Source organism: Berghia stephanieae, chromosome 3, assembly GCF_034508935.2.
Source record: "Berghia stephanieae isolate SIO BIC M18660-M18661 chromosome 3, UCSD_Bste_1.3, whole genome shotgun sequence".
Lineage (NCBI taxonomy): Eukaryota > Metazoa > Mollusca > Gastropoda > Nudibranchia > Aeolidiidae > Berghia > Berghia stephanieae.
The window spans coordinates 78,012,186-78,084,274 of NC_088362.1; the positions used below are offsets into that span (position 1 = coordinate 78,012,186).

The 72,089-nt window shown below is 33.7% G+C and overlaps 4 protein-coding genes across 6 annotated transcripts in view; 1 reads left to right on the forward strand and 3 right to left on the reverse strand.

The window, feature by feature from the left end:
- The window catches only part of LOC144968513 (proteasomal ubiquitin receptor ADRM1-B-like), a 12,682-nt gene extending 8,927 nt beyond the window's left edge, over positions 1–3,755 (reverse strand). Inside the window, exons 1-3 of the mRNA XM_078906967.1 lie at positions 3,411–3,755; positions 1,111–1,227; positions 603–735 (exon numbers count right to left, since the gene is read on the reverse strand). Of these exons, the coding sequence (XP_078763093.1) occupies positions 603–735; positions 1,111–1,227; positions 3,411–3,608 (448 nt within the window). The 5' untranslated portion in view covers positions 3,609–3,755. The remainder of the gene's footprint in view (positions 1–602; positions 736–1,110; positions 1,228–3,410) is intronic.
- Positions 3,756–9,599: 5,844 nt separating this feature from the next.
- On the reverse strand, positions 9,600–40,556 carry LOC144968515 (uncharacterized). Its single transcript, XM_078906968.1, has 28 exons — positions 40,401–40,556; positions 39,420–39,566; positions 38,625–38,755; positions 38,171–38,276; positions 37,663–37,816; positions 36,442–36,655; positions 35,853–35,976; positions 33,851–34,028; positions 33,074–33,252; positions 32,478–32,621; positions 32,056–32,217; positions 30,544–30,662; positions 30,250–30,373; positions 29,539–29,818; positions 28,944–29,129; positions 28,323–28,509; positions 26,023–26,284; positions 24,846–24,928; positions 24,264–24,429; positions 23,250–23,405; positions 22,668–22,839; positions 21,909–22,073; positions 20,215–20,375; positions 19,351–19,532; positions 18,571–18,706; positions 17,302–17,370; positions 16,399–16,602; positions 9,600–15,913 (listed from the first exon to the last, which is right to left on the reverse strand). The coding sequence occupies exons 1-28, from the start codon at positions 40,554–40,556 to the stop codon at positions 15,872–15,874; spliced, it is 4,389 nt and encodes a 1,462-aa protein (XP_078763094.1). The 3' UTR covers positions 9,600–15,871.
- A 130-nt stretch (positions 40,557–40,686) lies between these two features.
- On the reverse strand, positions 40,687–44,169 carry LOC144968516 (SREBP regulating gene protein-like). The gene is made up of 5 exons (XM_078906969.1): positions 44,034–44,169; positions 43,428–43,575; positions 42,973–43,124; positions 41,876–41,995; positions 40,687–41,091 (listed from the first exon to the last, which is right to left on the reverse strand). Exons 1-5 carry the CDS (start codon positions 44,124–44,126, stop codon positions 41,002–41,004), a joined length of 603 nt encoding a protein of 200 aa, XP_078763095.1. The 5' UTR covers positions 44,127–44,169; the 3' UTR covers positions 40,687–41,001.
- Positions 44,170–44,338: 169 nt separating this feature from the next.
- LOC144968510 (uncharacterized) lies at positions 44,339–60,473 on the forward strand. Of its 3 annotated transcripts, XM_078906963.1 has the most exons (9): positions 44,351–44,499; positions 48,185–48,593; positions 50,732–50,897; positions 51,243–52,764; positions 55,915–56,038; positions 56,250–56,905; positions 57,632–57,690; positions 58,840–58,923; positions 59,504–60,473. In XM_078906963.1, exons 4-9 carry the CDS (start codon positions 52,759–52,761, stop codon positions 59,676–59,678), a joined length of 1,104 nt encoding a protein of 367 aa, XP_078763089.1. In that variant the 5' UTR covers positions 44,351–44,499; positions 48,185–48,593; positions 50,732–50,897; positions 51,243–52,758; the 3' UTR covers positions 59,679–60,473. The 3 variants fall into 3 exon arrangements, with proteins under 3 accessions (XP_078763087.1, XP_078763089.1, XP_078763088.1); XM_078906961.1 differs by lacking the exon at positions 50,732–50,897 and having other exon boundaries at positions 44,339–44,499; positions 48,185–48,319; positions 52,660–52,764; XM_078906962.1 differs by lacking the exon at positions 50,732–50,897 and having other exon boundaries at positions 44,364–44,499; positions 48,179–48,319; positions 52,660–52,764.
- Positions 60,474–72,089: the final 11,616 nt, after the last annotated feature.

Sequence of the window (72,089 nt, forward strand, 5' to 3'; positions counted from 1 at the left end):
AACAAATGCAATTAACTATAATTAATTCAAACCAAAAAATGTCCATTAATTTGAAATTACCTAAGTTTGTTTTTATTTTCTTGTTTTTAATTGTAAGCGTTTTACGGTGCTTGCAACACATTTAGGTCATATCAGTGCCAGTAAAAAGAAGAAAATTGGATAGTGAAAAGATTTTAGAATTGAGGAAAGAGTAAGACAAAAGGGAATTGTTGCATATAGAGAACAGATGTAGATTCCAAGAGCACATAATCAGTGTACTTAGTTTGAGATTACCTAAAAGTCTAACCCAGACACCAGCATAAGATTCCACTAAGAGGAATACACTCAAATGATTACACATTATACATTCAAAATAACAAATATAGCAATACATAACAGAGAGATGATTTACAAGGGAAAAAAATATCATCTCCCATAACAATAACTATGCATTTGAATGTTTCCCTCCCAGCCAAGCCCTACGGCCAGGCCCAGGGCAAAACCAACTAATCTCATGCCAAGACAAAGACAGAAAGCAAATTGGAAAACAGATAGAAGGGGAAAGAAGACACAGAAAGTACCTCCCTGTCCACTATGGGATGTCAGGAACCCCACCCAATTACCTAAGTTTGACAAGTCGGTGGGCAACAAACCCCCTGCACCTCCAGTGCCTCTGGATGACCCAGGAGTTGGGGGGTTGTTCAGGTAGTCATTCACTTTCTTGCAGTTATCTTCATCTTTATCAGTCTTTGGTTCCTGGATAATAGGACAAACAAATTAGGTTGAGGTTGGTGTTTGTTTTTGTTTTTCTTTTCATTTACCTTGACAAACAGTTAATAAATTAATAATAACATGATCCATGAATACATCTCAAAACGCATTATTTTGTCAATTTATCACAATGATCTTAAATCTGATGGCAAGTAAACTCTAGATCTATCTTTCGACCATCTCCTTAGACTTACAATCTAAAGTCCTTTTGAAAACTTTGTTGTTTTGAGTTTGTCAAAGTTCACATACATTTTCATAATGACCTCTCGAAAGTAGAAAGACAAAATACTTTTTGTTTTGTTACAATTTCTTTTTTGTAAAATTGGATTCACTGCAAATGTTCAAAGAAAAAGAAAATACCTGTAGCCAAAAGAAAAACTTCCGAGATGAGGATTTAAACTTGAGGACATAAACACGACCCGTTGTACACTGGCTGACATGCTTGAATTCAACATCATCAGGAAAGATGATCAAATCCTAAAGGAAAATTGCAAAAATATGTGATGACGAAGGTAAACAGGCCTGTAAAAAGGTTGGTGAAAAAATTGTCGGAACATTTTGAACACGCGAAAATAGACACAACAGGACAAAAATATGGACACAACACAGATATGACACTGACACATCAATTGACTAGTCAAATCATGCCACTTTCCCCTACTTATTTATAATGAGGTCCTTATTTTATGGTACCAAAAAAAAAAAACAAAAAAAAACAACAACAAAAATCCCAATTATTTGAGGGCCCAGGTCTGAGTTAGTTGTAAAATGAAAGGAAGAGAACAATTCCTACCCTTTTGAAGGATGTGTATCTTCGCACCTGTTTGTGTTAAATGTTTACGCTGATTCTTTCGTTTATTTGGATTAATTCTTATAGAAGAAGAAGAAGAAGAAGAAGAAAGAAGAAGAAGAAGAAGAAGAAGAAGAAGAAGAAGAAGAAGAAGAAGAAGAAGAAGAAGATGAAGAAGAAGAAGAAGACAACGAAAAAGAAGAAGAATAATAAGAAGAAGAAGAATAATAAGAAGAAGAATAAGAAGAGGTGTTGCGAGAGCTTTCGAAGAAGAATATATATTTTGAAGAAAAATAATCATTTCGCATTATTTATTTCCGTCTTACATCTGGACGGAACCAAAAAAATATAGAGACTGAGAAATAAGAACCGGAGATATGCATGTGTGTCGGTAGCAAAATAGAGAGATACCTTCCGGTTCGGTTCGACACACTTGTGTGTGTGCGTTATTTACTGACTAGGTGTGTGTGTGTGTGAAGACGACTCGCGCAACTTCGCGACCTCTCTTGCTGGCTGTGGCACAGTAGGCAGGCAGTGAATACATCCACGGCTAGCGGAGCGTGTAGGTGACATGATAATATTATAGCTTTTGTTTTGTTTTGTCTTTGATGCGACAAATAAAAAGTTTTTTTTGTTTTGTCTTTTTAAGTCGGCATTTGAAACGGAATAAAATCTAATTTTTTCGAGGAACGAAATAAAAGTCTTTTTATTTTCATTTTTTATTGGTTCTGTTCTTTGACGTTACGAATTTTATTTTTAATATTATCTTTTATCTTTTTTTTAGCACTTATAGAGCAAAATCGTACTGTCGGAAATCCGACAATAGACGGAAGATTTACGGGCCTGGGTAAAACTGAAAAAAATTATAAATTTTAAAATTCAATACTCATTCATTAGGCAATGATAATGATATAATTTTAACTTTATAACTATAATACGACCACTCGCAATAGTTGATCAATATATCACCCCACTACCCGAAGCCCAAGATTATGAAATATTGTAGTACTATCCTTTCTCTTACCAAAATGAAGTCTAACAAACAAAAACACTTCATGAAAACTAGAGCAATCATTTTAACACGAAAAAGATATTCTATTAATTTTTTTAAAATTTCACACATCAGTATCTGTCCCTATTCAATATCACCAAGTTCCTAGTCCGAGCCAGAAGCCAGAAGAAAAAATGAATCAGATGTCTAACGGGAGACCTTCCAATTCCACTTCCATAAGCTACTACATCCCAAGTATTCTTCCGATGTTATAGAGGGGGTTTGGGAGGGGGGGGGGGGACTTTTTTTTTTAAGTCTCCCCCCTCCCAAACCCTCTTCTACTTCTAGAAGTTCTGGTGTAGGAGTGTAGGGGGTTTGGGAGGGGGGAGACAAAAAAAATAAAAGTTTCCCCCCCTCCCAAACCCCCTACCAGAACAAGAATACTTGGGATGTAGTAGCTTATGGAAGGTCCCGAAGACAATATAAACTAAGTGGGTGTGGCTAGTTTAAGTAGAAGTAAAAAAGGAATAAAATATTTTTTTTTTTTTAAGGCTTCCACTTCCAGAGAAAAAAAAAAAGTAGAGGCATGTAGTGTAGGCGGAGTCGGTGTGGCTCCAGTCCAGTTCCAAAATCAAGAACATTTTTTTTCCAAAATCAAGGACATGTTTAACGGTTCAATAAAGAATATTTCACAATGATATGAGTGTGAGAGTGAGAGTACTTCCCTTGCGCCAATGTCAATGAATGAGTGAGATGACTTTCTTTATAATTTTTTTATGTTGTAATTGGGTCAACAATCTACAACTACAATCAGTGCCAGTCAAATACGATCTTCAGTTTTTTTTAAATATTAACATTTTGATTTATAGCATAACTCACATCTTCAACATTTCCCGAAGAACGATCCTTCCAACAGAAATGCATCAAAGAATCTTCTGATTGGTAAACATAGACGAGGCCTTTCCTTTTGTCTGGATGCACCATTTTCCCCTGCATGTGCATTTTGCCAGCCTTAAATTCTATGAGGTTCTTACTCTGACTACGAGATCCGGAGTTATTCCCAAACAGAGCTGCCATATTCGATTAAATTTCAATTGTTATCAGCTTTTATAAAAAAGAAAAACAGGACAAATGCTTTCAATACCGGGCGGCAATGTAAGAGGAAACCACGAACCAAAACAGAATGATACAGCGATATGGATATCGGAAAGCGGAAGTGGAATCATCTCAGTAATTGTGGTGCTTCTTATTGTCAAGTTGGTATATAAAATACCAAATGATTATCGTATCTTATCTTATCTTACTAAAGGCTTAATAGGAATTATCCTTTAAATGCCCTGTACAATAGTTTATAATTACAGAATCTCATATAGCTTGCATTGTATCATTCACAGACAGTTTTACACAACTTTGAATGTCAGCAAAAATGTATCAATACGGCAATGTAAAATCGAAAAATACTATCATAGAATACTCATCATCTAGTCAGCTGATCCTGCGTAGGACGTTGCTTCCCGAACTTTCTTGCGAAACAGATTACGGTTTTCCGCCAGTCTACTTGCTTGAGTTGCTGTCATTCCCAGCCATTCACATATATCTTGTTACCAGCTTCTTGTTGGTCTACCTCTTCCTCTCTTGCCGTCTACCCTTGTCTGCAGAATGTGCTTTTCTAATGATTCGTGGCGAGTCGTGTGGCCAAAATAGTTTAGTTTCAATTTCTTTACAGTTTGAAGAAGAATTGGTGATTTTATTCCGATCCCTCTCAGGACTTCTTTGTTTGTTTTTCAGTCCATGATATTCTGAGTATTTTTCTGTAGCATGCCATTTCAAAAGCTGTGATCTTTGTGCTCTCTGCTTTGCTGATAGTCCATGCTTCGCATCCATATGTTGCAGTTGGGAAAACAACACTTTTGAGGATTTTGATTTTTGTTTGAATGCACTGCCCTTTCCAGATATTATTCATCTTTTCAAGCTTTGATCTTGCCATTGCTAGTCTCCTCCTGATCTCTGGGGCCGATTTCCCGTTGTACTCAATCCTGGCTCCAAGATATTCAAAATTCTTTACTCTTTCTATTTCTTCTCCATTGATTTTTATGATGGCATCTGTTTTGCATTTGTCAGTATTCATGATTTTGGTCTTCTTTATATTCAGCTTAAGGCCTTTGGTCTCGCTATGTTCCTTTACAGATGTTATTAGATTCTCTAGTCCCCCCGGTGTTGTGGACAATAGTGCAGTGTCGTCTGCGTACCTCAGATCTTTTATGGGTAGACCTTGCATTTTAGGTTCGTTGTAATTACTTCTCCTGACATCGTTTTCCACATCTCGCATTATACCTTCAGTGTAAATGCTGAACAAATGGGGTGATAGAATACATCCCTGTCTTACTCCTTTTGTAACTTTGAACCATTCTGTTGTTCCGCTTTCTAGTTGTACCGCTGATTGTTGGTTCTCATAGAGGGATCTTACAGGTTTCTAATTCTAGGATCAAAGTTCATCTCCAGGAGAGTTTCCCATAGTTTCTCATGATTAACACAATCAAAAGCTTTCGAATAGTCTATAAAACAAGTGTGGAGGCCAGAATTTACTTCTCGATAGAATACTGGTAAGTGAAAATTGGCCATGATAGAATGAATCATAAATGTACAAGGTTCACAGTACAATGAAATATTAATGACAAAAATAATCATGAAAGCAACAACGATAATAAGCATACATAAGTCTCTGATAAATTATGATTTTACATTGTTTCAGATGTCATGAATTTTTACAGGTCAACATTTCCAAACCAGTCTACAAAATCATGAAATTAATGGAAACAATTATATCCACATGACAATTTAAAGTTTAAAAGATAAATAAATAAATGGATAAATAACTAAAGAAACAAAAAAAAACAAATAAATGAATATATAAATAAATTTAAAAAATAATAAATAAATAAATAAATAAATAAATAAATAAATAAATAAATAAAATAAATCAAATAAATAAAAATTGAAAAATTAATTAATTAAATTTATAAATTGATATTAATTATTATTATATTATTATTATTATTATTATTATTATTATTATTATTATTATTATTATTATTATTATTATTATTATTATTATTATTATTATTATTATTATTATTATTATTATTATTATATATTATTATTTATTATTATTATTATTATTATTATTATTATTATTATTATTATATTATTATTTATTATTATTATTATTATTATTATTATTATTATTAATTTATTATTATTATTATTATTATTAATTATTATTATTATGATTATTATTATTATGTATTATTATATTATTATTTATTATTATTATTATTATTATTATTATTATTATTATTATTATTATTATTATTATTATTATTATTATTATTATTATTATTATTATTATTATTATTATTATTATTATTATTATTATTATTATTATTATATTATTATTATCATTATTATTATCATTATTATTATTATTATTATTATTATTATTATTTATTATTATTATTATTATTATTATTATATTATTATTATTATTATTATTATTATTATTTATTATTATTATTATTATTATTATATTATTATTATTATTATTATTATTATTATTATTATTATTATTATTATTATTGTTTATAACTATTATTATCATTACCATTATTATCATTACTATTATTATAATGATTATTATACGAGGAGTGAAAAATTCCAACGTTGTATCCGTTGGTAAGGTACTTTTTAAACACAATGTCTTACTGAACTAAGGCATGAATGGACCCAGGCAAAATGCAGTGACAAGTGTTGCGCTTATAGTACGCCAACCAACCATTGTGAAAAGCAACTATCATGGTTGATCCGTGGACATGCACTATATAAAGGTGTGGCAATGTGGTCTTGCGGTATGACACTCGCTTTCGGATTGGAAGGTCCCGGGTTCGAGCCTTGCTCAGCGCATAGTTGAGATTTTGGAAAAGGCTTTTTACTCACATTCTCTCACCAGTGTAAAATGAGTATCTGACCGTTAACATCGAGATCTCTGTCGGAAAAAATATAACATCGCCTATCTAACAGGCGTCATGTCTGTTACGTATTGCTGTATGTAAGGGACCCCTTGTAAAGTGCTGTGAGCACGTATAGTGGATATTGCGCTATATAAATGCTGTAGTTTTTCTTTTGGTTTAAAAAAATATTTATGTCCCTTCTATTAATTAAAACAAACAAACAAACAAACAAACTTAAGAACAGAATGCCACACATGATGTGCGTTGCTTGTTTCGTATGTTAGATCAATTAAAGTTTTTGTAAATTGTTTAATCAAAAACGACAGAAGGTTATACCATCGTTGGTTTTAACTGCGCTTGCTTTTGCGACCTAGATAGTCTATCTTAGCACCCAAGAAAAAGGAGGATGGCACAAAAATAAAAAAGGACATTTTATTAAGGTTCACTGTTTGTGACCCTCTTTGGTAAAGCGCATTAGAAAAAGTATGACTATAGTTCACAAAAGTAGATCACTGCAGCTAATGATAGAACGAGGGTGAAGTCGCTCACCTCTTTGTCTATCGTTTTTCGCCAGCTTTTTAAAAAAAATGTTATATTCAATTCAATTCAAAGGTTTATTTTTAGGCAATTGCCAATATAACTCGTACAAGTATATAATATTTCCAATCAACAAATCAAGTAAGCAAAATCAATAATGAAGCAAAGCAAATAATAATAATAATAATAATAATAATAATAATAATAATAATAATAATAATAATAATAATAATAATAATAATAATATTAATGCAAATTATCTAAAGCTTTAATTAATAGATTAATTGTTTGATAGTTTGAACTATAAAATAATAATTAAATAACATCGTGATAAAAACAAACAAAAAAAACCCAACAAAATAAACAAAAACAAAACAAAACAAAACAAAACAAACAAACAAAAAACCCAACAAAACAAACAAAATCTTGGCCTTATGGGCAACAGTTACAACTCAAATAATTCACATTTCATGAATCAACATAAAATACGACATGACGATGATGGTTTTTATACACTCCACTGTTAGCTTTGTTTACATAAGATTTATATAATCATGAAATATTCTTACAGCAAACGTAATATTACTACTATTACTACTACCACCACCACCCCGACTATCACTTCCACCACCACTACTACTATACTACGTCCACTACCACCACCACCACTACTACTTTTACTACTATGAGATCTCACTACATTGTATAAATCAGATTATAGACGTTCAATGTTCCACACTGTTTTGTGTGTTGGTACGTTATATCCAGCTAGCGGATGTTATGAGCTTTTTGGGTAAACGCAATGCATCTATTTAAATGATTTGCATGACTAGCCTATGCTGAGACCACCCAAAGTCTCACAAGAGTCTTCAACCATCGCCAAAGTGGAGATACTTCTACATATGCATACTTCCCAATCCTAAAACTAATAGTCACGAGAGAGAGAGAGAGAGAGAGAGAGAGAGAGAGAGAGAGAGAGAGAGAGAGAGAGAGAGAGAGAGAGAGAGAGAGAGAGAGAGAGAGAGAGAGAGGATTAAAACAAAAAGACATTGTATTTTAAACACGTAATAAGATAAGAATTCACGTTTATTGTGACTTCCAAAACTCTTCTTTGTTTTCAATGATTCTGCGGCGTTTGAGACAAATTTAAATCAGCGCCAGTAAAAAGGAAGAAAGAGATCAAGCAAAAAAAAAAAATTATAATAATAAAAAAAAAAATCTAGATCTACAATTAAAAGCACACAAGAAAAGAAAGACAGAGAGATATTGTACAAAGAGCGAAGAGATGTAGATCCATAGAGCATCATCTGTCATCTACCGTGGCTTGTAGTCTTGGGCACGTTGCCGTCAGCTGTCTCCACGAATCACGATCCTCTGCGGAGCGCATGAAATCTGCCTTGCTTTTTAAATCATTTTTGGCCATTCTTAGGTTATTTAGATATGTTATTCTTTGTCATTCTCTTGCTCTCTTTCCTTCGATCATCCCAGATGTTACCAACTTTTCTATTCCTTCCCTTCTCCACACATGTCCCAGAAACCGTAACTGCCTCTTTCTGATTTTATCGATCAACATTCTTCGCTTTCTCGTCTTCGCCACTTCCTCGTACTCGTTGCTATACTTATCTGTCCATGATAGCCTCAACATTCTTCTATAGCTCCACGTCTCAAATGCATACCATCACTGTACTAATTGAGATCGCCTCTAAGTCTCATCGAGACACAAGCACAAGTTCCAACTAGGAGGAACATAATCAAATTAAATGCTTAAATTGCACATTCAACATAACTAATAATACATAACAGAGAGATGATTTGCAATGAAAAAAATATAATTTTCGAAAACTATTAAAAAAGGACTATGTCAAGGGAAAGGTTAAAACCAAGTAATCTGTTGGAAAACAGATATAGGTGGATAAAAAAATTCAGATAGTGACCTTTTTGCGGGAGGTAAAGAACCCCGCCAGCCAAAACTCTTGCATCACATAAACATTGAATAGAGGGAATGGCAGAGAGATAGCACCAAAGTAGATAGAAGCAAACTCCTCGAACGTGCGGCTTTGTGATTGTATAACACTCGCCTTCCGGCCGCAAGCTCTTGGTTGAAGTCTTGCTCTGGGCAGCGCAAAGATGAGTTATTGAAAAAGGCACTTTACTCACTCATATCCTCTCACCGTAATGTGGTGTAAAATGAAAACATGGCCAATAACAGCGTGGCCTCTTTAAAAAAATGTAATTGCATATAGGCTTGGTGTCTTGTCCATCGTGTTTAGGATTACGGTTGGCTTGACATCTCTTGTGGAATACTTAGCGAATATTTAGTGGATATTGCACCATATATAAAATCTCAAATTTTCTTTTAGGACTAGCTTAAACGAGATCGAATCTTGGTGCAGATCAACAACAAAACAAACTCATTACAAAATAATATTTTAAAAAAACCCAACAAAATAACTTTAAAAAACCCCAAAATAACCAAAAAAATAAATTTAAAAAAATAATAAAAAACTGCAATTAACAACACTCGTTTATTTATAAACATCATTTTTAATTAGATTGAAAATTCAAGTGTCATGGCAAAAAAATACAATCATGTCCTATCTAAATTGTAAAGCCATCAATAGATAAATTAATTCAAAAAGAAATTTAAAAAGCGAATGAAACAAAAGACTAAAAAAAAAAATTAAAAAAGAAAAAAAAAAAGGCAAAATTCTGCATTAGGATAAGGAGGCAGTTAGGTTCTCTATTCCAACTATCGTTTCTTTATTTCTTTTTACTTATTAAATTTCAATTTTACAATATGAACAGTACTTGTGCACATATATTAGCTATGTTTGCTGCATGAAGAATGATGCACAAACAAGAAATCAAAAAGAGAATAATAATCAGTTCCAAGAACCATCTCTTCTTGTTGTGCATCTTATATTAAGATGACAAAAGAGTGTCTTTCTCAGCATCTAAAACAAATGGTTTTATAAACTTTTCATAATTTTCCTCACTCTGGTACACCGCGGGAAATGTCTATACAGGAAAAGGGTCAATTTTGCTGACAGTATTTTGCCTTACATAAATTCCTTAACAGCAGAAAATGAAAGTGTTTTCAGATCATAAATTTCTTTCTTATTCACAGCATTTATAAATTTATTGTCGACATTAACCAATAACAAAAAAAAATATGTAGACCTGAACAATTCCTGACCATTTCCAGATCCATATATCCAAATGAGAGAAATCCTGACCTTTTTCAAGCCCAGAGAAAATTATCGAATCCCCGACCTTGTGGGGATCCTAGTTTTGACTCTAAATTACTCTAAAGACGTTAACAGTGCTTGCCTCACTTCTCGGCAATTTCAGCAGTGGGTAATAATAATAAGAGATTATGATTTGGCACTTGGGCACATGAGCACCAGAGCCAAACTAAGATGAAAAGGGACCGATTCCAAACGGAGCAGAATTAGATCCAAGGAGCAAGCTCCCCTCGTGTCAAGTCCAGAGCAACCTTAAAGTCCCACCCAAACACAGGCATAGAATATCCACTATTGGGGATACGCTCAAATGCTAAGAAAATATAACAAAATATAGAGATAAACTCCCATTCAGACATTAATCTGAAATCTTCCTTCAATGAAGGATCTCAGCCACAGTTGGGATAAAACTGAAATGCCCCATTGCATAAAAAGAACAGATTGAAACAATAAAGACAACGACAGGAGACCTAGTTTAAGATCCTCCTATACACGAGATAACAATCCAGTGTGTATAAAACAGTGCCAAAGCAAAAAGCAAAATGCAAGAAAAATTATCTTTAAAAATCAGCCTGCGTCGACACGGGATTAAACCTCATACCTTCTGGTTACCAGCCAGGCTGATTTTTTTTCTGCCTGAGTGACAGTTTCATAAGCTCCTTTTTATATTTCTATCTTACAGCATTGTCTGCTCAAACAAATCCTAACACAAGGACCCCTTCTCATTCAAAACCAGTGACTGTTTGTTTGTTTGTTTTTAGGGGTTTTACGGCGCTTGCAACACATTTAGGTTATATCAACGCCAGTAAAAAGGAAGAAAATGGAATAGTAAAAAGTTTGAGAATTACAATTAAAGCATCCAAGAGAAAGTAAGACAAAGGGGAACTGGGAACAAATAGGGATCAGATGTAGATTCCAAGAGCATACCATCAATGTACTTAGTTCGAGATCACCTTTGTCTCATCCTGACACAAGCACAAAATCCAACAGAGTAATACACTCAAATGCTTATATTATACATTCAAAATAACAAATACAATAATACATAACAGAGAGATGATTTACAAGGAAAAAAATATCATCTCCTAAAACAATAGCTATACATTTGACTGTTTCCCTCTCAGCCAGGGTTAACCAGTCACTGATTGTTTAAATAATGCATAAAATATATAAATATCAAAAAATAAAAACACAAATTTTTGTGATAAAGATAAATCATTTCGTGTAAACATAACAGCTTTTGTAAGTTTCACATAAATGGAAGATGGCTCAAGAGAAACTACAGTGCAACATGCATTCATCAAACTACACGGGATAGCCGGAAAAGTTTGTCGAATCCATATCTCAACAAATGTGTGAACACAGCTGTAAGACAAGGGACTCAAATTGTGATGTAGCCTACTGTACAAGTATATGATCTAAATGTTTGCACATCCAGGTCTCATAGATTGATGACGTCCCTCATGACTTTTTGTTGGAAAAATTATTCTCGGATAATTTACTCACTTAGCCAAACAATACACACCACCACAAAATGGCACCCGGAATAGGCACCCGGAATAACATGAGAGGATGTTAGGGTTGCGGGGGAGACTCAAATTTTTCTGTTTAGTTCGTTGAAACCTTGAAACAATTTGGGGATGCCGTGAAAAAAATGAAAAGTAAATTGTCAGCCTTGCTAAAAAAAAAATAATATACAATAATATAACTCATAGTAATTACTATATCTTTCTTTTCGTGATCTTTGTCTTGTTTCATGACGTAATAAATTTGTATCAGGTTATAAGGTAACAAAGACTACGATATATCGCAACTTGCTTTGTCCCTTCCCTCTCTCTATCTCTCTGTGGGCAGTACATCGGGGAGGGGAACTCAGTCGTCTCAGTTTCGTTAGTTGAAACCGTGAAACCATTAATGGGTGCCGTGAAAAATTTACTGACACAGTGAAGGACATAATTTGGGAATTTTGTCCTTGTTTGTCGAACCTGTGAATTTGTTGAATGTGTGTCCGACAAACGTGTGTTGCACTGTAATAAAATGACAAAACGAAAAAACAAAAACAAAACAATAATAAGGGCAGAATAGAATAATCTGCTATCTTTAAAAATAAAATAACTGGACAATTCAAGCATCAAAAATAAGGGCATATGTTCCATGCACAGATAAATAGCTTAAATTCACTTCATCATCAACTTGCAGCAAAAGTAGATCATATCAGTGTCCTAAAGAATTTGTCAAATGTTGGACACAAATTCAAACTTAGGTTATTTGATGTAATGCCCAAATCACTTCCTGAGGTTCAAGACAGCTCAGTTGTAGAACATTTGCCTCACGTGTGAAGAATAGGTATCGATCTTTGGGCAGTCGAGATGATTTTGAATCCCTTATCCACTCAGCAATGACTGGATAGATGGTTTGTCAGATCACTTTGTGATTAACTAGTTTTTTATTCAAAGAGTAACAACAAGCAATAGCTGCTGTCCATTTAATGCCACCGGTATACTACATTAGTCTTCTGGCTCTGAAGGCTACTCAATCACTTGGTCATCCTTAGAGCAACTTATGTCGCTCAAAGCAATTTGTGTGTTAGTGTCACATATGCATTGTTCGTTCGTTTTCACCAAAATTGAAACGAAATTCCCCCCCACCCCAATACCTGACTAAACAAACAAATAAATATTTTTTTAAAAACAAATCGAATACCGTATCTATGTGGGACACAATATTACATTAAATGCATATATGTATTCTGAATAATGCATTTTGTTAAAATAATCCATTTTTAGCCATAAAGTTTATTTATATATATAAATACATATATGTCTCACTGTGTTTGTGTGTAAGTGTGTGTGTCTTTATTGAGCAATAATATCAACAAATGAACTAAAAAGTTTTAAAAAGTCAATGCAAAAATCCACCCTAAGACAACTTGATCCAGAAAGAAAGAACAACAAATAAAATATAAAATAATACTTCTGGCACAAAATATACATGAATGTCTTCAGATAAAACAAATGGTATGTAATAAGCATAACGACTATAAATCATTATTTACAGACAACACTGCTAATTATCATATCATATTAATTGTCTGTGAGGATAAAATGATAGTCATAAGATTGCATCGGTTTGATAAACTGCTACGAGGTAATAAAATTTGTTTGCATGGTACATGGAATTACAAAAAAAAAGATTTTAATAAAGTATGTTTCTATGTTTATGATTTTAAGGAATTCACAGTGCTTGCAACACTTTTAGATCATATCAGCACTAGTAAAAAGGAAGAAAATGGGATAGACAAAATTTCTAGAATTACAATTAAAGCACCCAAGAAAAGATAAGACAAAGAGGAACTGGTTCAAATAGGGAACATGTAGATTCCAAGGGCACGCTATCAGTGTACTCAGTTTGAGATCACCTAAATGTCTCATCCTGACTCAAGTGCAAGCCCCAATGAAGAGGAACATACTCAAATGTTTACTAATCATATTATGTAAAAAAAAAAAAAAAAGTACAGCGCATAACAGAGAGATGATTTACAAGGAAAAGAATATCATCTCCAAAAACGATACATTTGACTGTTTCCCTACAAGCCAAGCGCTCCAGCCAGGTTCAGGACAAAACCAAGTAATCTCATTCCAAGACAAAGAAAGAAAGCAATTTGAAAACAGATGTAGGGGGATAGAAGACACAGTAAGTACCTCCCTGACCACTAAAAGACGCTTTCAAATGATCAGAGGAAGAATAAGATCCATTGCATTGCACACATTGTAGAAAAGACATTACAATAATATGAATTCGTAAAGCGCCTCTTATTGTAATCTCAATGCTCTGAAAGAAACAGAATTCCTGTTTACCTTACACACACAAAAATATAATTTGTAAGACTTCTGAATTAAGAAACTGTAAACCACTGATTACAAAGGGAGATAAAAAAGACTGAAGAAATGCAAAGTAAAAACACTGAGGTGAAAATAGAGTGACATAGTGGAATGTGATAGTATTTAAAGCACTGATTAACAGATGGAAGCGTGAGAAGCAATAACATTCAAGAATTACACACTGCTAACCACGAGGCACTGAAGAGTACATTAAGGGGCGGTTTGGGTCTTTTCTAAAAAAATTTGAATTACCTATATTGGGCGGTTTTAGTCATTCTGTATCACCAATATAGGTTAAAAAACAACATTTATGGTGAAAAATTTTAATTATCTGTGTTGATACCCATTTTGCGACCTAATTTGTAGGTCTGACATAAAAAAATATAACAATCTTGTGGCAAACGTTCCACAAAAACTAATGAAGGAATAACCTCCATATTCTTTCCTCTTGTCAACATTGTACCATAGTGTGTCACCATAGAGAGATTTTACGGCTTTAGCTTATGGAATTTTTATTAGATCATTACAAAGTTGAGAATCAAAATGTTATGACAAAATTGATGTAAAAAATTCAGATTTAGGATTATAATTTAAAAATCACAAATCTTATCAAAAAAATCTCTCTATGGTGACACAATACATTATCTCTGTGATAACTGTGGAAATTTTCAGACAATTTCATTGAATAGATTCTGAGAAACGTTTGACACAGTTTCCCATACCCTTAGAAAAATGACATATTGAGAAAATAGCAAAATGGCTTCCCGTTTTTCACACTTTTCTGACTACCTGCACCATTTTCGACTGTGTATTTCGTGCCTTTATAGTCTACTTTAAGAATTTAGACTTCAATTTTATTATTTCTAAGATAATAAAATATCATTTCCCACCAAAATCTCAAAATCAAATTTTTGAAGGATTTTCCTAATAATTAGACCCAAACCGCCCCTTAAAATAGAGAGCTGTTATCAGAAAAATATGGGTCTGTACTGTATTTGATAATTTAGTTTAAGGAACAAAATCTATAACTATAAGAAAAAAACGAAAAAAAAAGTAGATTCAATGAAGGGGATACTTATTTTGCCAGCAAGAATATGATATTAATTTTTTATCACCGACAATCCATGGTAAATTTTAAGTTGAAAGGACTGATTCATCATAACCCCCCCCCCCCCCCAACCAAAAAAAAAAAAAGGAGAGAAGAAAAGAAAGAAAAAGAAAGGGAAAAAAATTGACAAAAAAAAAAAAAAGAAGACAAAAAGCAAATATACCAGTGTAAGCTTGAACAGAATACAGAAGTGATGATATTAATCATTTCTGAGACATTTTCATATGGTAATAAATAGACAAACAAATAAATCAAAACATCAGCTGCATTAAAAAAATCATATTACTATTTAAACAAAATACCATTACATCTAACTGTGGACGAATGCATTTTCAATGTGTACCCGTTTGCATGCTGTACAAGTTTGATACACATAAAAATTATGGCTACCGACCTAAAGATTTAAAAGGCTTTTATGTTTCTTTTATTGATAATCAAAAGGATTTCATTCATTGGGAGAAAGACAAACTTTAATCAACGGCTGAAATATTCATTGAGAGTAATATTTTTGCATCTCCATGTCAAGAGACAATACGCAAACTCTAAGTGATTCAAATTGAACAAACTATTCAAGTGGTGCCATTCCTTGACTTAGCACATAGTCAGCCTGAAAAGATAAATAATAATTGAAAGTTATAATCAACCAAATGATAGATACAGCAAGAGTTTAAAAATGAAAATGAAACTTAAGGAAATGTATTTAAAAAAAAAGAAAAACCCTCTGAAGACAAATGAAAGAAGCAAATGAATATCTATTTCCAGGTATGAAAATAATTTTGTAACAACCTTCATGTACCAGTATGATACTTCATGACAATTACTAGCTAATTTAACATAATTGCTCAAGAGAAGATTTTGCGTTGGTTTGTAAGTTCTTCGTTTACAATAATAAAACCAAAATAATTCATCAGGTTAGCAAATATAAGTACTTTTTGATCAAAACTGTGCTGAAAACATTCAATTAAAAAAACAAAAACAACAACAAATAAACAAAATCAACAGTGGCAATCAACAATCATGTTATATGTTGACTGAGTCGTTTAAAAAAAAAAAAAAGATAATAAAAGGTGAAAATAATCATTTTCTATTCACCATTAGGTTATCCAAGTTCTGCTGAATGGCTTTATCAAAGAACACCATCTCCTTTTTGAAAGTAGTCCCCTTAAATCCCTGCTTACGGGCCTTCTCCTCCAACATACTCAAAACAAAGTCCTGAAGAGTTGAAGATGTGGGGACTGCATTTTGAACGTCCCTATATCTGGTCTCACCAACTAAATCACACAGAGATGTGTAGTTCTGTTTGGCAGGATAAACAAGAAAGGATAAATGTTATGTATCAGTCTCATTTCAGGTGCTTCTCAAGAACATTATTGTATGAGTTTGACTCCCCGACGCACTGTGTGGCCTGGAGAAAGAGATCTAGCCTTAGCTCAATTTGAGGCGCTGCCTTGCATGTTGACATGTGGATTATTTAAGTCTTCCCTTAGAATAGACCACAAAAACAAATTACCGCTGAGAGATAAGTAAAGGAATTTTACTTTATTTGGTTCCTTTTAAGACATGAAAATAGAGCTTTTTAAAAAATATTATTACTTGCTAGGGGATAAGGCATGGAATCACTAATTGAACTATGGGGAACCAACCACTTGGACAACAAGGATGATTCGTGTTATTCCTTCTCAATTTGTCGAAATTTTTGCACCTTACGATGCTACGTGAATTGGTTGAAGGATAAAGAATGTTGAATGTCAATGTCTCCATTATTCTTTTGCACGGCAGATTTCAGACAATTTTCTAAAAATTAAGGTAACCTATCAAACATGTATATACTGATATCAACTATCAGCTTATAAAACAATTAATAATTTTTAATAAGTGGCTGTAAATGCATCAAAAATATCAACTGAGAAAACAACAACAAAGAATACAAACATATGGAATAAATAAAGTGTTAGCACATAGAAACACATGTATGAAAAAGTTCCCTGGACCCACCTGTATATCTGGAACTTCTTGAATGTCAAAATGATTGTCCCATACATCAACTTGGATACTTGCTGCTGACTGAAGAGAAAAAAAGGAAATAGTCTATTTCAATTTCCTTTCATTACATAATCTTTTACATAAGAAACTAGACAGTTTTATTCCGCTAATAGTTCAATACTGGTTAGAACAAATACAATGACATACACATATTTGAAAACAAGACAAAACTTGTTTTCTTTTGGTGTATGATTTATTGAATTTGTGTAAACTGTTGAAAAGTTGCAGATATTCAAAACAATTCATTAAAAATCAGTTATGTGAAAATGAGCACAAAATTGAAATCAGTACACATGACGAACTTCAGTATTTTGTATGTCCAGTGTTAGAATTGATCAGAGCCAAAACTCTTTGCCTCATTGATGATGTTAGCTGATTGACTGTTTCTGGTGGTATATCACCAATCGTATTTAGTCCTTTGAATAATTCCTCAAATCTTTATATAGCTTTCTAGTCTTTTTGTTCGTGTATTAAAAAAATTAGCTTTCCTAAAAAAATCCCACATGTTATGTTCAATGGGATTCACGTCAGGTATCACAGCTGGCCATTGGTTCATCACCCTTTTATTTGAATCATTTAGGAAAGCAGATATTTGTCCAGTCCGAGACATTTTCAAACTGGAATATCACCAACTGATTATTTTGATTCCGAATAAAAGGGATGACCATTGGTTCAGGAATACCACTGATGTATAGGTCTGAGTTGAGTCATTGATACGTATTAGCTCAGTTTTTCTACCACCAATTATCAGTCCCCTCACCAAGATCCATCTGCTCGATTTTTTTACTTCAATGATGGTTTGATTATTGAAACATTCACCTTGACGTTGACAGCACAAACTTCGCTCGTCTCTGGAATTAACTTCAAAAAAGTGAATCGTCTGTAAATAAAATGCCATCCCACATATTCTGATCTCAAGTTCATGTGCCCATAAAGTGGTCATCTTTGGTCGAATTGCGGGTTTGTGAAATTTCAAACCATGGTGCGCATTTACAATATGTAACTTTTGTGCCAACCTTTTTTGGTGGTCCGTATCTGCTCCTCACTTATATAAATTAAGGTATGCAATATATCAACAGAAAGAAAAATTTGTCTATTTTTTAAATGTCTATACCATGTACCAATATGTTTTCTCTTATGTAAGATAAGAGCAAATTCAAACTGTCTAGTTTATTTCGTAAATGACTATATTATATGAATGGATCAAAACTTGGCCCTCACCATTTTGTTGTGGACACCCCATATTCTTTTATTGAGAACAACAGACGGGGTATTTTCTTCCATCTCCTCTAGAAATTCTGTGGTAAGCGGACAAGTGAAGATTGGCAAGGTGTGAGTTCCTGATATCACAGAGTTTCTGACACAGAAAAAGAGAGAAACAATAAATAACGATATTGCAAATTGTGCTCTCCATTCAGCTCCTAGTTATTTTTATTCTATATCAGAACTTGGTTTTACTCACTGATAACCATATATTTTCCCATAGAATAACCACTGAAGCCCAGGCTTTAGACCATTTACAACAAAAGTTATAGAGATAAATTCACCAAAGATATTTCAAAGACGCAAAAAAACCCCAACAAAAACAACTATAATTACGCTTAACTGAACTATAAGGCTACAAGACAGAATCTTTTCTTTTAAAAACCAAAATGCAAATTGAGAACTGTTAGATCTGTTTTATTCTAAACAAAGAATATTACTGACTGTGCCTTGAATTTAATGAAACCTTGGATAAAACGAAAACTGACCATCAATCCCACCAATTTCATTATATCTGTGGTCAACTTTAAATAGAGGCATGCTAAGGACAATAAAGATACAAATCTGTTATTTCTTTAAATTCAACATTTTAAGGTCAAAAAAAAAATCTGACAAAAAATACAGAATAAAATTTTTAAAACGTGGATGAACATTCTGGATGCATCCACTGCACTTAGCTAAATTGTATTGGTAATAGAAGTGCCCTATCAAAAAATTATGAATTGACTATTCTCTCACCCATCAAACAGAGGTGCCACCGTCCAGCCAATGAATTGTTCTTCTGTCAATTCAAGAGGTGATCCATCTGGTTTGTGAAGGGTTCCAGCTGACTTGTGGTCTGCTTTTGGTCGATACAATACCTTCAGCCCAATCAGACGTATTACTATACTGGTGTTGGCATCATAGAATGGGTGAAACTCCTGAAAACAACATTTAAAAAAAAAGGGAATGGAACTATTGACATTTGGTAGAGAAACCTATTGTTAAGACTGTGACAAAAACTAATTTCTGTTCCCCATGTGGCTAAACTTCTTGTTTTTATTAGCTTTCACACTTTGAATATTATCAACTGATTCATAAACCGTGAGTCTGTTATTTTTTTTTTTGGCACAGCTATCTATAAAAATCAATGCTACTACTGTTAAAAGTTTTCAGATAAAACTGTTTTGTTAGGTTGCTGCAGATCAGTATAGATGGTAAACGTGAAAGAATAAAGAAATAATTTGAAATTGAAAAGATAAATAATCTTCAATAATATATCCCCTTTGATTTTGCATTAAACAACACGAATTATATTTTCAAAAACTATCTCTAATTTAACTGTCATTACAATAGTTTAATTTTGCTTTCATCGTCTTTGATATGTACTCAATATGTCATAGTTTCTTTTATTAATCAATCAGGTAATTATTTTTGATCCAAAATCAAATAAATTTTAAAATTTTACTTAATGTGAGACATACTTTAATCTTTCAATATAATATTATTTTTGCTTTTAAAATAAAAGAAAAAGTAGTTATTACACTGAGTTCTTAAAGTAATAACATAATAAAATAATGGATGATTGATATTTGGTGATCAGAAAGAAAGAAAGATAAAAACCTTTAAGCCGTCTTCCCACTGTGGTGTGGTCAAATGACTAGTCTGGGCCAATTTCTTGGTTACAAATTTTTCCTGACTTCCATGACCATCATCTGTTGGTGACATGAATTTGGCACCTTTTCCAGGCAATATCTGGACAAAACATTGAGTGTAGAATCCATCTGGAGAGAGAATAATTTGTCTTTAAAACTACAGAATGTTACTAATCGCTTCTATAAAAATATTAAAATAAAAAAAGCTTTAAATGCAGATTTGCCCTTGCAACAACAATAGTCAACCATACAAGACAAAAACTTGTATTGCAATAAAATTATTTGTATTGAAGATGTAAGATTTCAACAAAATATACATAAATCACTCTTTGAAATTATTCAAAACTGATAGGATAGTGTGATTCGGACAGCTCTCGAGTGAAAAAAAGATATTTTTAATCTTGATTTCAAATTCCTACAAATTAAAAATTTAGGTTATTTTACTCAAAACACTGAAACCGGAGGTATTTGACTTCGAGATATCGCGAAACCGGAATTCCGGCATGTACTGGAAAACTGGCACCCATGGATGGGGGGGGGGTTAGTCCTGATAGCTCTGTTGGTAGAGCATTCGCTTGACACGCAAAGGGACCAAGATCGATCCTGGGTGAAGAGTCGAGATTTTGTTCTGACCATCCTGTCCACTCAGCAGTGATTGAGTAGCTTGGTCTGTTAGATCTAGCAGTAAGTACTTTGCAGTATACTAATGTCTTATCCAAATGGTAGCAAGCAAATTCCACTGTTCATTTCACACTGTAGAAACCAGGATGGATTCAGGTTCCATGGGCCTAATGGCTCTAAAGGACTATAAACGTTAAAGATATTTAAAAAAATAAATCATTTTCCCACCTAACACGACATGTACTTATATGCAGGTCTGATAACCCATATTGTTATGATCTCATGTTCTAATGGAAATCTCGCCCAAACCGATGCAAAATATTGTCTATTACAATGTAAAACAAAAAGCTCATAACTGTGTTCCGTAATCAGACCTGGAAATATGTGCACATTACCCTAACATTAAACAAAACTGGCACTTATACCACCTAAAATTTTCCAAAAACAAACAAACAAAAAAATAAAAATAAAAAAAAAAAAAAAAAAAAAAAAAGAAAAAAAAAAGAAAGAAATTAAAATTTTTTAAAAAGGGGAAAAAAAAAGACAACTGATGACCTGGGAATGGTTAAAAAAAAAGTTTAACTCTCGAGTTCATATGCATGGAAAATCAAAAATTTTGTTTGATTATAAATGAGGGTGAACTCAAGAAAATTAAAAATAAAGAGGCCAATTAAATGCTTTGAGACAAAGTGAGTAAATATATAGTCAGGAAAAATAAATAAATAAATTAGTTTAAAATCCTAAAAAAAACAAAAAAAAAAAACAAACATGGTTCCTTCTTTTGGAATGATAAAACAAGATAATGAGATAGGACAATCAAAAAGCACTCTGTTGTACTCCTTATTGTGTCTTCTTCTTCTACTTCTAGTGGAAACCTCCAATATTGTTGAGGATCACTCCACAGTTTGTAGGGATTTACATTGTCATTGTCATAGAAATAGTGAACATTAGAGACCACTGAACGTCATTGCTTGGTCAATATTGAAGCATCTCATAATTCATCTCTAAATGCATTGTTATCTATCAGTGTATCATTTTTACCTGGCAATCCGAAGGCAGCTTTAACATGAATTTTTAGACCAGTTTTGATTCTGTATCGAACACAGCGCATCAAGCTTAAGTTGCCAGCTGGAGTGTTACCAACTATCTGCTTTTTAACATCAAGTCGGTTCTGAAGCCACATCAAAAGCTGAGCATTTGTACTAGCTGTAGGACAAATCACATAAAATGAAGTTAAATCTGAAATCACTTGAAAAGCAACAGTTTTAGTTAAAAACAATACACGAGAAAAATTATTTTCAATTTCCAACAAAAGCTAAAATCAATATAAATATACAGATAAAAGTATTGCAATGAAAACTTGAATAACTGTAACTTTTGAACCAAACAACATTATTAAATTACTTAAAAACAAGCGTAAATAAAATATTTTAGCTATTATAAAATAATGCAATAAATCAACTAGTTTCGTAATTTCGATGGCAGTTTTAAGGCTTCCAGTACGAAGTGAAGAGGAGACATACAATATGATAAAGTCAGGGCCATTCAGTTTGGAAAAAAAAAAAAAAAGCATGATATGTACTTCTAATAAAAATCTTTTTACCTATCTAGTCCATTGAGCTAGACTTAGAATAGTTATTGGAAACAGCAATATATATGAATCTTTTACATGATAATTGGATCCAATGTCTATTTGATGGTAATTGTCAAGTGTCTCAGGCTTCAATGAGGCCTAACTTGCACCAGTGGTTGTAATATTGCAAAACAAATCAAGACACCATATCAAGTTGGAATCCTTACTTTGGTTGACATTCCTTTCAGACTGTTGTAGACGTTTTACCATGTCACGTTCTAACCTGGGGTAATTCATGTTGTCTGCATAACTGACAAATATACGTGATTCTGATGCAGTTGGTTTGCATTCATCTGATCTGTAATAGCCAGTCTTGTACTTGGGAGCTGGTACAGGGTCCTGAAATTGTAGACCAATTCTTCAATACAAATAATTTTTGAGGAGATTCTATGGCTAATTTGACATCTAAACCAACTAGAAAATGAAAGTATGAGGTTAATTTGAACACTGAGATTTTAATTAAGACAATGCGCAAATAATCGATTAACATGAACACTTTGGGTTCCCCAATACTACAAATAAAAGTAATTCATTTGGATTCTCATAACATCATTCAAGAGTGGCCACCTTTTTTCATCTCAACATTTTACTAAATTATCAATTAAACTTGAAACTGTTCTCAAATGAAACACATTTCAATTTTATCAATTGATAGAATCTTATACATGACTCCAACCATTGATTAAAAAGTCAGGAATAAGCACAATTCTGAGAATAAGACCATATTAAACAACATAGAAAAAGATTACCTGGGTGGCCGGAAGCAGACGAATGAGAAGAGAACACCCTGGAATGATTTGGTTCATGTCCAGATCTGTGGAGGAGATTTGGCTCAAACCTGCTTTCATATCTGGCATCCCAGAGTGAAGACGAATCTGATGACCACCAACTCGTAACACACCCTCCTGCACAGAATATATGGAGAAATGAGAAAATAGTTTTTTACCAATATAGTTTACAAAGTTCATAACAGACACACACCCATGCATTGAAAAAAAAAAAAATCAACAAAAAAAAACCCAAACAAACAAAGCAAAGAACACATTCTCACCTTTCACATTTTAGATTTCATTTATCATATAAACGAAAAACAAAAACAAAAATAATGCATCCTTACCTACCACACTTCATAATTCAGGAATCTAAATTTATGTATTTGAGAATTCGTATGGAAATCAGGATGACACAAAGTTGTTCAAGAGTGCTAAAAATCAAAGTAATACAAAAATAATATCAGCTTAAAAGAAGAACAAAATACCAAACACGGAAGGTTTCGGGCTCAAAATCATTCTTCAGCCAACAAAAAAACAAAACAACAAAAATATAAATATACACTACTAAATTCCAGATTGACGACAGAGAAATTTGGCAGGCCCTCTCAGAGGCTGTTACTATTATAATCATTTTTGTTTATTACTTTTCACAGTCTACAGCTTCTAGCAGCTCAGTATCACTAAAACATCAAAGTAAGTTAGTGACTCTAAAATAATTTTTTCTGTTGTTGAAATTGTAAAGTTAGAAACAAAGAGGTTTTGAATATTTTTTTGCAATAATCATTCAGAGCTTTGATATATAAACAACTTTTCACATGAAAAGTTTGGAAACCCCCCCCCCCCCCCCTAACAAAAATAATAACATGACACCAACAAAATCGTACAAACAAACGGAAACAGTCAACCATCAGAAAACATTGAAAATTTTTTAAAAAGGGAAAGGAAAGAAAAAAACATTCATGAGTCCTCTAGATTGATGAATACACTCACCCCTTTTTTCTTTGCTGGAGTGAAGACTCGGACAAGACAGCTTCCCACCACTACAAGCTTCTCTGTGATAACATCCACAGTATAAGCACGCAAAAACAACAGAAGCTCCACATCTGCCTTCTGACGGCCTTCATTCACAAGCATACTGAAACTGAAGCTAGGAGATCTGGTGAGACAAACAGAAAGTTGGTCAAATTGGTGACTTTTTGCAGTTAAAAAAAAAAATTGCCATGATTTTGACAACGATAATTCGATAATTTCTATGCATGATACCTTTTCGCAATATAGCTTGATCATAATCTAATAAAACATTGCCTTTTCAGAATTAAAAAAACAAAAACCCAAAGAATTATCGTGAACAACAATGTCCTATTACTTATCAAAATCTCATTAGTGTGGAAACGGGCAATAATGTAGTGGCAGTCAATATTTCCATATTAAATTCTTAACTTGATTTACTAATGGCAACTAGTAATGTATTTCACTCTAAAAATAAAAAGACCTAATTTGAAAAGTTGAAAAAGAGTTGTAGTTCTCAAGGTAAAAGACAAATTTACAACTTTGTGACAACAAATGCCTCACCTGGCTGGTCCATCAAGATCTGGGAGGGCTAAAATGTCTTGAAGATTCGTCACATCACCAGCTCGGAGGATTCTACCAGTCACCTAAGGATGTAAAATAAGAATATATAGCAATGCTCTCAAAACATAAAATCGCATCATTCATGGCAGTCAAAAAGTCTTAAATGTTGACTAAAAAACTTTTTTCAAAATACTTTCCTTAAAATAATAAAATGACAACCAAAATCAATAATCTTTCAAAATAAAACTTTCTGAAGAAGAAGAAAATATTTACTAACGTATTTGGTACTGTTTTTTTTTTAATATTAAAAAAAAACCCAATAAAAATTCAAGATATTGAAGACAAATGCATATTAATAACTGCATTGAATATTTAGTTATTATTTTCCGTTAGTCCATTAGTTATGTAGGACTAACGGAAAATAATTTCAAAACAAGATACAACCTCCACACCTCAACATTTAGAAACACTGACAAAAAAACATCCACAAAACTCAGCGAACATATTTGGAAATTAAAAGACAACAAACTAGGCCACAACATTTCATGGAAAATTATATCTAAAGCAACAGGATACACACCAACATCAAAACAATGTAGCTTATGCCTGGAAGAGAAATATACTATAATCAAACACCCTCATGAAGCCACACTCAACATGAAAAATGAGATGTACAATACTTGTCCACATCGACGGAAGTACTTACTGATCAACTACAAACCGGAACCACTTCAACAAGCAACAACACACAACAAACCAAACTCATGTAACACACAGTCCTGACGATGGCTGAAAAGGCCTGAAACATCGATGTAGACTGACTCCAACATTGTGGTAAATATTAAAATAATAATTCGCTCCATTGCTACATGTCGAACACTATTCGTACCATATTTGTATCCAACACGATTCAATATATTCATATCACTTGATCTGGATAACAAGTCCAACAAAATTATTGCTGACAGGTCGGTGAGAAAATTCGTTTATTTCCGTATTTACCTCGTTTTATTGCCTAAGAGCTCAAAACTAAAGGAAAGGCAACAAAGATACAATTAGTCTTTGAAAAAAGAAAAAAGAAACTTTTCACAGCCACAAGGAAGTGACAGTAGTTTGTAACCCTTTTGTTATTGTGCAACCAAATCTATAACGTGAGATTACCGATTGAAATACTCACTTTTATAATGGAGGCATTGTCAGGTATGAAACGAACTCCATCTATGTACAACATGAATGGGTCATGATTGGTCGTTGGTTTGGGGTCTTTCTTGGCAGCAGCTGGTTTGAAGCCTACCCAGGGATCTGAATTATCATCTGTAGACTCTGGTGGAGGAGGTGGTGGTGGTGTTGATGGTTCTGCTGGGGGTGGAATAGATGGGGCTGGAGTGGGCTCAGGATCTCGCTGGGTTCTCACTGGGGGCGCTGGAGTTGGTGTTCCTCTGGGTAGATTATTTTTTTTAAAAAGTGTTAATTTGAATTTTAAGTGACCTTCAACTAGGAGTTAATTATGGTTTCTTTATCATGAAATGTAGTGTAAAAATGCTGAATTTGATACTGGTATACTCTCTACTTTTTTGGGTCAGATTTAATATTATGCCTTACTAGGCGGGGAGAATAGGAAAAAAATGTATATGTTCTTTTGAATGGGTTGTACTCTACCTATAAAGCACAATCCTTTTTATTATATTATGAACTTATTCACGATTACAAAAAAAAAAAAAAATCCCTGGAAATGCAAATATTTTGAAATGAATATAGAAAATTTGCACTTGATATAAGATATAGAGAATATCAATTTAACGTCTACACAACTGAATGCCTTCACTCATTATTCCTTTGTTTAAAAAACAAAACAAAACAAAAACAGGGTAGCACTGCTGTTCCTGCTTTCGTAAACAATATGGGATGAGTACTACCTAACCGTGTCTGTAAAAGGATAGCAATAAAAATTTGGAAAACCAGTGACTTTTACCTTGAGGTCAATATAAATTTGAGCATTGAATCTGCCACTACATAAAATGTCAACATACTACTATGCCTAATATAAAAACGTATAGCTATGAAATATCTTAAAATGTATATTATTCAGTGCTCAGGCGAAAGGCAGAATGTTTGAAAAATTAACCTCGTCCAATTCCCACCTTAGTTTTGACGGATTGTATCATCTGATTATCAAAAAAAGGAAAAAAAGGGTCTTCACAAAAGGGGAAATACCAGAAAAAACTAAACATGGAATCAATAGTTGCCAAATAAGTTATTAGAGAATGCCAAGATGGCTACCAGTGAAGATACTGGCAATTTGTCAAAAAGGATGAAAATTTATCTGCCCATCAGTCAAACTCAAACCAAAGCCAAAATGACACATTAAACCATACTAACGATATAACAATCATACACAAATCCATTCTAAGCATAAGATATTTGAATTTTAAGGAATATGTTATGTTGCCAATATATCCTTCCATCCTCCATACAATTTATAATGCCAACAATGTTATTTAATCACGACATAAAGAGGTGATAAAATCTTGGCTTAAATATAGTCTCATTCCTTATGCTAGAACTTCTTGGTTGATGCTACCAAGTGGTAATACAGCTTATTGTTAGACTCGTGAATTGTAAATAAATTGCAAATAGAAAAAAAAAAAAAAGAGAAAAGATTAAATTAAAAACTAGCCATTCCCATTCATTCTTTGTTTCCAAAATTGATTACACTTCCTCATTGTAATATATTATTTCACCATAATAAATAAATGATAAATCCAAAGACAAAATGAAGGCATTAGAGAAGAGAAAATGAAGGAGAGATAAAGAGAGTATAGAGAAGAAAGAAATAGAAAAGAGAGAGAGAGAGAGAGAGAGAGAGAGAGAGAGAGAGAGAGAGAGAGAGAGAGAGAGAGAGAGAGAGAGAGAGAGAGAGACTACTATACCAGAATGTTATATGGATTTATATATCTCTCTTTCATTCTAATTATAAGTGGTTTAAGAATTCAATTTTTAAATAAATAAAAAGTCCCAAAAACATCATCTCGCCCCATCGAAAATGACATGACATGATGGCGTTGACTTTTGCGGCAAATTACTCCCCGTTCATGAAATATCAAAACAAACTTGGAGACTATATAAAACGAAACAAAAAAAAATCTTTCAAATGAACAAAACCACATTAAATCATGATGCCCTTTTCAAAGGTCCATATAGGCCACATCCTACTTCCTGATTTCCACACACCCAGGGCTTCATAGGACGTGTATGTCATGGAAAATATTGTATAGTCAAAGTACTTCTGGGAAAAGGGGAAGATTACATTACATTCATTTTAATTTTAAAAATTACGCCCTTTAGTAACGGTACCATTAGATATCGTCGCCTAGGCATTCTATGAAGGAATATATATAATCCATCATGTCTGATGTCAACAGGAATCACCTATGTTGTCCAAAATACATTACATTACCGAGTATGAAATATTCTCACCCTAGATTAAGAGGAGGCACCTGAGGTTCAGGCTTACGAGTGTCTGCAGGCTTACGAGTGTCTGCAGGTGGGGCCTGAGGTGTTGGAGGTGTAGGGGTTTCCATAGGTTGAGGCCTTCTGTCAGGTGGTTCATTGTTTGGGTCAAAGACGTGGGCGGACAGAACACATTTATAGTCAATCAGATTACCTTCAAAGGGGAAAAAATAACTTGTTAATACTAATTTTAAAGGGACAGAGAAACAAACAAAATTCATTATCAATAGTAAACTAAATTATCACCCAGGCAAAACAGGATAAATTTGAAGTCTGGCCTTGTTTTTGATAATCTTAATAATAATAATTATAACAACAACAATAATAATAATAATAATAATAATAATAATAATAATAATAATAATAATAACAACAATAATAATAATAATTTTATCCCTGAGGTAGAAGCGACTAGGAGAATGAAAACTAACAGCTAAAGTTGCCTTGGGTAATCCTAAAATCAACGAATTGCTGAAATCTGGAACTTCCAGAAGCATCTTAACTGACAAAGAGAACATTTGTTAAAAATTTGATGCAATTTACAGATAACAGTTCCACATTTCAACTGTGAATTTAAGGCATCCTTACCTTCCTGCTTCTTGTTGGTTTCAGGTGGAGGCGTCTGTGGCTGCGTAGAGATAAAGCTGTCAGGTACAAGACCAGGGTGAAGTGATACAGTTGCATCCCCTTCAATAACAGCAAAATTCTGATCCCCATGGTGAGACACTTGACGGTAGAGAGGGATGCGAGCCCAGCCCAAAGGGAGGGCAGTATCTGTCAGAGCAAGATTTAAAAATAATAGAGTGCTTGCATAAAATTTTGAAAAAAAAAGGGGGGGGGGGAGCTGATGACATCAAAGTTATCTTATCTATCCATCACAGAAATGTAAAAAAATGGATATAACAGCTGAAAATAAACACCAAATTCAAAATGTTTAATGTTTGGTGCTCAAAAGTCTTCTTCAGCCAATAACAGAAATTTAAAGTGATGTATTAACCATTTAAACCGTTTTTGTTGGATTGTATCAAAGGAAATAAAAAATTTCTGACATATTGCAAATCCAAACATCACCAGATAAAAGATGAAAATAAAACTAACCTCTAAAGTCAACATAATTTCAAAAATAAATGAAATAAATATTAACAATATCCAAAATGTGAGATAACATGACAATACAACCAACCTTTTAACCCCGGGGCTCTCAACACTTCTAGTTTCAAAATGGCATATGGATAAGCTCCAAGCTCCCTTTCTACGTCATACAGGGACAAATCCAACATGTCATAGATGTGCCGCTCTTCTGGAAATTCTATCTCTACAGACACAGAACCATAGCTATTCTGTGTTATGGAAGTAAATACCGGAAGAGTTGAGGAGAGTCGAGATCTCATTTTGATGCTGCCAAAGTAGATGCCCAGATTGAGGCGGATATTTCTGGCTCTTAGGTTGGCCAGCCATTTCTCCTGAAAGAAAAATAAATGAAAACGATATTACCATGCGTGAAAGTATAGAAAGATAGAATATATGTGACCCTTTTTCTCAATCTGGTATCATTTAAGAGAATAGTAGATAACAAAAAGTAAATTTAAAGTTCAATTTATCACAGGAAAACAATTTCAGACTATTATAGTTTAAGAAACTACTTTTGTACTCCCCTTCAAAAGATGAATTAAAACCAAAACTCATGTTTTGTTTATTCTGGAGTCTATTCTTCACCATCTGATTCAAACAGCCTTTATGAGACAGTTTGGTCACAAATATGCAATATGAAATGAAAAGCAACTTGTAAATGTACCTTTTTCAGACTCTGGAAGTTCCATAAAAATAAATGTTTAGAAAAAATTCACCTTTATACTCAACCTACTTCATGTGTAATAAGTGTGAAGCAACTCACTTGTTTTATGGCTTCAGCTGGTATTGAGATGCTTGTCCTCATGTTCTTGATGCCACATGGACGAAGAAGCCCAGCTGGAGGAGAATTTCGACCACTAACAGAACTCATACGAGAAACTGGCGATCTGTTAATAATAATAATAATAATAATAATAATAATAATAATAAGAAGAAGAAGAAGAAGAAGAAGAAGAAGAATTGACCTTGTTGATTCTATTTAAATTATATTCAGAAACACAAAAATTTACTCAAGCCTTTAAAGGGCACAGAATCATTAAATGACAAAATCACTAACTGTGGACGTTGTCTGTTGAAAAGATCCCCAATGTCCATGATGTGTTTACCATTCTCAGCATGTATCCAAGCCATCTGGAAATCAACTGTGTACAATTTACATGGTTCCATCATGAACACCTATTCGAAAAAAAGAAAAAAAAAAGAAGAAAAAAATGGTAGTGAATATAAAATCTAAAATTATTAATAAAACAAAACAAAGAGGTACAAAAAGCTAATGAGTGAGGACAATTAAAAGTTGGTATGTATAATGTCATATGGATTGACATGATCAGTATATGAAAAAAGGAATTCTACCTCAAAAGTACAGCATTGATACTTTCAAGTCACTTCAACTGACAATTCTAATTAGCATAGATCCAAAAAAAAAAAAAAAAACAAAAAAAAAAAAAAAAATCAAATTAATGTAAATAAAGATTTATTAAAAAAAAAAACCCAAATAACAAAGCAAAACATGTTTTCAATCATGAATTTTCCACCACTCATATCATAAAACTATCATTGGATGAAAAGAGTTTTACGACCAAAACTAATATAAATTCAATTCAACCAGATTCATTAAAAAAAAAAAATGTGATGATATAATATTCAAATGTTGAGTGAAATACGATCCCATTATGGAAAGACTTTGCTGCTGATTTTCAATTTCAAACAGGTTCAAAAACTGAAACTAGCTGTACTTTGTCAACATTAAAAAGTAATGAAAACAATCTAAATAAACTACAGTCCACTCCGGATAATCACAACACCTTGGGATCAGCGAAAATGTTGCAACTAACCGAAGTTGAGTTTCCTCTCCACTATTGCAACATTTTACACTCCAACCAGTTGTTGTAAACATTGTTATGAGTCCACCACAGACTGAGCAATTTGATTGGAATAAAAAATATATGGCAGCCCTGTATAGATTTTGACAAGAAAAATCAGCTTTGAGGAAAGCCGACATCTTAAGATTGGATTCACTTTCACTTTTTGTTTTCAAAATTTGTAAAAGTCCAAGAGATTCGCCGTGACGAGAGACAATAAGCTCTCACCAAACCTGTTGGTCACAATGCACAGTTGTCAATCACAAAAGAAAGGATATCATTGCTCAGTCTCTCCTCACAACTGTCATCGTCTACCTGTTGTCTAAACCATTCCCAGACCACTTGCCTCATATCTAACGGTCACAGATGACCACACAAACCCGAACTGCAAAGCCCTGCCCTGCCCTCTTTTGTCTTTAATAGAGTGGTGACACACTACTGTAGCATTAAAGCCCACCCACTCTTGATTCTTCAAGGTGTCATGATGTCACCCATGATGAAATCTAATCACGAGATTTTGTTTGATTCATTCCTTGAATTTGCCTCCTTATGAGGTCGAAAATTTGTTGCGATTACCCAAAGTTTGTTGCAATTAACCAGTGACTTTTATATAGAATTAATTCCGTTTCTTAGGAAACGTTGCGATTAACCGAAAGTTGCAATTAAACAGTCAGTAAAAATTCATGTCGTCTATAATTATGACTAACCTCTCTCATGGCTATGTAGTCCCGAGCCTCCATAAACTGATGACGTAGGAGTTCCATGAGAGCCAGACAAACATTGATGACAGCAGATTCCTGCCAATATTGCATGAAAAGTTGATCCCACACATACATCACGCCTGGGGTGTCCAACACACTGACAAAACCCTGAGGGTGATGGAGGGTAAAGTAAAAGAAATTACATAGCACCAAGCAATTATCATTTGAGCATTAGCAACTTCATTATACAATGATTTGTCATATTAAAAACTTCAAATATTCTATGAAGACTGGGATAAGGTATTTAATCAAATATAGAAAGCTGTTACCCCAGTGAAAAATGTTCAGATATCTTGTCAGCTTAGAATATGCCCAAACCCCAGCTGTTAAGGGTAAATGCAAAGATTTGAAGTAGATCTCCTTTTTACCTCTCCAATCCATCTTCGTAGAAATAAGGTAGGATCAGCCAAAAATTGTGTTGAAGAACTTGGGGCTCTCGGGGTAGTGGCTGTCATTTTCATCAACGACTCTCCTTTCTCTCGTTCCTGGTGAAGTAACTGGACCAAAAATTCCTGAAAAAAAAAAAAAGTATTCAGAGTCCTTGGAGTTGGTGTATGAGAAACAAACATGAGAAAATGGTTTTCTCCATTTCCATTCTTTTCAGACTTGGGTGTACTAAATGGGTATAACTCTGTATGAAGATCTTTTAAAAAGTGAAATGGAGTTTGCTCGGAAAAGATTTTTTTCAAGCAAAATAAAACACTGGATTTGAAATTTCCTTATTTCTATTGACCTTTTTCAGGACACCACACAAATATTATAATATAAATAGGTAAATGCAAATATGGATTGTATGTTAGTTGCGCCAAAAATAATTACTTTGAAATGCATATTATGTATCACTGATAAACAGTATATCTTGATAGTTGGCTCTTAGTGTCATATTATATAGTTTATTTGATAGCTCTAAATTGAAAGGCCAGACAAACAAACTAGTATTCTGTAGTTTAAAATACAAGCTTACCTTCGGATTAACCTGTGCATTGATGGGTGCTATCTTTTTCAGGTGTTCGTATAACTCAGGATCTTCTTGTTGGAGTCGAATCATGACAGCCTCCGCCATGGCAAACACATGAGGCCAGGATGGGAAGCAATTAGAGTTAAGCATGTCCAGATACATGGCCAGCTCTAAGATATGTTCACCTAAAACAGACATTGTCATAAGACAAAGAAACAAATTGTTAACTTTTCCATTTTAAAAATGAGCAAGTCATCAAAAGGTGAAAATATATAATAGATGTAGAAATATTCAAGAACTTTGTGGTGCACAAAACGCTTTTAACAGTGTATTTATGTCATTTGCAAAAATACATCAGAGCTGATTTGCCAAAAGGAAGGAAGGAGTCATGAAAATACCTGAATCTACCAACACAAAGAGTGTCTCTCTTTTATGAATTGGCTAAGACTAGGCTGCTAGAAGCTGTGGTCTGTAAATTGTAATAAACAAAAAATGAATGTAACAGCTTTAAAAAAAGAACAAAATACCAAACACGGACCCTTTCAGGCTCAAAACCTTTCTTCAGCCAAAACAAAAAACAATAAATACATAAATACATTACTAAATTCCAGATAGACGACAAAGAAAATCTGTAGGTCTCCTCTTGAAGAAAAATCTTGTAAAGTAAACAAAAAAAGCATTCGATATGCAACCTCTAGGTCACATGCTGAATGTCACACCACTGGAGAGAAAAAAAAACTGCACAAAACACGATATGTAATGACATCTAATCCCACTTCTTACCTTTGTCATCTTTCATAGCCTGTTTATTTCTAAAGGCAAGTTGCATAGGGAACAGCCAGTGTATGAGGTATGGTTCATAGCTCCTATCATAGACATAGAGCACATTGAGCGTACGTATGGCCTCTTTCATGTGTTCCATCAGCTTGTATGGTACCATGCTGGTAACTTTACCATAGGTCTGTTATAAAAATCCAATAATCAAAAAACATGATTGAGAAGGAAAACTGGATAATATGAAATAATTGATAACATTTAAGATTTCTGATCTACACTATCTAAAAAAAAGTTTGAGGTACAGTTCACTCCGTATTATCATACTCGAAAAACTGAATTTTGTATATATAATCACTTCATTTAATTGCACACCGTCTCCACTAAACAACACACACAAAAAAAGTTATGTGTATTCAACCATTTTCACACATTAATATCATATCATGTGTGAAAAGCTGTTCAGTCAATGCAATTCCACTGTCCCTCTGACCCCGACTAGGTTAGACGCGCAGTGCTTGTTGACAACAAAGGATTACCCGACACGACGGGCTAATAGACTCAGCACTCGCTGTCTGTAAAAATTGATATATTAGGCGTGAAATGTGATTGCAGTCCACTCAATGTTGTGTGTTTGTTTACATTGGCCACTCTACCTGTACATTGTTTTCCTCTTCTAGGATTACAGAAAAGACTCTTGCCTCATCTTTTGATTGATCCATACGGTCCCTATCCACATTGATACCCTCAAAGGTTGAGAATTGTTTACCCATATGTTCATTTAATAAATAAAGCTGACAAATAGATTTAAATAAATCAAAATTTAACCAATGAGTTGCGTTATATGGTCTTTCTTGAAAAACTAAAAAGACCTCACCACTTATAAACGACTCATAACAATTTACCAATATCACATCAATGGCTTCCCCAAAATGCAGAGATCTCACTCTTAAACAGAAACTTCAAAGCAAATGCAAGATGAGCTAGCTACGAAGTACGGCGTATCAAGAACCCAAGTCTCTCGATTGCTAAAAAAAAACAAAACAAGGACAATAAAAAAAACAAAAACCCAATCAAACAACAAGGACGACATTGCAGTCCAAGCGAGTAACGTATCAAATCTGGTAAGTAAACGACAGAGATATGGCCAGAAAAGTGTAGTTGAAAATGCTTAAGACATGTGGATGGGTGATAAGTTAAACCAAGGCGCTCGATTGTCTGGAGATCAAATCAAGCAAAAGGCAACTGAACTGGCATCAATTCAAGGCACATCTTTCATCCCATCCGAAGACTGGCTCTTGAGATGGAAAAGCTGACACAAAGTCGTGTTTAAAAAACATGACGAAAAACACAATGCTTATGCTTCACGATTACAATTCTTACAAACAATAATGCCGCATTTTTTTGTTGATTAAACATGAAATAAAATATAATCATAATAAATTTTTTAATGTTTAAAAGTAAAAAAAACAACAACAAATAAACAAACAACCTTCTAATGAGGTCATATCTTGAACATGATGGTCTCAAGCCTGCAGGGAGGCACATGAAAGCTGGGTCTTAGATGCTATTTTTAGCTTCTCTGCTTAACTGTACACTCCGTATAAATCGACACACTGCATTAACCCAAACTCAGAGGGTGTGCGATTAATCAGAGCTGACTGTACTTGAATCACGGTAAACAAAAATTTTACGTTACTTAAGCATGTGAGGGAAGACAGTATTGCAACTAAAAGAAATCTAAAGACAAAGATAATTACGTCATGTTGCAAGTTGCGTTGCTAGTTTTATAAACATAAAATTGTCAGGCACATTGAGGCTAAAATTGGGATTATAAAATATAAATCCCTATTACACAATATTGCAAAATGCTATTGCCAAGACATTCCTTGACGGAGTTTGTCTGTTACAAAGAACATGATGCTAGAATTTATGTTGTCAAGGAAAATATTGGCTTTTGAATTGCAAACCCAAAGCCTGACAAATATAACAATATACAGACAATATCTACCTCGATAACAGCATTCTGAATGAGACCATTGATAGGAGACTGTGTTGGCTTCTTGATTCTTAATTCTGTTAATCCTCTCGTTACAGCCAAGGCAAATCGTTCTCTCACAACTTTCTCCACAGCTCTATAATATATTATTTAAAAAATTGAAAAAGAACTGTTTATGACTGTCCAAATATAAAAATAATGGGAAAAATGATGAGTATGTGAACCAGATTCACTTAATTCTTGAGTTTACAACTGAGATATTCAGTACATTTTCTTTTCAGAATGTTTGTGATTAAGATTAAAGTTTGAGCATCTTTTTTTTAGTAATAATATAACACAAAAATTGTAAGGCAAATAAAAAGCATCATTCTCTTAAATGTAGGAGACTCTTTAGAGTGCATATCTCCATTATTTACCATTGAAATGAAAATGACCTTAGTTCTCAATCTTGTTCTTGGAATACATTTGATTCGTTAAAGCAAATGACTCAACTTGATTTAAGTGTGTAATAACATTATCTGATAATTTCAGGAGAATTAAAAATAAAATATTTTAAATATGGCATTAGGTATATGTCAGAACATTGATTTTTGTATCTTACACATCTTTCATCTTCTTGCGTTCCACCTTGAATAAAATGTCTGCCCAAATGTATGCCCTTAATGACCCTGGAAGTTGACGGCCGTGCATTCGACCAATCACTAGTTCCAGTTTGCGTGGATCATGCTGCAATATGGTGGCCACAGCCGCTCCAATTGTGTCACTATGTGATCCCCATAATGGTGGTGGATCCCCTTCAACAGTATTGACCATTGCTGAGGAAAAACGAAAAAAAAAAGATTAAAAGTAAAAGAAAAACCTGAAACAGGAGCCTTGTCAATATACAAAATGACAAACTGTTATAAGTGAAATAATAAAAAATAAAAGAAAATAATAATACATAGCATTTATACATAGTGGCAATACATGTATAAAGTCAAAAACTAGGAAACTTTTCAAACATAACCCTTACCAGTTTAGCTGACAGGACTTATTCAATCAAAGCAGTATTTCCCCACTGGTCCCATAGCTAATCACTACATTCCAATGGGTACAAAATGCTTTGCCAGGAACTTTATCTCAATATCACTGACATCTTACTTTCAGGACATTTCAAGCCACTCAAACTTGTTATTTCCTCTAGAGTCAGTTTCTTTAAATGACCAACTTCACTCTTAGCTAAAGGCCTCATTCTTACAACTCACAATGTAAATATAGAAATTTAATCTATAAGAACCAAGTCAACGTTGTCTTTAAATAAAACAAAAAGGATTGAAAACACAGAAACCACACAATGAGTGTTGAAGATTGAATTTAGAACAAAGGCAACATGGGTCACTGCCTGTAATGAAAGATTATCAGAATTTTTTATTCTTTGATCATAAAATTGAACATATCTGATATTCACCAATGCAACAGCGATGAAGCTGAGCAACTGGATCATTCAATCTAAAATGCCTAGGGTAGTCCTACATCAAACAAGAGAAAGTGAAGCCTTCGGTGATCAAATATCTGAGAGAAAAAATTGCTGAAAAGGATTTTAAAAATGGATTCGCGGAAAAGTATCACCCCTGTATCTAGTGCTTCATCTCATCAAAAACAAACTCAAGGCGCTCTAAAATATAAACCAAATCGATTCTAGACACAAAAGAAAAAAAGTAAATTGAGCACATAAACAGTTTAGGTAACTGAATTCAATGCTCTTCCCTCAATGACCCCAATAAAGAACAAGCAATACTGGTCTAAAATTAATGCAGAGTTTCATACAGATTTGAATACTAACATTTGAGCTGGCTAGTAGATGGTTTGACTGTGACTGCGGTTGAAACAGAACTTGCTGTTCCAACTGGCTTGATTCGACTAGGTGCTGGGATGTTGTAGATATCAGCCTTGTTTGCAGCCTGTTTCAAATGAGCCAGTTCATTGGATTTGTCTTTCTGCATGATCATAAAAAAAGAAAATGACTATGCATCTTACACAACTTCCAGCTTTAAAATTTATAAAAATCAAAACATTTTATCCAGAAAAAAATTCACAACTGTGGTTTCTATGTCACACTATAATAAGATCATTATAAGATTATCAATAGGATGCCTGCCAAAGTAAGGAGAAAATATTCATTATAATAATACATAAACACTATCGGATCAACAATGAGACCTTTCTTCTTTTATATATAAAACCTTTAAAAAAACCCCAACTAAAATGACCCTCCAAATAAAATAGTATTTATGCTTTTAAGGATTGTTTGGAATAACAAGGACTCTGGAATATCGATAGTTTTTACCTACCATGAGCATCTGTTCCCTCTTGTAAAGCTCTCTATCCAAGCCAACAGTGAAAATACCAAATGTGTGTTGTAAGAACTCAGCATAGATTCCAGTTGGGGGAGGCTCCCTGAAAACAAAAAGAACATGGATATTATTATACTTTTTAAAAACAAAACAAAAAACCCAAAAAACCCAAACAAAATGACAACCATATTTTGGTCTCCATTTCTTGTCCCTTTGGTTCTTATGTGCAACATCGAATATATAAATTATAATTAAATTTAATGAACACCAAAGTCCTTCAACACTGAGCCCCCCAAAAAGTTTCTTGCTCGACTCCGATTATCATCTCCAAGGCCTCATTTCAAAATAGATCTATCATGAAAGGTAATGAAAATAAAAAATAAGTGAAGTGAGAAAGCCCAGAAAGATTTGCATGTGTAAAGTGATTGGATAGAAATTTATCCTGACTCACCCTGGCCTGATGCCTGTCAACAGATAGCCATGCCCAGTCTCTTTCACTGCCTTATACATTTGACTGGTCAGCCAGTTTTGTGCGTCTATTTTTAACCTGTTCCTCTCCTCTGGACTCATGTGTACAGGTTCCTGATATGGAGTAGTGTCAACAACAGGGTAATGGTAAAGTTAATTTTGACAAAATTCCTACTTCAAGCAATTCATAAATGGGTGTGGTATATAAATTTATTTTTGAAAAATATGTTTTGATAACAGGTGTAAACAAGCACACAGTCAAAAGTATTGATGTATTTTCTTATGGTGCAACTAAAAATTGGGTTAATTTCTTTTAGAAAAGTTAAGTAATGGTTATCGCGAAAAATTGACTCCATATGAAAGAGCAACTGAAAAAAAAAACAACAAATTGTCCAATTTCAATTTGTCATGTTGAACGTGATGTATTAAAGGTCATATCAGCACCACAAAAAGAAGAAAGTACACCAAAAAAAAAAAAAATTTTTTTTAAATTTAAAAACCAGAACAATCTCAAAACACACACTAATTTAACTGTAACTGGGAAGGACAATATCATCAGTCCACATTCAATGACAGAGTCATATAAAAAGGAATGATTACCATAAAGGGAGTAAGTGACCAAAAATTTGCAAAGGAAAAGCAAAGATTACTTCATAATAAATAAATCTGATAAAAAACATTCTCGAAATTTGAAAAAATAGAAAACGGACAACTACCACAATATGGCAAGGTTTGTGAATTCTAAGTAACCAAACATTCATTTGACAGAGGCACTAACCAAAATAATTGGATTGCGTTGAATGTGAGACAGGTACTTGTCCACAAAATGGTTTCCAAGGACATCCAAAATCATTTCTTTTCTTTGTGGATGAGTGAACTGCTTTTCTGCTTTCTGAGCCAAATTATGACACACTTCATCTTCAAGCTGAACAAAAGAAAGAGATCTATTTAAAATTATCGAAAGAAACAATCAGGAAAAATAGAAGACAAATACTTATTAAAAAGAAAAAGTTCAATCAATAATCAATTTGTCATGCAATGTACCGTTTAATCACAGTTTAAACGTTTGTATTATTTTTAAGGGTTTTATAGCACTTGCGACACATTAGGTCATTTCAACGCCAGTAAAAAGGAGGAAAATGAAATTATAGATTTACAATTGAAAGCACAAGAGAAAAAGTAAGACAAAGGAGAAGGGTTCAAATATGAGAATAGATGTAAATTCCAAGAGCATACTATCCATGTTCTTAGTTTGAGATCACCTAAAAGTCTCATCCAGACATAAGCACAGGTCTCACTAAGAGGAACACACTCAAATGTCTACAAATCATTATATATGTAAAAGAAAAAATACAGTACATAACAGAGAGACGATTCTGAAAGAAGAAAAAAATCATCTCCCAAAACTAACTATACATTTGACTGTTTCCCTCCCAGCCAGGGCCAAGACAAAACCAAGTAATCTCAGTCAAAGACAGAAAGCAAGTTGGAAAACAGATATAGGGGGATAGAAGATACAGTAAGTACCTCCTGCCCACTATGGGAGATCAGGATTTACGACGTTATCGTCCAGGTTCAATGGATTGTATTATAAATCATATAATTGGGTTCAAGATTATGGACATTTCAAAATGGATTGAGCTCATTCATATGTCAAAATATTGCAAAATTATGGGTTCCTTATTAATGGCTTGAACAATGAAAAAAACCCATATATTTTGAATACTTGATATTAAGAGAAATGAAATGGCTAATGTACCTTATGCCATGGTGCATTGGGTAACAGAGTCTCTTGAAAGCAGGAATTGATCCATGACTGGGAAAAAGGCGTCTTGTCACTTGGAGATTTCCCCTTGTATTGTGGCACTCTTTTAGACGTGCTTGCCACCAATTTTGGATTTGGATTTTTAGACATCTTGTACAGTTTTATAGACCATTAACTTAAGGTAATTTATTTTATAAAATATCAAATAACAAATTAAGTGCAGATAATTCACAGAGAAAAAAAACAACATAAAACTGTTAAATTTTTTGAAATAAAATAAATTTTTGGATAAGGTTAATAAGCAATTACAAAACAATAATCATTGATGAGATATTAGGACTGAGATTGAAATGATCAAATGATTTGGAAAATGTTTATGAACAAAATGTACGAGATTTATGTAAATGTAATGCTTAATAAATTAAACCTAAGAAATGAAATGAAATGAGAAATTACAGGACACAACAATACCATTAATGATAATAATCTTACAAAAAATATGTATCACAGATAAGCTCAAATTACATATATTCGTATTCAAGTCATTAAAACATTTCTATTAATAATAATGATATTATAAAATTTTCAAGACTCTTTAAACAATAATGGCTTGAATGTCAGGTGTCTTGTCTCCATAACAAAACTTTATCTTTGAATCACGATAAGAGTTCTCATGCTGCACACTCTGGGGAGACAAATTGTGAAGAAAATATGGATGAATGGAAGTGAGATCAATTTTTAAAAAATACATACACACACACACACAATCATTGTGATCTTAAAACGGAAAGAAGAGAAACCCCTCTCATAAAAAAAACAAATCACCCCCCCCCCCTCCCCCCCAAAAAAAAAACAAAGACAAAAAAATACTCTGAAAAAACATACTCATAAGTAACAAAGAAAAAAAAAACATACTCATAAGTAAGATAGAAAAAAAACAACCCTCCCAAATCAAACATAAAAAAAAACAAAACCCTGAAGATCCGAGGGAGAGAATAAATGATATCAGCAATTATTAAACAAAATTGATCAAAATTGCTATATTACTATTTGGGCCTTCATTTCTTGATTTTAGGTTAACTACGTACTGCTTGGTCATAAATGCTCCTTTATTTTATACGACCATATCCTCAAAATGGGAAAAACTGTTTGATGGAAAATTTAAAATTCTCAGTTGTTCTTATTGATTCATATCAAATTAATAATGACCAATCACTGGGGGACGAGGTGGCTGAGTAACTAAGGCATTGTACTGTGACCCAGAAGGTTCTGGGTTCGAGCCCTGCACCAGGCACTTTCGTTTCTTTCCATGGGCAAGATTATAAACCCCCAATTTGCTCACTTGGATAACATGGGTGATACCTGTTGACATCAGACATCTTGTATGCCTAGTGATGATACCTTATGGTGTAGTGGCAGAAGAGCATAATTTTAAAAAATAATTATTTTTTTTGTCAATCACTACAAACCTGTGATGAAGTTCGGCATTTTGCGAGGCAGAGATCAAATATGTTGTCAACTTCACTCAAAAAATACAAATTATTGGGAGCTTCCACATTTTCTTTCATAACCTTTTTTAACATGTGTTGCTGCAGAGATAAATAAAGATTAAATCAACCATGCACCTTTGTCATTTAACTACAATATTGAGGAATTTTAAACAATTAAAAGATTAAATTTTAAAAAGCATAAAAATAAAAATGCTGAACAAAACTCAGTGAAGAGTTTTTGCTACTTAAAAATCATATATCAATAACTAATGAGAAGATATTTGGACTGTAAAACCATTCTTAAAGTAAAATTATGAAATTTAATACAGTGCTAAAAAAATTTGTTTCAACGAAAAATGATTTTAATAAAACAGAGAAGCGATTTTGTTACGCATCTCTATGTAAACTGATAATCTTTTTTCATTATCGAATGCAAATATAATGTAATAAAATTAACTCTCAGTCTCTCTCTCTCTCTCTCTCTATATATATAGAATGCAAATTTTCACTCACATTTTTGTGGCCGAGACGACTCGTTTCTGTGAAAATTTGCATTCTATATTAGCTCTAACCATCATTATCGAGCACTTTTGTACCTACAAGTACCCACCAACACTCACACATATATATATATATATATATATATATATATATATATATATATATATATATATATATATATATATATATATATATATATATATATATATATATATATATATATAATTTATATATAAAAAAATAAGCAGTGACTTTTAAAATAAAAGCTGATTCATTTGTATCTTTCCAAGAAAGGCTGACATTCTGAGATGGTAACATAAGTGAAATTAAGCCACATGTTTCTCAAAGTGGTTCAAAAGGAAAGCTAAATTGCTGACAATTACATTGCTTCAGATTCAGAGAGTAAGTCACTGATGTTGGGTTGTAGTAAAAAATAATAACAAATGCAGAAATGGCATGGGCCATGCAATGTTCATGCTGATAATACGTGAGATAGATAAACAGACAAAAAAGTGTATATATATGTATATGTGAAGATAGACAGATATGAATATTAATAGAAATACAAAGCTTACATTTTTTGGCAGTAAACAGCAAGATACACAATATTCATAAACACCACAACAGCCATTAGGTTGACATGTATCACAGTGATATTGTCTAGTCGTTATTCTCTTTGTGTCACAGCAACCAAGAGGTCCCAAGTGGTCCCTCCTACACACATAGCCTGGAGAGGAATGAAAGTCACTAATGAAAATTCATTTATTGCTAATATTTGAAATTTCCTTTCCTTTCTGTATATATTTTAAAATGAATAAGTTAAGATTGCATTGAGAAAAATATATAAATCGAAATTCTCTCTTTCCATTATAAAACACCCATTGGAGTTGAAGTATACAACATGAGAGCTAGAGAATAAACTATATAACTATAAGTATAAGTAACAGTAACTCAAACTCCTTTAATAAATATCTTTTCTTTACAATCAGCTCTTTTAATTGATTGCTCTGTTTTAAATAAATCAAAGTACCTTTATTATCCACTATGAGAGAAGGCCCTTGTCTTGAATTTTTACATTTCACTGTGTCAGTTTCGTTTGATTCATCTGATGGCTGCCACTGGAAAGGTTGTCTCAATGTTCGTTTTGACTCGTACTCTGTCAAAATGTACTCTGATGACTAGAATGAAAATAGATAAAAAGAATCAAAGTCAATGTGAGACAATAATTTATAATGACAAATAAATTTGTAAAATAAAACCGAAACTTTGTCATTATTTAATTAAAATTAAAATGCAGTTGTAACTTCTTGTAAGTGTTAATCCTTGCACTTGCAACTTGCAGAGGTTTATATCAGTGTATGTGTGGTTCGCACACTATCTACACTACACTAGACAACAGAAACTGGGATTGATTCTGAACTGACTCATGGACACATACCTACTTTGCAAATAATAACTGACACAAATTCAAATGGCAGTTGATGAAGTTGAAGTTGTTGAAGTTGAAGTTATTGAATTTGAAGTTGAAGGACTGAAACTGAAAATTGTTTCTTCAATTTCAATGCAGATTGCCCGAAGTTTAATAAAGCCATTCAAAATAAGCGTAGTTTAGCATAAGAAATAAGTATTTTATTACCTTGTAAAATGTCGCAGATAAGAAATACAGCAACGAACAAAAAAATATCACAGCCAACACCCACCGCTTCCGTAGAAAGCGAGGGTACAACATTGGTATCCTAAACAGTGGTCCTCCATGAAAGTAAACACAAAACTGAATCAGTTAACTTGTTTCGTATAAATGTGCAAAACTATTAACTTGTGGAATTGGTCTGTCTCTTGTTTAAATATGTCTAAAACAGTGTTTTTTGTTAATAAAATCAAAATGTGTTTGTAAGTTATATGTTTCACAATCCGTTATATTATAGGATTAGTTTCGAATCTGAAAACTCAACGTATCAACGTAAACGTAAACAGAGCGGGTTGTTTAAAGTCAAAGGATTGCTAGAAAATTACTTCTCTTTTTTTTTTGGAGATATTTATAACGCAGTAAAACCCTGTCAAAGCGGCATTATTTATTTGATAGACTCATTTAGGAGTCAAGAGTAAGTCTTATTCAATTCGCCAAGAGATTGCGTCTTGTCTTGACTCAACTGTCTTCAACTTCCAACTTTTTAAAACTTTTGTCTTGAGTCTTGAACTTGAACTTGAACTTTCCAATGCTTTCAACTTCATCATCATTTCATTTTCATCAAGACTGTGATTATTGCCAAACAACTCTGCCAATAAAGAAAAACGATTATTGGCAGACCCCTGTCTGGCAATAACGATGAACGGTTATTGGCAGTGTCTGGCAATAATTATGGACGATTTACACACAGACACTTTTGTGAAAGTGAAACTCCGCTCTTCTTATCTCCATAATTATAATTAACCATTTTAATGATAGAGTGATAGAGGTCTAATTATTAGCATTATTATTATCATTAATAATATTATTGTCATTATCATTTGATGATATTCTTTAACTTTATAGAGAGACTAATAAGCCCTAAAAGACAACCTTGCCTTAAGCCGCTTAAACTTAAACTTAAGCCTTAAATTTAAGGAGGGAGTTTAGTTTAACAAGTTTAACAAAAATTCTAAAGGAAGTTTTGGTCTCCCTGGTCCCTAGATTTTGGTTCTTTTTAAGGTAATAATCACGCCCCAATCCCACACCAAAAAATGTCAGAAAAGAGATTGAAGTTATCGGCCGGTCGCACACACAAACTTTTAAAAAGATTTTTTGTAGGTTAACCGTGTATTCATTTCGCTGTGATTATCCCCAGACACCTGTCTGGGGATAATGAAAATTCGTTATCCCCAGACATATATTTGAAACTCCGCTCCTTTAAACAATTATCCACATTCCAGAATATGGAATGTTTCCAAATGCACATAGAAATAAGGAAAGTTAATAAAATATCTATAAAAACATAAAATTAACCAACATTAAATCAGTTGTTACTACATATACACAATATGCGTCGACTTCGAAGAAGGTGTCATGGCCGAATGGTTTAGTCGTCTGCCCTTGATCTTTTACCAGAATCGACGCTGTGGGTTCGAATCCTGGTTCCGCCACTTTTTTTTTTTTTTTTTTTTTTTTTTGTGAGAGTCTATTCTTTTCCCCTTTTTGTTTGGCCTTTTGTTCCGTTTCTGAGCATGAATTTCTAAAAATTGTTTTTATTTTTTTTAAATTATTGTTTTGTTTTTTTTTTCCTCTATCTGAGCATTTGGTCGCTCTCTGAATATTTCTGTTTGTATGCTTTTTAATTATTTATTCTTTTTAGACACTTTTTGAGATCGGAGTGGGGATGAATATGACAATTTGCTAGAAACTAGAAAGGAACCAAGAGAGAGAGAGAGTTTAAAAAAAAGAGTTAAGGGAAGTTAATAAAATATCTATAAAAACATAAAATCAACCACATTAAATCAGTTGTAACTACATATACACAATATACGTCGACTTCGAAGTGGGTGTCATGGCCGAATGGTTTAGTCGTCTGCCCTGGAACTTTTACCAGAATCGACGTTGCGGCTTCAAATCCTGGTTCCACCACTATTTTTTTTTTTTTTACATTCCGTCTTCTTTTTACAGAACGGTGTAAGGGATAAATGTCATATCCATCCTCCCCCCACCTCTTTTTTTAAAAACTCTCTTCTTTCTCTCTCTCTCTCTCTCTCTCTCTCTCTCTCTCTCTCTCTCTCTCTCTCTCTCTCTCTCTCTTAGTTCCTTTCTAGTTTCTAGCAAATTGTCATTTTTGTCCCCACTCCGATCTCAAAAAGTGACTAAAAAGGATAAATAATTAAAAAGCAAACAAACAGAAATATTCAGAGAGCGACTAAATGGTCAGACAGAGGAGAAAAAAACAAACAATATTTTTATAAAAATAAAAACAATTTTAAGAGATTCATGCTCAGAAACGGAACAAAAGGTCAAACAAAAAGGAGAAAAGAATAGACTTGCACAAAATAAAAAATAAAAATTAAAAAAATAAAAAAGGTGTGGGGGGGGGGGGGGGGAGGATGGATGGGCCATTTATCCCTTGCAACGTTCTGTGAAAAGAAGACGGAATTTAAAAAAGAAATAAAAAGTGGTGTAACCAGGATTCGAACCCACAACGTCGATTCTGGTAAAAGTTCCAGGGCAGACGATTAAACCATTCGGCCATGACACCCACTTCGAAGTCGACGCATATTGTGTATATGTAGTAACAACTGATTTAATGTTGGTTAATTTTATGTTTTTATAGATATTTTATTAACTTTCCTTAGTTCTATGTGCATTCGGAAATATTCCATTATCTGGAATGTGGATAATTGTTTAAAAGAGCGGAGTTGCAAATATGTGTCTGGGGATAACGAATTTTCATTATCCCCAGACAGGTGTCAATTTCCAGTTACAACTTTCTTATGGGCGAGTGGGGTCAGAATTTGACTCCCACTGCTGCTGCTCACTGAACTGCCTAGTTTAAGGTCAAGTCCGTATAATATTTGGTAGAGGCTAGGGAGACCAAGATTTTGGCTTCCTGGCGTACAACTGTATTTTCTGTTATGGACCTGTTTCTTTTTATGTTGAAGTTGCAATTATATTTTTTGTTTACTATTTATTTATTGCTTGTTTGTTGGTTTTGTTGCTGCTCTTGTTTTTTTGTATTTTTTAGACCAGTATTTAATACTAATATTATTATCATGCCAAAATGAGCCATTTTGGTTAAGGAGAACAAAACAATAAATAAAGAGCAAAAAAAAACCCCCCCAAAAAACAGAATAAACCCCTCCAAAACAAACAAACAAAGAACAAAACTCTACAACATAAAGAAATTAAATGAAAATACTGTTATACGTCGGAAGACCAATTTCGTGGTCTCCCTAGCAAAAATTGAAGATTATTATTTTAAAAGAGAAAAAGAAAAATGAAAACTAAACTAATTCATTGTGTTGGACAGCCGTTCACTTACAATCTCTCTTCTGACTTATTTTGGGGGTTGGGGATGGTGAAGGGGCATGATAATAATATTACAAGGCTTAAAAGAAAATCAAAAAAGTAAAACCAGCAACAAAAACAAAAAAATCAAGCAATAAATAAATAGAAGAAAAAGACTCGCATCTTCAACAGAAAGAAACAGTTCCATATATGAAAATATGATTTTACCCTGGGAAGCTAAAAATCTTGGGTCATTTTGGCTATGGAGACCAACACTATTTAGGCATGTATCTCAACTGAGTAAATCCTTTGGCAATCCTTAGAATCGTTGCTGTAAGGTTAAATTTAAATTTAAACGACAAAGTTAATGCATGTGGTGAATCTGATAGAATGCTGTATTTGATATTTTCAAATGAGAACGAGAAAGGAATGCCCTTTCAATGATCAACATTTATTAAAAGTTAGTGTCAGCTTGGTGACTATGTCTTGTATTCTTTCCGTACATTTTGGATTCTTTCCCTTTTGATTCAGATTTTGAGTTGATACTGGGCTTTAGCAGTGAGTGTGTTAGAATGCTAGTGAAACAAAAAAAGATTATTTGATTGGAATAGCTCTCTATGAAAGAGAAATTTCTGGTTCATATGACTTGCTGGTGGTGTGAATGGTGGAATCACTGTCCAACCTGTTGGGCATTGAGGAACAATAACAATGGAAATTCAATACTCATGAAAAATGTAATTACATTTTGTTAGGATTTAAAAGATAAAATTAATTATTCATTTATTTATCTTTTTTCTTTCTTTCTATATTCTCAGTCTCAGAGAAGCAAAATGGCAGATTTGTCAATTTATGATGACTTTGAAGAACCAGTTTCAATGAGCAAAGCATTCTGTCAACAAGTCTCAGATCAAGAATATGCAAACAATGTAGCAACAGAGACGGACAAGGCTTTAGGAGTAAGTTCCACTGAGTGTTGTATTCATAAAGTGTTTTATTTTATCGAAAGAATACAAGGCACTGTTTATTTACTTCAAGATGCAATAGCAAATAACAAATTAATAATATATTTTCAATTTATGATAATCATTTTATGATTTATGTATTGTTTAATGCAAGGGTGGTTGGAGATAATAAGAATGGTACATATTCTTTTACAGTCCTGTAAATCCTCAGGCAATTTCCTCAAATCAGACAGTCCATTATTCTCTACTTCAGGGGACATAATATAAGGCGGAAAACACAATAATGACAGGAAAAGCATTTTCTGCATGGGCAACATAATATATCAAAATCTAATTGAGATTTGGTGACTATAGTTGCTGTTTTTGATAGATCAACTTTTCCTGGAGCTGTGGTAGCAAAATGGTGGCGAAATTTTGCTCCTATATATTTTTTTAGGATTTTTTACCGAGCAAAAGTGGCGTTTTGAAGACACGAAGGTTTTACTTTCGTTTTTAGAATGGATCAAATGAGGTAAGTGAATCAACAGTTTCCATTTAAAGTTAACTTTATGTTTTGTTTTTAACAAAAGTTAGATGTATTAACTACAATTTGTATGATTTAAAAATCTAAAAAATTATCTCCATCTTTGTTTATAAGTTATTTTCTGCATATTATGTAATCGCGTTATTTTCGTGTCTCCGATGTGACAAAGGAAACTTAATTCTATATATCAGGCAATCTTTGAAATTTTAAACTACAAATTTGTTCATGTGACTAAAATTAGGTCTAGAAAACTTGTAAAATTAACAAAAAATAAAAAATTAACATTTTTATTTGTTTTTAGAGTGAATAATCGGGTATGGGAGATTTCGTGTCTTTGAATTTCTGTCCGTGCACCAAATTTCAATATCCTATTTTATTATTAATTATGAAAGAAAGTGTTTGAAAATTGATTGGAGACATTAATCTTGCTCTGGTTTTGGGTTTTAAACTTTGATTTTTGACTTGAAATTTTAGAAAAAGTTTTTTTGAGCAAAATAAAGTTTGGTGTCACCTGCGTGGGCACCATCTGCATGGGCACCAGGAATTTTGAAATGTGTAAACTTGACATTGGTGATGAATATACAGTTCATAAATGTAAACTTTGGTAACATATGCTGAATATTTCAATGTAAGTACAAATCTGAACATTTCTAGCTGTTTAAGAACACAAATTGCTAATCAATTGAATTTTGTAAACAATTTATATTAAATATATTGATTCGCTCTCTTTCTCTATTTTTTGTGTCACCACAACATTCACTCTGCTTTCCGGGAGGATGCAGCGATGGCATCTGGACATCTGATCTAAAAGAATTTTATCCAGTATGAAAATTTTGATTAGCTACAATACAAGATACACAGGCTTGAAAGATTTTACTCCAGAACTGTGAGTTTACTAACCGATAGGGATAAAATCCGTAATAGCACCTAAGTACTGAATTACAGGTTGAGAGGAAAAAATTCCGTACACTTGCCAAAATGTTCTAGAAAATAATTTGTAATGCAATTATAGACTTATTTATATATAAAAAATCGCTTTATTAGATTCATATGCTAAATTATTTCATATCCTTACACTTGAACCTCTGTGATGTAGCAAACAAAAGCTGTAAGTGTGAGTAGTCGTTCTTAAGAACGCCTTTCTTATGCGTAATTATAAGCCTTATTTTCTCAACAGAGTAATCAAATATATTTAAAGCAGTGGAAATCAAATATGCTTAAAGTAGTGCTCTTGTCAACAACTATGTCTTTATATTTTGCTTTTATACCAGGTACTGGAGGAGAGGGAGTTTCACCGTGCAGTTCTCCCAAGGAATAGCGGTACTGGTACAATTTATTATGCGTATGTGCAGAGCAGAGTGTGTGATTGGTAAAAAAGGACCCTCCAGACATCTATTCCTGGGTTGTTGTCACCCGTCTTGTCAATACAATTGAAAACAAGGACCCATTTTTTTTTCAAAGTTGAAATTAGTTTAAAATATTACAAAAAAAAACAAACATTTTTTTTCGTTATTTGTCTCATGTAATTATCCCCCTTGTTGTATAATAAAGTTAATTTCAATACAAAATACAAAAGATATTCTGTCTGTTATTTATTTAAAACAAGTGGATCTGTGTACATGTATTTTGAGTCATTTGTCACTTCAGATTGTTAAAATTTCTTTTCATTTTGCCTTTCCGTGTAAACCGGGGTCACCGTTGATCGACCTACTTTTTAAAGTTACATAATCGTCTCCTGCTCATAACTTTTACAAATTCTGAATCCTCATATTTTAAGCTTTAAAATGATATATGATACTTATTTGTAGATAAAAGATGGAAATTGACAAAAATGGGCCTGTCAAAGTAGATAATTTCAGGTCTTGTCCGTTTTCCGCCATAAGACAAAAATAAATTTTAAGAAATTATTTGCTCTGATATGAAACAAAAAGTCTAAATTAAAATTTTTTTAAATCACGGGAAACGTAAAACTGTGGATGACAATACAGAAGCATATAATACTCTAGTTACGTCATATACTGAAGAGCTTCCCTACATTCCTCATGGCGGGTGGTTGGATGGGAGCATCACCCTTGAATCATATACCTATGATGTTCGCATGGGTGTACGATCCGATAGTGATGTCGTTTCTTCTTCTCTTTACTAGCCTATCCTGCTTCTTTGGTTTGTGATTGTATTTTTGACAGGGGATATTTTTTTTCTGTAAATCTTCTGCCTGTTTGTTCTTGGTTATTTATAATTTAGCTTATGATATCTTTAGGTTATGATTTTGATTTACATTTGTACTATTTTTGTTAGATCGCTTGTTTTTTTGTTTCAGCGGTCTCTCATATAACCTCAATTGTGTTGGAAGAGACCTAAAGCAACAAACAAACAAAACATTCCTCATGGTAGATTAACTTTATATTGTTATTTTAATCGTCGATCTTTTGTCAGACGTTTATTGATATCTGTAAATTTTTAGTAGATAGCATTTTAAAAGCTGAAGAATAAATCTTGAGTGATTTGTAAAAGTTTAAAATTTCTTAATATGAAAATTTGTTTCTCCGTCGCCATTGTCATTGAAGTACATATTGAAAGGCAGTCGTCCTTTGGTGTTTTTTTTTTTGTGCATTTTTTTTTCTATTTCTATTGTATAGCCTAAGGGTTGCTCAAGATCCTAGGGTTTTTTTATTCTCCTACGGTTAGTTGTAATAAAGTTAAAGGTCCTCAGGTTTTTGTTTTTCCTATTAGGTTTAGTTAAAGGTACTAGTACTAGGTTTTATTACTGTCTATACTGCAAAGCCGGATTGAATTATGGTACAAAGGGACTCACGTGTCTCCATGAAGAATGACATAAAGGGAAACCAGTCTTTGCCAACATCATTCATTTAAAAGAGCAAAAGAAATGCAAAGTGTTTTAATTATTTTCATATTTGCTAGCAAGGGTACAGACCTGTGCCATTTGGAATATGTATAGCTAATTTCATATTCGACATTGTTCCCGAATATTCTGACAGGAGATATCCAGCCCCTCCCCCCATCCCCACCAAGAGTAAAGACTGGGGATTTTATTTTCTACTTCTCATACTTCAATTAAAGTAAGAGTCTCAATGCTGAGTCAATTCTTATTTTGCTTAATTATGCCTTTATTTTTGGTTGACTTCAATCTAAAAACAATCTTACTGTATGTTTTGATTACTAAAAAAGCAGAAGTAAGACAACTATCCCCTCCCTTTACGCTCAGACAGGCTACTTGATTTGTGAGTACTAACAATATTCTTTTAAAAGCATATTAGATGATACATCTAACAGGATGTTTGACATGTCATGCTATTATCAATTGGATTCAATAGTCTGATGTCACAGCGGTCATCGTGGTTCTAAACAAAGAGAATCGGTACTTTTTATTCTTAATGCTGGCTAGAACTTTTCATATGTCATGTGATCAGGATATGTAAAAGTCAAAACATGATCGGATTTATCATGTTTTTTTTCCTCTGGATATGCTTTTATGCTCATCGGAGAAATATTTCATAAGGACGTCCGCCATTGTTCCGATAGTTTAGAGCCAGTTGCTAAGTTACTATGCATCATTATGAAGGAAGTGACGTCATGACTGTTGAGGCGTATTTCTGCTGAGGTCATTGATGGTTAAAATAAAATTTCAGACAATTTTGGAAAAGACGATTTACAGGCCTTTAAAGATTATAATCTATCTGTCTAGGTCCGGTTTTCAAAAGAAGTGTGATGTTTTAAAATATAATAATCATGTATGATGGTGATGATATATGTCCATATGATTTTTTCCTATATTTTCTCAATGATTTAGGAGTTATGCTTTCTTTTGGACCAACAACCTGAGCTATATGCTAAAGTTTTGAGGAAACGAAAGCGAGAGGAGGTTGAAAATAATGGAGTTCTTTCTTTCATGAAGGTTAGTAACACATGATTGGGATAAATTGTTGTGAAAGAATTTAGTTTGTCATACATGGGTGAAAGGTCGCCTTCATATGCCAGAAATTCCGTTTTTTTAGTTATTATAATAATCGTCTGCCGGAATTTTGACTTTTGCCAGCTTTATCATTGTTGCACCATCAGAACTTTAACATTTAATTCTTGTAATTTTTAATTTTCTTTTAAAGATGTCAATTAATACACATGTGCCACTTTTCTGTCTTACATTTGGTCTCTTTACATGGGACACATCATCTGATGTTGTACTATATTTGTCTTTTCAGTTGGTTATGAAACGCTGGTTTCACTAAAATCTTTCACACTATTTTTGAAGATTTGCTTTGGATTATGCATATAAGCTTATTTTATACTTCAAATGGTCTCAGATCTCATTTAAGCTTCTACTTCTTGTTAATAGTAAGTGGGGAGCTGTAAGAACGCTGGAGGTTAAAATCAACTTGTATATTACATAGGTGTGTATTTTCCATATTTGAACCAAAAATAGTAGTAGTAGTAGTAGTAGTAGTAGTAGTAGTAGTAGTTATTGTATTAGTAGAAGTTGTAGTAGTAGTAGTTGTATTAGTAGAAGTTGTAGTAGTAGTAGAGGTTGTAGTAGTAGTTGTAGTAGTAATAGTAGTTGTAGTAGTAGTAGTAGTTGTAGTAGTATTAGTAGAAGTTGTAGTAGTAGTAGAAGTTGTATTAGTAGAAGTTATATTAGTAGTAGTAGTCACCACTGCTACAACCACCACCACAGCATTATCATCACCACCACCACTAGAGCATCATCGCTACTACAACCTAAACCAACAACAAGTACCGTGGTTGAGGTTTGATTACTTCTTTGGGTTATTTTGAATAGCAATAGCCATAGGCAAGGTATTGCAATTTCAGAGCCTTATACTAATTAATTTAAAGAAATGTCTTATTTTGGTATCTCCATAAATCAGATAATTGTATAATCACTAGAGATTGCTGTGAAAGAGTGTTTTTAAATGGCAAAGATAATTTATTTTTATTTGGGTTTGGTGTAAGCTTTCATATAAATTTTGTATTTTTCATCCGCTCAATTTTTGAACTTTAGTTTTCAATCATGCAGAGAAAATTCTGTGTTTTGTTTTGTGTTCTTTTGTGAAAAAAAAAAGACACTTTTAGTTTTAGAATTATAGAATTAAATACACTTTTCACTTTTGGGAAGGTTGGCATTAAATTGGCGAGTCGCAGATGGTAAAAAATTAAATTAGCTTTTTTTTTTCAGGCAAACTGGCTTCACTGGTCTGTCTTTCAGACAAATTGATAGCTGTTAACTTTCACCCATGATACTATATTTGTTACATAAAGTTGAGACGAAAGAGAAAGGAATGACCTTTTAATAAATGTATTGTAATTTGCAATTATATTCATGTATCAATTGAATCTAATGAAAAAATATATGCTTTTTAAGGAAAAGACAATAAGTTGAGTTCCCCTTTCATCAGAAAAATTCAGGTTATTTTGAACAAACTATAACTTCATTTCGGGTTCAAATTTTATAAGAAAAGAAAGGGAATTAAGAAAGGATGGCCATGTTCAGTTGATTTTTTGACCATAGCATGAAATCAGTGAAAGGCTTTTTTGATTAATGATCATGGGCAGTTCAAGGGGTAGAGGTTTAGTACAATCCATACTCATCTTTGGAATGACAATAAGTATGAAAGAAATTGACAAAAAATGAGAAATGATATTTTAAAAAAAATAGTGGTCCAATTGATTTCAATGTGATGAGCTTGTCATAGTCTTTTAATTCTAAACATCAATCTATGATTGACTTCCTTATATTGCATTGCATTTTTTGGATGTCAGATCGCTGACCATTGCAGGCATGTCAGTATTTTCAAACTTTCAAATTATGGGCTGTCAGTATTTTTGCTTTGTTTCTGGAAATGCATAATTTGTTTTGTGTTTTTGTATGATGATGGGTTTGAGTTTGACATAGAGTGTAGGTTTGGTTTGAATTCTGTACAAGAAAATAAAAATTCTGTCTTAGACTTGCAGATTGTTTAAAGCTCTACTATTGACACTCACTTTTGTTTTAGTCTCCCTTTATTATTCAGTCAATCATTAACACCTAAATAAAAGGTCTCTTTTAATTTTTCCATCATTTTTAATTAGGCCCGGACAGTACCAGCTTTTCTTGGTATCGAGAAACTACTAGCAATGAAAGCTCAGGATTGCTATTACTGCAACGGTACTGGGAATTCCCAATATTACTCGGCATTCTACTGATAGATTTATGAGAAACAATCCTCACAAGCACCCCACTACACCCCACGCGAGACTATCTACACGTAATCACAAGCTTCCAGGCCAATCCTGTGGTCTTGGTCCTAATACTGAGACTGAGTGTCAGTCATGACACTGAGACCTCTTATCTCCTCTCTTTCTCTATTTCTTTTATAGTATATATGCAGTACAGATATTCAGCTTCTCCATCTCGAGAAATTACTGGCAAGGTCGTACTGCGATAACTTGCACTCTGTCGCGACATCGATTAGTACATTTTAATTATTGATCAGATACATAAGATAAGACAAGACGAACTTTATTTATCCACTTCTGGAAATTTACATTGGGTATTGTCATAGATAAATGAATTTCTGAAAATAATTAAGCAAATAAACGATAAAAAGGAAATACAATGGGATAGAAGTAAACAAACAAAAAGCTTAACAAAACTAAACACATTAAAAAAAATAAATATCTCTCAAATTTGGTTTATTTATAGTATAGCGTCATAATTTTGGCAGCTCTTATCACATTGTTTAAGGGGTTGCACTGTACTTAATTGGTTGTTCATTGTATTATGACCAGATTCCAGTTGAGGACAATTAAAAAAGCACTCGACATATAACAAGATATTATCAAGATGAAAGTATGTGTTTCACATTAGTTTATACAAGAGAAAGGATTTAACATTAATAGACTTTTATGTCTGTTGAAAGGACATTTATTCATACATTCAGTCATTGTTATCTCTATTTTATATATTACATTTTTTATATTTTAAAAGGGTTGATACATTCATATTTTCAAACTGATCATTAATATAAACTACCAGTAGTTATAATCCTGTTTACATGGCTTTGTTTCACAGAGTAAGATGCTGGGATTGGTTCAAGGAGATGAATATATTGATAAACTGGTCAGTGATTCTGACTGTCTGAAATTGACAGACAATTTGAAAGCAGGGATCTGTCGGACTTTTCAGTATGCCCAAGGTAAATACAATTCATGATTTAATAGTTGAGTTTTTAAAAACAGTTAGAAAGGTTTAAATTTCCCCATTTAATTATTGCATAGTTGCAGTCGATTGATTATCTTCTGACAATGTCAGGCACCACTCAAAAGAGATGGCAAATGTTCAAATTAGAAATAACTGGATCAGACAGTATTTGTAATTTTTAAAATTATTATTATTCTTTTCTTCAGATATTAAGGAAGAAGAACTCAGGCATTCTAAAAGACAAGCATCTAAGGTTGCCTCAAAACGCATTGAGAAATTAAGACCTAATAAGAGAAGAGGTGGGGAAAATGCAAGAACCACCATATCAGCGAATGGAATGGAGAAAATGAGTCACAGTGATTGTGGTGATGGGCAGCATGAATCGCACACAGACACATCTAATACAGAAAGTCAGAATGTCAACTGTAAAAAGATTGATGAAATTGATAAAGGTACATTTGACGAAATATCTTTACCTTCTGATGATGTCTGCAATCACAATGGATCATATGTTAAAATCGATAACATGGTATCATCAAATAATGAAAACAATGACAATCAGGCTAATGAAAGAATGAGCGAGTCAAAAGCTGTTATTCCTCCTCCTCCTCCACCTCCTCCTCCTGGTCCACCTCCTCCCTTGCCTTCCCACATGCCATCAAATATTTTACATAATTTAACTCCAAACGTCAAAAAGTTGACAGATGGCTCTCTCTCCCAGATACAAACCTCGCCAAACAACGGTCTTCGCACCATTTCAAGCAGTGATATAAATGCCTCATTGGAGTCTTCAATGTCTATGGGGCGACGTAGTAGATATAAGGAGTCTGATTGTCATCAAAGTAAATCTGACATAGAATTAGTGAGTATTTATTCCTTTTTGGTCAAAGTTCCTTTCATAATTGTAAATATGCTTAAAAAGTACCTAGCTATTATGCTGTTTAAAAATTGATTTGAGTATGTTAATGGATTTTTCGCTAAATAAATGTCTCGCTTTAGTTTTTGGGTGGTTTTTATTCTTTCTTTCTTTTTTTTTCCTTTAAATTAAAAAAAAATGAATTACATTTTAGGAGATACTGTGTATCAAACCCTGCTACTAATAAACGGATTTATTTTTATAAGATTTTTTTTGTTTGTATTTTAATCAAGCCCTGTTTCATAATTTTTACAAACTTAATACTTTTCTTTTAATCTTGTAGTTTTTTTTGGTTATGATTTAAACTTACATGTTTTCATGAAAAGTCAATAGAAATATTAGATTTCTAATTTTTTAATTTTTTACAATTTTTTTTAGCTTATAAAGATTGAGAACCTTTTTTATTTAGCTACCTCTTTTTGTCAGTCATGTCAGATTTTGTATATTTTGAAATGTTGATGGCAAAGAGAAAAAATCAAGTTCTGAGAACTATCATTAGCCTGTTTCGGGATGGGCTGAAGACTCCTATCAATTTGTTTGATAATATTTTTATGATTTTGATTATTTTAAAAGACAAGACACGTTCACTTGCTTTAAAATCATTTACTCACTCTTGTTTTCAAATTAATACAAACTGATTTCTATTTTTTTTTGTGTGTGTGTATTTTCCAGTCAAATGTTACCCCGGGTGATTTAATTGGAAGGAGACTAAGAAGTCAGAGACATTCAGGGTAATTGTGTGATATTTATGAATTGTGTGTGTGTGTGTGGGGGGGGGGTGGAGGTTCAAGTCTTGAGGATGTCAGAATCTCCTATATATTATTACTCTCTTACCCCTTCCCCCACCCCCTCCCATTTCATGTGCTCTCTGTTCTTGTACCGTCATGATATTACACAGCCTTGAATCAGTGCAGCTTAGAACTTTAGCTGAGAACATGATAATTTTATAATCTCGTTACCATCTCCCCATCATAATTATATTAATCAGTGATAATAATCTTCAGCGGGATTTGGGGATTTTCTCAGAAATTTTCCGCTGATTTAGCGTGTTTTCCTCTGATATAAGCTCAGGTCAAGTGGTAGATCCATGAAAAAAATCACTATCATGTCTTGTGTCATGTTTTGACACTGCTCAATGCATGAATTTTGATGATCCATTTTTATGACGTCAGTCTAGACAAACTGGCGCCAGATGTCAAAATTGAGACTAGGCCATTGATGGTCTTTACTATACCTCATGTCTGTCCCCGCATACATACACACGCACACACACACACACACACACACACATTCTCCCCCCCCCCCCCTCTCTCTCTCTCTCTCTCTCTCTCTATCTCACTCTCTCTCTCTCTCTCTCTCTCTCTCTCTCTCTCTCTCTCTCTCTCTCTCTCTCTCTCTCTCTTATTGGGGTCCTGTGCTAGAGCATGAATGAGTCTCTAATTTTTTTGTGATCTCAAACTAAATACATTGATGTTTTGCTCTTGGAATCTACCTGTATCCTCCTATTGAACCAATTCCCTTTTGTCTTACTTATTCTCATGTCTTTTTAATTGTAATTCTAGAATCTTTTCAGTATCCCATTTTCTTCCTTTTTACTGTCGCTGAAATGACCTAAATGTTCTGTAAGTCCCAAACAAACATCTCCCCACCTCTCTCTTTTTCTCTCTCTCTCTTCCCCCCCCCCCCCCCTTCTCTCTCTCTTTGTCGAGCAGTTCACAGTGTTCAATTTCACACCCTCCATTATATACATTTTTGCTATTTTCATATACAAATAGACTGCAAAACAAACAGGTGAATTCTTCTCAAATGCAATCAAATATGAAATTGTGTGTTTAAAAGCATTTATCAGGTAGTAAAATTGTATGTTTTGTCTATACTAGGTCCATGACATCCTTGTCCAGTATTCATTCTGAGCTGATGTCTTCAAATCCTGTATCTCGATTAAAAGTTACACAGGTTGTAAGGTAAGTTGTCACAACGTTATTTCTCGCAGCATAATTTAAAACAAAATCGTTGAAAATTTGAAAATTTAACATAACCGATACAAGTTCTTAAGAGCATTTTTCTCCTTAGGCACTTGTATGTTTACATGATCATAGATGCCAGATTGCCAGCTTTCATCAGGATAACTCTGGCTTTGTTGTAAAATTAGTCGTTTTTTTTTTCCAAAAAGAATTTCGAGTCTTGCAGGTTTTTAAAACCCCAGATGCTGGCATCCATGCATACTACTGCTTTGGAGAATTGAATCACACATATAAGCATAGACACCTCTGTTGTAATACTTAAAATAACATCACACAAAATAGTCAAATTTGTCTCAAATAGAGTTGTCCTCAGACAAGTGAGAATTTGGAATATAATTTGAATGAAAATTAGATCAGACCTTTTTAACTAATTTAAATAAAATGTGTAATTTAATTATCTTAGTGGGAAGAGTTAGACAAATGAATTGGTAGAGAAATCCCATATTTGAATTATTGTGATAGAATATAACCAGTGCTTATAATGATAGAGTTATGTTTCTTTTTTTTATATATATACTAGATCTCCAGGGGGCACTCCATTGCGACCTGAACCAACCAGCCGCCTCCCATCAGAGCCTCTTCATAAAGCCCTGGTCACAGCTGTCAGATCTAAGTTTAAAAATGTCCACACTCCCAGTCCTCGGAGCGCCCTATCATCTGCAAATAATTCAGAAAGATTTTCTTTCACACCTTAATTGTTTTTAAAGTCTGCTAAATGCCTGGTTTTGCCAAGTGCCATGATATTTTCATAAAATTGCAGCTACCAGAATAAAATCTACTTTTCTCTTCAAATTTAGTTAACAGTTAACAGAAAAATTTTATTTTATTTCATGTAATCGACCCACTGCATCAATATAGTAGTATTATGTCATTGGTCCAATGTCAAAGTAAACCTATTGCTGAAAATTGGATCTAGAATCTCATTGTAATTTGATGGAACTGAAATTCTCCATCTTACATGGTAAAAATTGACATCTTTCGGCAAATGGGTTTTATACTCTTCCATGACCCTATCATGAATCATATCGTCCATTCCATGTGTTTTTTTTGTCTATGCTATGGAATAGTTATGCCTTGGCTGAACCTGGAGTTGGTTCAGTCAGAGAAATAATTCAACATTTCCAACAGAGCTTAAATTAAACCAAATTGACATTTACACATTTGTGCTGATATGTAGTTTGACAAGTGATAATTATTACTATTTTTTTCTCTGACATGGTGCATATTGTATTTTATTATTTATTCAATTCACTTTTATTTCTAGTGTCAACTCAAGTTTGAAGCAAATTATCAATTTTTTTTTTGAGATATGTAATTATTTATCGGCTTGGTGCATAAGCAGCACATAAGGCCAATTGCAGATTGATTATTTTATGGAAATGGTTATAAATTTCCAGCATAATGAAATCCAAACAAGTTCACAATAGTATTATAAGAAATTGACAATTATTCAGAAATTTTTATTAAAATTATGAATTGATTCAACCAAATTATGACTTTTTCTTTGCCAATCTACACCCATTGCTCATGTGGCAAATGCGTGTAGTGTAGCCATCCTTTCATAAAGGGGGAATATGAGCCACTAGGCTGAGGAGGATACATCATTGTGTCTTCTATCATCTGGTCTGTTGTCCCTTTATGGGATTGAAGAAGTCAGACGGATTTAACTCTTTGTGAGAAATTCTTTATCTTCCAAATTGCCTTGCTTTATATAATCCTTTTTTAAATTGGGTATTATTTAAAGGAATGTAATTTATAACCATTTAAATGTACCCTTCTTTTTCGGATACTGTGCTAAACTTGACACACTGGGTGGGGTCTCGACCTCCCGTAGTGGACAGGAGGTCACATGCTGTGTCTCTGGGTGGGGTTCCTGATCTCCCATAGTGGGCAGGGAGGCACTTACTGTGTCTTCTATCCCCCTATATCTGTCTTTGTCTTGGAATGAGATAACTTAGTTTTGTCCTGACCCTGACCGGAGTCCTTGGCTCTGAGGGAAACAGTTGATGAATGTAGAGTTATAGTTTTGGGAGGTGATATTTTTTTTTCCTTGTAAATCATCTTTCTGTTATGTAATGTTATTTTTTTTATTTTTGACATATGATTTGTAAACATTTGAGTGTATTCCTTTTTGTGGGATCTTGTGCTGGTGTCTTGGTGAGACTTTTAGGTGATCTCAAACTAAGTACTTTGATAGTGTGCTCTTGGAATCAACATCTGTTTCTATGTGAACCAATTCCCCTTTCTAACCTTTTCTTTGGTGCTTTAATTGTAATTCTAGAACTTTTTACTATCCCATTTTCTTCCTATTTACTGGCGCTGATATGATCTTAATGGGTTGCAAGTGTTGTAAAACCCTTAACAACAAAAATCAAAACTTGCTGTCTCTCCTGTCTCCTTATATCTGTTTTCTGTCTTTGTCTTGAAATGGGTTTACTTGGTTTTGTCATGGCCATAGTCGGAGTCTTTGGCTGTGCCGGAAACATTGGTATTTTTTTCCTTGTAAATCATCTCTCAGTTATGTGCTATTATTACATTTTGTTTTGATTACCATTTGTAAGCGTTTGGGTGTGTTCCACTTAGTGGGATCCTGTGCTTGTGTCTGGATCAGACTTTTTTTTAGGTGATCTCAAATTAATATCACCAATAGTGTTCTCTTGGAATCTACTTTTGTTCTCGATTTGAACCATTCCCCTCTGTCTTACTTTTCTTGTGTGCTTTTAATTTTAAATTCCTTTTTACTAGCGCTGAAGTGACATTATTGTGTCACAAACCCTCAAAAACAAAAACATCAATCTTGACACACCTGAGGTGAAAACCATGAACAGAAATGAATATGACAGCTTCAAATATATCGAACGCTTTTTTTTTTGTTTACTTTCCAAGATTTTTCTATAGAGAAGACCTACAAATTATCTCTGTTGTTCTTTATTGTTTTTTGTTGTTTGTTGAAGAAGGGTTTTGAGCCCGAAATGTTCCGTGTTTGGTATTTTGTTCTTTTTTGAAACTGTTATATCCATTTTTGTTTATTACTTTTTAAAGTCCACAGCTTCTAGCAGCCTAGTTTCACTTTGACTTTTGAAAACCATGGTAGCTCTGGGAAGTTACCCTTACTGTGTCTTATACTTCTACTCCTATGCGTCTTAGAACCGGTATTTTCTGCCATATCTAATAAATACCTACAAAAGAATTTGGTTTAACATGGTTAAGATGTCAAAAATCCTGTCTTTGTCTATATTGATATTAATAGTACACACCTGATGAAATGAAAGTAATAAAAAAAAAAATAAAATAAAACTGGGAGTAGACTTTTTTAAGACAAAAGGCTTTCATAGAAAAAGCACAGAATCCGTTGCAGGTACAGAAATGCAACAGAGAAAAAAGGGAGCTAACTCGTAGTGTTTTAAAATTTTTGCAAAGGTTTATGGGTGTTATGTCCCTTAGACTGAGGGACGATATCGATTTCTTTTGTGGATACAAGTCAGTGTTGGACAGCCTTTTGTCCCTGCAGACCTGTGTCAAGTCATCTTGATTGATCAATATTTTCCAAAATGGGAGAAAATGATTTTGATTTGTTGTTCTGATCCACCACATCAATCTGGCGTTATATTGGAAATATATAAAATTGTGTTTAAAGATAAATTGATTAGAATTAGGAAGTTCTCAATTAAATTTTGTTGGTTTCTAGCTTTTAAAATTCAATTCATAATTTACTCGTGAAATAATGCGTATGTGATAACACTGTCATTTCTCTTACTCTTAACTTGTCATCAACTGAGAGGAAATCAGTTTTACCTAAATTTTTGTTTTTAGAACTATAGAAATGAAAAATCCAGGTGTAGATACTGGTATACGATATAAACAGCTTAAAAACGTTGTCCAGAGATATGCCGGGGAAAAATAATAACAATACTATAAAACAAAAACAAACAAAAAAACCAACACCAAAAAACCCCCAATAACATTCCCCAATTATGGATTTAGTCATTTAAAATCCTTTTCCTTTGCATTATTCTCTCTTGTTATTTTTTTATCCATCTCTTGTTTTTTTTTTTTCTTTTCCCATGTCTAGTGAATCCTGTGTTTACACAACCTGATCTACTTCCTTCCATTATCATCTTACATAATGACTAAAGATGGCTGCCACATTCCAATGCTAATGTCTGCATTCGTCGCCGAATCTCGACCATCCTACATGTGTAGGTGGACATTACGGTATCATTACGTTTTTTTACACGAGATGTAGACCTAAATATATTTAGAGATTGGAGTCTTTTCGTGGGCAGCCTTCATTTCGTTTCTTCTCCTTCAAGGCAACAACTCTTTGCATTAAGCTCTCTCTCTCTCTCTCTCTCTCTCTCTCTCTCTCTCTCTCTCTCTCTCTCTCTCTCTCTCTCTCTCTCTGTGCCTCTTTCTTCCTCCTTTCTTTTCTTTCCTTTTTTCCATTCTCCAGATCTTTTTTTTTTTTTTCAATGGATTCCAATCTTTCTGCATGATTGGAGGGCCCGATAACTTCGTTGATAGAGTTCTCACATCACAGGCAACAGGGAATGTAATCGATCTCGGGTGAATTCGATACTTTTTTTCTTTCCCCTCTACGCTTGATCCCTATCTGCCCACGTTGCTTCTTCCCTCCATGATTTTCATTTCCTCTTTAAAATGTCCGTGTTCTTGCTTCCTGCGGTTCCTACCTCTTTCCCTTTCTTTCTTCTTTTCTCCTTGTGTTTATTCCCTCTCATTTCCCTTTTCTTCATAATAGGCACTTGCAAGAATTTTTCAAAATAGTGATATCGGTATTAATTTAGCGTAGAAAAATAAAGGGGAGTGAAACATTTACTAAAGTGAAAAAATTACCGCTCTATCTCAACTAGTTAAAAAGTTATGACCTTTTATGTGGTGAAAAAATCTCTATAGAAGCTTAATAGGAAAATATGTGACCAAAACACAGCAACCCAATGGATAATCAAGTATAATTCAGAAACGGCTTCAGATACAACTTTGAAATTTTTACATGTGGTAATTCAACATCTCTGTAATACATTGCAAACAGAAAAATAATTATTTATTGAGAGAGAAAGGTATAGTTTGTATAGTTTAGAGCTGAAATCAAGGAAAAATAGATCACGACATGCAAATGAATGACCTATTGGAATTTTGGAAAAGTCGACAATTAAATATTTATTCACATGTAGATAGACCAAATACACCACTGAATCGGCGTCATTTAGTTGTTCATTTTGAACTTTTCAAAATGAAAATAGACCTCATAAAAGCAGAGATATGGACTGATAAATGTTTGAGGTGGTGTATCAGTGTTTAAAATGGTCGAAAATAGGTGATTTTAAAAACTTCCGCTCCCCCGTTCCCCTAAATCGGAAAAAAAAGGAAGAGAATTGTAAATTATAAAATGAATGCATGGACATGAAAATGCCAATAAATTGAATAATTTGAAACAAAAATAACTTCCATAAATGGAATATTTTGTAAGATATAAAGATGTAAAGTTTTGATGTTGATTGACGAAGTTATCTCTCAAACCCAGCAGACGACAGGAAGTGAATCAGTATAAGAAAATGGCAGCTTCTGTAAACAATCGAGGCCAATTACTGTTTTTTTGGGGAGCTCTAACTTTTGAGTGCAAACATATTTTGCTCTGAAATTTTTAGAGAAGCTACTTTAATATGTATCTCAGAAGGAATTTTTTATTAAGAAGGACCATCTCTGGTTTAAAAGTTATAAGCGTTTAAACACATATACTCTCTTTACGCAAAGATTTCTCAAAATTATGATATAGGAAGATAATAATATTAGCATCATTGTATGCAGAATTTTATGCCTTTCCAATGATATATAATACATGCCATTTCATTCCACTGAGAAAGAAGAATGAGCATTTTAAAATCACTCCTAAATTTTTTCCCCTCAAAAACGGAAACAGAAATCCTCGCCTGTTTTCAACTCGCGAGAGCTACTTCTTGCAAGTGCCTATTCATAATATGTTCTGTCATTACTCGTTCATTTTCTTTTATTTTACCACCAAAGTCATGTCTAGTGATTATGGTAACATCAGTTACACAGAAATTAATAGAAAATGAACCGAGCTATTCGTTAGAGGGTCAGTTTTCTAGCACCGTCAAGTATGCACCTGTTTCGACATTGAATGAAGAAGCCAATATGCTGTCATCTGCATATTTTGCCAAATTGGGACCTAAAACTTGCCAAAATTTGCCCCAAAAACCCCCCAAAATTTGCCAAGAAATTTACCAAAAAAATTGCCGCACTTTGGGTTCTTATTTGATGATTTTTTAATGAAACAATCCATGACTGAAGTTGGAAGTGTAAGTGACTCGATTTATTTGACTTGAGAAATGAAATGACTGTGAATAGCGTTGTTACAAAGATTTTAAAGGATCATTATCCGTAGAGAGTAGCTTCCCTTGGTTTGGGACCAGGCAAAGCTGCAACATTTCTCAAGTTTCGCACTTTTTTTTTTCCGTTATTTTGTTTTCGCTTCTGATTTTTCCCAAAATTTGCCACGCGATTTGCCAATTTTCCCAAAATTTGCCACGATTTGCCAATTTCGGGAAATTTGCCAAAATTTGCGGATCACCCTGATATTTGCGGCCGCAAAAAATGCAGATGACAGAATATGTATACTGTTGTTTTTCATTCATATTACGCATTGCTCGTCTTGCATCTCGGTTAACTTTACTATATCAATTTCACCTAAATCACTCTCTCTCTCTCTCTCTCTCTCTCTCTCTCTCTCTCTCTCTCTCATTTACATAAACACTCCCCCCCCCTCTCACACTCACACACATACAAACACTCTTGTCTTTCATAAAATCTAACCATTTTTATTATAACGTTACAGTTACAGCACATCTCATCTGATTTGGGTCTTTGACACCCCTCTCAAAAATCTGATACGGTTAAATCATCTCCACGAAATCATTGAGGAATAAGCTTCAACACCCATGTAGCCCATGATAGAATCGGAAGTTTATCCTTTTTTACTTCCTGTTCCATCCTGATACGGGCAATACGAATTGCTTGTAATCCTTTGATAGGACGTTAGCGGTTCTAAGTAACGCCTCGCTACAATTTTAGAAAAACAACATATATATTAGATCTATTGAGAGTCCAAGAAATGTTATGGACCTTGACGGCGACAGTGGTTTAAACTGTGGGGGCTTTCATGATCTGTTGTTTGATCATAATGGTGATTATCATGGAGAAGACTCGAAGGAACCGAAATATGCTTTATTTGGAAAGAAATGGGAAGTTAAATACACATAAAAACAATGAAAACATGGAAGCTCAGTTACATGACAAATTAGAGAGGTTTCATTAATGGCTATGACCGCCGCTGCTACTAAGGGATCAATCAATTTAAATTAGCGTTATAATTATAATGTCCTTTACACCTTTGTAAGAACGGTTCATCACGGATAAGAATGTCAGATGATTAGTTCCTTATAATAATTAATACGTAGTTCATTATTTAGGGGAATTATAAGGTGAAAAATGAGAAATACATATTATATGCTTTTTCCATTGATTACACTTTGTTTTAAGCATGATTGTTATAAATATACACTACTGTAATATGGAGTCATAAATGATAACAACCTATAATTGGTCAGTGTTTTGTAATTGTCATCAACTCATCCTTGTCGAACTAATTTGATAATGATAAGGCCACTTACACTTTTTACACATGAATAATAAAACATGGACACCATAGTTCGTACGAAGGCGTCAATTTCCTCACACCTTCAACTTCAGTCCACGCGTCCATATTAGGCAATTTTCAACTTGACTTGGTTACACGTAAATGTACCTGGTGTTGTTTAGGTAGGACGTTGAACCGTCACAAACTGCATGAGTTCAAATATCAGTAACAGGTGGGACTTTTTTTCAGCCCCAGTCCTATAAGCAGTGATTGAGAAGGTTATCTGAATCAATTTCAAATCTGAGGGAAAGTTTTGACGGATCGTTGTCTTGTCCAGATGGTAACAAACAGAAGTTGTGTTTTTAACGTGGCGCTGAATCGGGAGATCGTACATAGAAGTTTTCATCGAGTTAAAAAGAAAAATCTTTGTAGGCTTTTAGGTTAGTGGTATGACACTCGGCTTGTGATCAGTTGGTCCAGGATTCGAGTCTCGCTTGTAGGTGGCTCAAATTTGAGTACTGGGAAAAGTTCTTTTCTCTGATTTTCTCACCATACTCAGACGTAAAACGAGTACCCGACCGATACCAACGTTGTCAATAGAAAACTTTGTAATAGCACCATAACAAGCGTCATGTTTCGTCCTAATGTAAAGTGTTGTTGGCGTTGACCCTCTATAAAGCACTTTGAGCACATTAAGTCGATATTTTGTTAAAACAAATGTGCAAAAGTAACTTTACTTTTGTTTTGAATCAATTTATTTGAATTTTAAAAATTGGACAAATGTTATATCACAGAAATGAGCAATATTTTTAATGGACGTCAACAAACATGCACAATCCTAAAAGTAACGACGACCCAAAGAACACAAGATGGGTTGCTCTGCTTCGAAAAAAAGAAAAAATCGACGCAAAAAAAGTCAGTAATAATAATAAGCATATGTCTGTCGAAACCTCGAGGCGCTTAAAAAAACCCAAACCCAACAAAAAAAAAAAAAAAACAACAAAAAACAACAAACAAATCAGGTCATTGTTTACCCAAGTAACAAATGGCGAGACCAAATCAACCAATATCAAAACATTAAGAGCATAAAACAGGCATCAAAAACAATATAAAAGTCACATACAATAAATGTAAAATTCAATTAAATATTTGTAAAAAATATTTGTTTTCAGGTTTTAACCATATTCCGAACGGCATATTTTACACCTGATTCCCACCGGCTGGGTGCATTGCACCCGGTAACAATTAAATAAGAAAAATACGGCTGGGTGCATTGCACCCTGTGATTCAATGACAAGATTTAGGCACTGGCAACTATGGGAAAGTGTTTCTTATTGATTGGCAGATATCTAAATCAATCAAAAGTGGTCCCCTTTATGATAAGAGTTATGTCCCCTAAGTTACCATCCATTTTCACGTTCATTCTTCCTTTTTTCAAGCATGTGCTCTCTTGTTGTTCTCCATTTTGACCATTAATTCAATTCTCAGCGTGAAAATACGGCTCTGAGGTCTTGTTGGTATGTTTCTCACTATCAGATTGGAGGGTCCTGGGTTTGAGCCTCTCTCTGCGCATACGTACTTGAATCCTTGGAAAAGGCTCTTTACTCACATTATCCCACCGTACTCAGGTGTAAATGAGTACCTGGCCGTTAACAGCATTGTCTCTGTCGGAGAAATTTGTAATATCGCTGAACAGGCGGCATGTCTCGTTCTACATGTTACATGTTGTTATTGGTCAGAGATCCTTCGTAAAGCACTTTCGGCATGTTTAGTGGATATTGCGTTATGTAAAAGATTGTTAATCATATATTTGTTACAAGTAGCTAGACCCGTTCCGTGGACGCTGTACATTTTTTCAGTACATGTCATCAAAGCCTGACTAACAAGGATTAAAGATGTTCTGTATTTGTGAGACTACGACAAGTTATCATCTGAGGGATTTCCTTAATTGATGAAAGGAACCACATTCACAAGGGTGGCTACAAGTGATTCTGTGGCTGCGACATTGTCAAGAACTTGACAATTTTCTTGACACTGGGCGGAATTTATCATGCGACAAATTGTTCACCAAAAAAAAAAAAAAAAACAAACAAAAAAAAAAACTAGCGACAGATCTTCTGAAGAGAAAATTGTCAATTGTTGGCACAGTTCGATGAAACAAGTGCTTGCTCCCTCCCACCTTCCAAAGTAAGAAGGAACTGGGACTTTTGGAATCTAATTTTCTTTCCCGCAGAGGAATCACACTGGTTTCTTTCTAGGGTAAATGATACGAGAACACAGTGCTGCTGAGTTCAATGGACAATGAAATGACTGCATGAGATGGTCGCAAACCAGAGATTGTGCACACTTACAATCAAACAAAAGATGGGGGTGGCCACAATGGACCAGAAGGCACATTTCACATTCCCTCGACTATTTTCAAGCATGTGCTCTGTTGTTGTTCTCTATTTCTGACCATTAATTTAAAAGTCAGCATGAAAATGCGGCTCTGAGGCACATTCCTTCTAAACCAAGCAGAAAACAAAACAAAAATAAAATAAATAACCATTGGTGATGTTGCCAGAATTACTTGCAGGGTGATTTGGAGCCATTTATTTTTCCAAGGATCGATATAGCAACGTCAAAAATCGTCAAGCGTTCCTGATCAAAACAACCAAAGAACCTGTCTTTGAGCAAGTCAAACGGAAGGCAGCAAACAGGACACTGAACCGGACATATAGTCAGAACATAGACAATACTGTTGAAAGTTTGAAGAAGGTATGCAGTCAACCAGAAAAGAGAACTACAACCACACCATCAAAGAACAAAACAAGGAACACTCGCCACCCTAAAACATACAAAACAGAAAAAAGATGTAGTATTTAATAGTAGTATCTGACCATCATACAAAGGCAGGAAGATAGGAACAGTGTTCAAAGTGTTATAAACATGTCTGCAAAGAACATTTGTCTATCTTGTGTGAGAAATGCCTTCAAGAGTGATAGTGAAAGTTATTTCCTGAACGCAGGGTAATGTCAAAGTTGTATTTTTACTCAAAATCTTTTGAAACTGATGTATTTTCCCTTTGAAATAATATATTTTTCACTTTAAATATAATACATTTTCATAACTAAATGTATTTTAAGTATATCACATCAGTCTGTTTGTACTGCTTTTATGCATCCCTCATTTTTTTCTATGTTAAAGTATACGGGTGCATTGCACTCAAACAGTATTTTTCCTCTTATTTTGTTACCGGGTGCATTGCACCCAGCCGGGGTTGACCATGGTCAAAATTTTGTCCCTGAATAAGATTTTACGTTCTTTGACAATAATTCCTATAATTTGCATATGTATTTATAACCACTATGGAAACGCTCATTCTGAATTTTAAGGAAAAAAATTTATTCTGATCTGAGCTAAAATATCTACAGTTGTTTGGTCGCTTCGGGTGCATTGCACCCAGCCGTTCGGAATAAGGTTTTTAAAAATGTCTATTGTGCTCGAAAATCTCACAGATTGAGGGAGATCAATCCAAATCGTGGGTCCGAATTTCATAAGAGACCTATCGCCAAAGTATTTTAGTAGTTTAGTTATAGGAGATGCTAACAATTTTAAATCGTGGGATCTAAGATTTCTCAGAGGTACTTACGGTTGGAGTAGTGTTGAATGTAGAGGGGGACAGAAATACACCAAAGCAGACAAGGGCTATTTTGTATCAATTCTAGCCCGGACTGGCAGCCTGTGGGTTCGAAGCATGTCCTTTGTATCCTCGTAATGAGATTTTCCCAGGACTAATCTCGCCGCACAATTCTGTACCCTCTAGAGTTTTGTCTATTTTGTTATTGGGGAGAGCAGTGAATTGCAGTAGTCAAGATCAAAGCAGAGACAGTTTTCTTCAAGGTGTTGAAAGGTAAACATGACCTCATCTGTGATTTTCTACGGAGCTCATCATAATTCATAATTTTCACATTATTGTTTATGTGCTGAACCATAGACAAAGAACTGTCCAGAATTACACCCAAATTTTTAGCATTTTCAAAAATAGAAATATCACAATCAGTTATGATTAGCGTAGGAGTTGGCAAGTGGATAGACTTTAATTTTTGCTGACTTCCAGTTACGCGTATGGCTCCCACGATTTCCAATCATTGCTCGGACAAGTCTCCACATAGAGGTTATCAAGGGGTTTATCTCATGTTGCTTTGATGTATTCTACTCTGATTCAACAATGTTCCAAAGCTCGTAAGCATTCCTAGCTCGGTTCTGTTGTTCCCGTGCATGTTTTTTGAGATCTTAGAGGTGCTCAGAAAGATTGGGGTCTGGATTTACAGCTGTCCACTCGAGCACCAGGGTCATATTCTCGATTAGTCGAGGTTGCACAGATGCCTTCTAACTCTGAGTCCAGCCGCTGCAAGTCTTCCTAACACTGTCCATCTTGAAATGTTGTTTTCCACAGCGATGTCAAATGGTTGGTTACGTGTCGATCATCATTGGCCCTTATTACTCTGAGTTGACCAGTCCGTCATTGATTCCTCACATGCCCTGTTAGTGTTGAACTTTCCGATAATAGAATAGCAGACAGCTCTACGCTAACAACATAGAAAAGCAGTACAACCTCAGCTACTGGCCGGATGTGCCAGATAGACGGGCTCTCTCTTCGACGCTCAAATTTGGCAAGTTTTTCAAGAGTAAAAGAATTGAAATCGAAATAGATAATTACAAAATGAATTCACAAAGATAATATGTTTTTGTTTAAACCAGAAGATAACTTGTAAGGAGCAGCAGACAACATGGTAATGTTCAATCAGGGCACATTGGTGTGAAAGGGTTCTGTTTCGAGAATTTAGTCGGAATATCAAGTTCGCAGTCCACGCTGTGAATGACAGATTACAATATAACTAAGCACGCCTGTGGTTTAACAAATGCTCTTTTAGGTGCTCTAAAATTTTTGACTCTAACACATATATTTAAACAATAGTAATTTAGCGTGTAAAAATGTAAAGTTATTTTTATATATAAAAGCTCACATTTAAAAAATGCAGCTAATAAGTCTGATAACTGACGAACTTATGGGCTTGTTTTTCTATTGCTGTAATGGACAATATTCTACGTCGGTTTGAGAGTATTTCCATTACAACAATAAGCCTGTAACATGTTGGGTTTTCAGACTTGTAAATATGTATACGTCGAGAGAGAGATTAAACACACGCAAACACAACACATTAGACTACTTGTCACTTGTCTATGAATGAAAAATCACAGAATTCAGGTATTGCATCTAATCAGATTGAAAGTTAACAATGTGCACGTTGCGTTAGCACCACTGACGCAAATGTCACCCCCTATCTGATCTTGTTGTCGTTTACCGTATCTTATTACAAAGACTGACAAACGTTTGTTTACTTGAAACACCAGACATGTTTCCTTTACGTTGGGCCAAGTTTGCATT

What these genes read in the sequence shown, in the direction of transcription:
- LOC144968515 (XM_078906968.1), bottom strand. Translation starts at nt 40,556, where the DNA reads ATGTCTAAAAATCCAAATCCAAAATTGGTGGCAAGCACGTCTAAAAGA. An exon ending in GAGAGCCCCGGGGTTAAAAG is followed by an intron (nt 29,130 to 29,538) that starts GTTGGTTGTATT and finishes TTGCTCTGACAG; the next exon opens with ATACTGCCCTCCCTTTGGGC. An exon ending in AGCTGCCTTCGGATTGCCAG is followed by an intron (nt 20,376 to 21,908) that starts GTAAAAATGATA and finishes TTCTCTCTCCAG; the next exon opens with ATGGATTCTACACTCAATGT.
- LOC144968516 (XM_078906969.1), bottom strand. Translation starts at nt 44,126, where the DNA reads ATGTTGTACCCTCGCTTTCTACGGAAGCGGTGGGTGTTGGCTGTGATA. An exon ending in TCTCATAGTGGATAATAAAG is followed by an intron (nt 43,125 to 43,427) that starts GTACTTTGATTT and finishes ATTCCTCTCCAG; the next exon opens with GCTATGTGTGTAGGAGGGAC. An exon ending in GCTGTTTACTGCCAAAAAAT is followed by an intron (nt 41,996 to 42,972) that starts GTAAGCTTTGTA and finishes TTATCTCTGCAG; the next exon opens with CAACACATGTTAAAAAAGGT.
- LOC144968510 (XM_078906961.1), top strand. Translation starts at nt 48,194, where the DNA reads ATGGCAGATTTGTCAATTTATGATGACTTTGAAGAACCAGTTTCAATG. An exon ending in GAGTTCTTTCTTTCATGAAG is followed by an intron (nt 52,765 to 55,914) that starts GTTAGTAACACA and finishes TTTGTTTCACAG; the next exon opens with AGTAAGATGCTGGGATTGGT. An exon ending in AGAAGTCAGAGACATTCAGG is followed by an intron (nt 57,691 to 58,839) that starts GTAATTGTGTGA and finishes TGTCTATACTAG; the next exon opens with GTCCATGACATCCTTGTCCA.